Below are 68,772 nucleotides of genomic sequence, written 5' to 3' on the forward strand. Positions count from 1 at the left end.
GTTATTTGTAATACAGACAAGGAAAACAAACAAAGAACAACAAAAAAACAGAACCAAAAAGCAAACAAGATAAAAAGATTAAAGCAAGTTCATCCAAATGTTCTTTGAGATCTCATGGCACTATTATGCCAACACCAAGCAAAACACTCCAGTTCCGCTCATTCCCTGTGGAAAGACAGTTGGCTTGTACTGGAGAGCAACGGGCAGCTCAGGAGCCTTCAACCTAAATTTACTTGCAACCAGATTTATAGTGACCCAGACACAAACTCACCTGGTTGCTATGAAGTATTTTGTTTCGTTTGTGTGAACCTCATGAGGTTCTACAAGACCAAGTGCAGGGTCCTGCACGTGGGTCAGGGAAATCCCAAGCACAGACACAGGCTGGGCGAAGAATGGACTGAGAGCAGCCCTGAGGAGAAGGACTCGGGGGTGCTGGGGGGTGAGAAGCTCCACAGGAGCTGACAACGTGCGCTGGCAGCCCAACAAGCCCCCCATCCCCTGGGCTGCATCCCCATCAGCGTGGCCAGCAGGGAGAGGGGGGGGATTCTGCCCCTCTGCTCCATTCTGGTGAGATACCCCCCCAGTGCTGCCTCCAGCTCTGGGGCCTCAGCACAGGAGAGACATGGAGCTGTTGGAGCGGGGCCAGAGGAGGCCCCAGAGATGCTGGGAAGGCTGGAGCCCCTCTGCTGGGAGGGGGGGCTGAGAGAGTTGGGGGGGTTCAGCCTGGAGAAGAGAAGGCTCTGGGGAGACCTTGGAGCCCCTTCCAGTCCCTAAAGAGGCTTCAGGAAAGCTGGGGGGGGGACTCCAGATCAGGGAGGGGAACGATGGGACGAGGGGGAAGGGTTTTAAGCTGCAAGAGGGGAGATTGAGCTGAGCTGTGGGGCAGAAGTTCTTTGCTGTGAGGGTGGTGAGAGCCTGGCCCAGGCTGCCCAGAGAAGCTGTGGCTGCCCCATCCCTGGAGGGGTTCAAGGCCAGGTTGGAGGGGGCTTGGAGCAACCTGGGCTGGTGGGAGGTGTCGCTCCCCAGGGCAGGGGGGCTGGAACTAAGTGGTCTTTAAGGTCCCTCCCAACCTGAACCATTCCATGGTTCTATGACTCTGTGACCATCCCCCTGCTGCCAAAAGTGTGGGGAGGGAGCGTAGCCGCTGTCAGTAGTTTCATGCTGGTCACCCAAATACAGACGCTGCCACAGGCACTTCCAGCTGCCATCACCTCCACACAACACAACCTGAGATCAAGCACAGTGCCTGCATCCAACAGGAAGGGAAAACCAATTGTGAAGGAAAAAGGTCTCCATGTGTAAACTGTAGGTTGAGACTGCACTCCCATTAAAACTTCTTCTTTACATTTAAGCACAAACCACATTGACACCGGCTTAAAAATGCTTCAGCGACCGGGAGCCGCTGTGAATCCCTGCGGTATTTAGCCGGGCTAAGGGGCTAAGAGCGACCATCCCCGACCCTCATCCACCGCCTCCCTTCATTAAGCCCCCTCTCGCCGCTGAACTCGCTGTGTGGCGACGCCGCTGCGCACGGCCCCGCAGCGCTGCGTGCGGACGGGGAGCCCCGCCCCTCGGTTTGCACACGGCCCCTTGCCCTATAAAAGCGGGGGGTGTGGCGGGGGCGGTTTGGGCCGGGCTGGGCGTTGCGTGTGGGTGTTGCCGTGGGGCGCGTGCGGTCTCTTCACGGCCAGCCAGTGCCGTTATACCTTGAGGAGGCAGGTTGTCCCTTCTAGGGGTGGCAGTGCTGGGAAGGGCCTTTTCTCACAGAGGTGCCGAGTGCAGTTGCATGCTGGGATCAGGCAGGTTTGGGGAGGCTCAGCTGAGGGGAGTTCAGTTCCACTAACTGTCCGGGAGCAAGCTCCTTCTTAGAAAAGGCATCTTCCATGTTTGTGGGTGTGGGTACATTTCATTCTTACAGGTGGTGGGGGAGGCTTGAGTCAGGTACGTGGTGCTGAGGATCAAAGGCTTAATGAAAAGGTGGCTCAACAGAATAGTCAGAGAGGAGTTGCTCTCTTCAATGCTTCCTTAAATTGTCCAAGCCTGGCGGTGTTTTTGAAAGGGAATGGTTCAGTTTTGGCTGGAGGTGACTTAATGTGGAGAGCTGCTTCTTTGGGTTCTTTGAAAATCTGTTACTTGGATGTCAGTTGGCATGGGAGAGCATTGCTTTGAAAGGCTTGGGTTTCATAAAAATAGGCATGCAATATTCTATTTACCACATACTGCAAGCTTGGGGGAGGTCTGTGCTGGTGTGACAATGAAGACTGTAGTACTGGGGTTTATTAGATGAGTTCCCCTGTCCCGTTTCATTAAAATTACGGTGTTTGTTTGAACTGATCCAGGTTAATTGTGCAGGAGGTGTTTGTGGGGTTGGGTACTGACTTGCTAAAGCTGAATAGCCGCAGCCTGGACTTGCTCGCACCTGTGAGCGGTGATCGTACATGTGTTAATGCAGATGTTTTATTAACAGGCAGAAGAGTATCTGCAAAATGGCAACTGCTCAGAAACAAAGGAATTGTGTGGTAGGATTTTCTTGTGTATTTCAGCAGAATGTTTTATTTGAATTGGATAAATGAGTGAATTTTAGCTGAAATAGTGTACCCAGGTGCTCTGTAATATTTCTTCACTTGAAAACTACAGGCTAATTCAACATTTAATTACGCATAAAGATGCTTGATACTGAAGTCGTTTAAGTCTGAACTTTGTGCTCATGCACTTGGTAGAAATCAGCTGTATCCTAAAAACATGGTAACACCAAGTGTTAGGATATGCTTAATGTTATAAATGGCAAAAGTCATAATTTTCAGTGAAATTAAAACACTAAAAGGGCATTGTACCAGATGGCAGACTGTACAGGTTTGTTGTTGTGGACAGAGATTAATTCTTTTCTTTCTCCATCTTGCAGAGTGCAGTTGTATTTCCTAACAAAATATCTACTGAACAGCAATCCCTGATGCTAGTGAAGAGGCTCCTGGCAGTAGCTGTGTCCTGCATTACATACCTGAGAGGCATCTTTCCTGAAAGTGCCTATGGAACAAGATACATGGATGGTAACAGGCTGTTTTTATGATTCTTTGTGAAATCTGTTGTTGTAGGGTTGTTATGAAGTTAATGAGTGTTTTTCAAGCCGCTTGGTCCTCTTAATTAAAGGTGATAGCCATTTGCAATGCCTGTAATGGAAATTTCACTAATAGGTTAATGTTGAATTTTGTTAGAGTGGTGACGCTAATTCAGCGATTAAAACTATGCCTACACCTGTTGGTAAGGTTAATTTTAGTCTGCTTTTGATACACTTTTTGATACTTTTAGTTAATTAACTTCACTGTGGTAGCAATGCAGTTGCATTCTGTCTAAGTAAATATCCATGTTTACGTTCTTCTTCTGAGATGTCTGTGTCAAAATTCTGCGGGAAGACAAGAACTGTCCTGGCTCTACTCAGCTGGTGAAATGGTATGTTAATTACAGTGCGTATAGAATACTTCCATAGCATGTCAATTCTGAAAGATAGTTTTCTAGTTGTTTCCAGCTACAAAGAAAAAGTTCACTTGCTGCGAGTGAACAAGAGGCCAGGCAGTGCTTTTAGCGCATGGTATTTACTATGTTGACAATACTTTTTTTTAAGTGAAAAGTCATAACGTGTGTGTTTAGATAGAGATGTAATTGACTTGTACAGTTGTGTTTCTAGAAAGACTTACAACTTGGTGCTTAGTAGAGCATAAATACTTGTTTACAGAGTAATTATACTTTACATTTACTTCCTGTGGGTGTACGTGAGTGCTCAAGGCTGCACATAGATGCAAAGGTCTAACCAGTAATCCCCCTCTAGTTGAACAGGAGATGCAATGTTAACGTTGTGTATCTTGTATTTAAAGATCTTGCTCTCAGACTTGTATAAGAAAGGGGTACTGTTGTTCTTTGTATCCAGATGCAGAATTATGTCTGCAAAGGACAGTCTGTCTGCTTGTACATTCACAGTTGAGTGCAAATATGTCACTTGGGACCAGAGGTATTTATTTTGATTTTTTTTCTGATCACAGTAACTGTGAGACTTGTTTGTGGCTGCTCTCATTGCTGGTTAGAAAAGAGTAATAAGGCCTTTGCCTTAAATACAAATACTTTTTTTGTAGATGTGTAGACATATAAAGCCCATCTTCTTTTTTCTTTTCATGCTTTTACCGGTTTTAGGACAAGGTGAGGCGTTGGGAAGGATGCCGCCTTCAGCAGAGGCGGTTTGCAGCGGCTGTCGGTGTTGAGGTGTTCAGAGATGTAGGTCTGAGTTCTGATGTTAAAGGTGAAGTTAAGTCATCTGCTCTTTGTGTGTGTGCCGTCACTAAGAGAGGTGGGGAAAAGGCTTCCTTTACTGTAACGTGGAATTTCTTAATTGATCCTCTGTGGTAGAGGGAACTGGAAGTGGTGCCGAGTGCATTTCACCTTACCCTCATGCATCAGACATTAGCAAGGGCAGTGGCGTGGCAGCCTGTGGATGCTGACAAGGAAAATCTCCCTGGGTTTTTTGTGAAAGGTGTGTGCTACCTGTTTGAAGTTTACAGGTGAGTAGCCTTTCTCAACTTGGCATCATGTGCACACCAAAACCGATTTTTGCTTGTTGTCTATATGCAAAAGAAATGTTAGAAAAAAATTAGGGTAAGTTTTGATTCACTATTTGGCTGTTGTTTGCATGTTATATAAAAAGCAAATTGCAACATCTGAGTAAGGACAATAAGGTAACTCATTTGTGCTTCAGAGATGTTAGTGTTTGGCTGAAGTATATATTTATTTATAAACTGATAAATGAATACATGTGTAAGAAGGTGTTTGAAAATGGTACAATTGCATTATGTTTTTACTGAAAAATTTACTTACAGATTATATTTTTACTTATTCTGCAAAGAGGTTAGGATGACTTGGTGTTACAAAGATAGTTACTGCTTATATTAGTACTACTAAGAACATAGAACAACAAAGTATTATTTATTGCTGTAATATAATATTAAGAGGGCAAAACACAAGAATTTCATTTCAGGGACTACTTTATTTAGCAGCGAAGCAAATGGAAATTAGTAGTAGATAGACAATGTTATTTAACTTTTGCAGGATGTTAGGATGCTATGATGCCTTGCAGAAGAAATATGTAAGTCTTCCATATCATTTAGCTATTTTAAATGTATTGAAACATTCATTTATGTAAGTTCATTAGCTGTCAGAGTAGTTACAGGACTCTCTGGGTAGGGAATAGCTGTGCTTTAATATGTTAAAACAGTTTGCTACAATGTGGGATGTGCAGACATTTCAGGACAATATTCTTTGTAACTAGAAACACTTAAAGTCAGGCATACGTAGGAACTTTCTTCTGCCAGTTGAGTTAAGTCCTTTCTTAAACAGATGAGGAATTATGTGTATGAAGAGGTTTCTCTTCAAATGGGCCTTAGTTGTCTACGTTGGTTTCCAGAGCTAGAGAAACAAAACAGCTTAGTAAGTGGAAATGGGCTATGGAACACATCTAATGTTCTTTTTCTTTCTCTAATTATGTTTGCGACAGCTAAGAATGATTGTCCTAGCAGTAAGTATCTGAAAAGTAAGGTACACATTTCTTAAGGTAGATGCTTAGAGATACGTACAGTTCTTACTCTGCTTCCTCTTTACTTTAAAAATGCAGGTCTGTACCCATCCAGAAGACCCTCAGGTAAATCTGCTACAATATTATACTGGATGAAAGTATAATTATAGTGAAATGTGTATACAAGCAATAGTACTTAACACTCACATTACAAAAAAAAAGACATCTTAAAATATCAAATGTGAGAATCACTAGAGCTAATCAGAATTGCTACATGCAGAATTGCCTTTGAATATTTAGTCAGGTTATTCTCAGGCCAGTACAAGAAACCAAAGTGTCGTTGCAGAGTTAAATGCCCATGAAGATGAATTGTCCTAGCTCTGCATAACAAATTTATGGAACATCTTTGTGAAAAGCACGGTATGTTTTAACTAACCACTGGGTGTCATCACGTCTCTGTTTGTGTGTGAAACACTGTCATAATAATTAAAATTTGAATTAATACTTCATTCTAAAAACTTAAGCTGATGTTTCAAGAACTTTATCATGGTGGTTCCTGGAAAATACTGTAGGTCTTCATTTTTATTTGATGACAATTATACACATGAATACTGTTAATTGTTACAGCATTAGAAAGCTCTATTCAGTGCATGTAAGTGGATCAGACAGGAGTTGGGCTATCATTATTTTCTTTAAATGCAAGGTTGATAGACTACTAGACAGAAGCAGCAGCAGTAGTAGTTTGCTCAACAGCTGACAGTTTAATAATTACTGGATTTGTTTGCAGACAATTACAGAATGTTACCACTTCAAATTCAAGTACACCCACAATGGGCCACTCCTGGATTTCAGCAGGTACTGTCACTGTGACTTTATTCTGCACTGGGGTTTTACAGTACATTTGCATACACTTGCATGTAAAAACTTTGGATTTATTTCTGTTTGGTGTTTCCTTTTTTAATTTGGGATTTTACCACTAATTTTATTAACATACGCTATTAGCTTTGACTTAAAATACAGTGAGTCATCTTGTCAGATTATGCTTGTATTTTTAAATACCTACTCAGATGATTCTTAGGGTCAGAGTCCAATACTCTGACCAGGTTCTTTAAGATATTCCAGGTGTGGAGGGTGAAATGTTTAATATCAGATTGAAGATACTTGGTGCTACATGGGATTTCTCATTTAGCAGAGATGATACAAAATATGCTGAAAAAGCAACACAAAGGTAAGCTATCCTTAGGAAAGCATAGCTATTGCAATACACGGTTCAGTCACAATACCAATGTGATTCCCATTGCTGGTCTCTCATACGCTCACCATCATGACGCTGGGCATCCCCAGTCACAGGGAAGGAATACATGGGTTGAAGCCAGCTCCAGCACACTGTTCTCTTTGGAGTTCTTTTCTTATTAGTTCTTACAGTTTTTGGACTGAGCCACATATTCCCTTCTCCCATGCTGGTCTGGCTAACTCAAGGAGGCATTCACACACTTTTAATGAATGCAGAGAGAAACATTTACACCACTAGTTGATCCACTCAACTGAATAAACTGAATAGCTGTTCATCTAAAATGAAGGCTGTGCTCAGGTCCCCTGTGTGTTGAGATAAAGTCAGCTTTCTTTGCAACAGTTGTGGTCAATGATACCCTGTGTTATTGCCTGAGCTTCACGGGCACATTGCTCTTGCTCATTGCTGCAGAGCCTTTTTCCATTGTAGAGGTTTATTGGTCAGTCACAGCTGCAAGAAAATGGCTTATTTTAAGGCAAGTAAGCTTTCACCTCACCAGCTTGCCTCCTGCATAAAATGCTTTTAAAACTAAGGAAAAAAAAAAAAAGGCTGCAGTGCTGCAGACCTCGGTCCTTTGGGCTGAGTTTAGTTAAGTAAAAAACACTGATGGAAGGGGATGTCGCTCTCAGCCACACCAGGTTACCTTAGTGTATTAGTGTAAGTTCATGCCAGACTAATTTGAAAATAGAAGACATGAGCCTGCTTCTCTTGACACCCTGCAGGGAAGGGGATGGCCATCTGCAGGGGGACCAGATGTTTGAAACCATCACAGTTAAGGGTGTGCTTCCAAAAGACAGGGCTACTCAATCTCACAGTTGTTTGCCTTGTGCTGGCTCTTCAGGTCCTCGGGGGCCTCTCTAAGCTGTGTGGCTGTGAGGAGCAGGGAAGTAGAGGGGAAAGCATTTTTAGTGGCAGTAAGGTAGGGTTTGGGTCAACTGCTGGTAGAACAGGAGCATGGAAATGTTGGAGCTGGATGCCAAGAGTCACTTAGGCATGCAGTGTCTTATCAGTAACCATTCCTGTCAAAGTCTTGTTTTATTTAAGGCAAAGCAAGTATGTAAGACTTTGCAGAGTTGGGGCTTTTGAAAGTACCTGCTCTTTCCTTTCTGTCAGAATGGGTGTCTTTTAAGTGTTGTGTAATGTAAAATACAGCAACTGGTCACTGCTGCTGATCCATAATGCTTTCGCTGTCCCTGGCTCAGACTTTGATCTTCCAAGGGGCAGCAAGCGTGCAGGTCACTTGGACAGTATTAGGAATTGCAGTGGTTGCAACCTCAGACCTTAGGCAATAAATGTGATGTCTGCTTCTGACACGTATAGAGTCTGCTGAACAGTCATGTATCTTAGTACTAGAAACAATTACTCTGCATATAAAAAAGTAAATCTGAATACTTTGTCTATTTTCAGTAAGAATAAAAGGAACGATTCCACTGTCACCTGTGCAGACACCAAGAAAGCAAGTATTCTCCTGATTCGCAAGATTTATGTTCTGATGCAAAACCTGAGTCCATTACCGAATGATGTTTGCCTGACTATGAAGCTGTTTTATTATGATGAAGGTAGTATTTCTGTATTGCCTTGATTTCAGATATTGGCAAACAATTCAAAGAAATCTTTTAATGTATAATCTTTATGGTTGCTGGGACTTGTTAAATGATGTTATTTTGCATGTGTCTGTTTCTCACAAATTTCTAAAATCCAAGGGGAACAGACTTGATCTCACTGTGGGAACAGAGTCTTGTCACTGTCTTTGGAGCAAGAATTTCAGTGTGTTTTTAAAAAAATTGAGTTTTCCTGAAAATGCTAGGATGTAACATTTGCCAGACTAGCTCTAGTTTGGATGACTATTTAAATGTCTAGCTCTGCTTTCAGGATGTATTATTGCTTTATAATGAAAAATCAGAGCTCCTAGCTCATCTCTCTGCATGTTTAAACTGCTTCAGATAGCTTTAACTGGGTTTTACCTGTTGTGTAAGGGAAAAGGAACTTTGTTTAGTACAAGTTGAATATTTATTACACCTGTCCACACACACAATTTTTTGGAGTAGCACTTTGTATTTAAAGGGGAAAAGAGTCTTTTTGCCCCACAAGTTAAAATTAATTTTACAAGAACGTGTTTAATTCTAATGCATTTAATGAACTCTTTTCTGCAGTTACACCATCTGATTACCAACCGCCTGGTTTTAAAGAGGGTGAATGTGAGGGAGTGATATTTGAGGGGGAGCCTATGTATCTGAATGTGGGTGAAGTGCCAACACCGTTTCATATGCTGAAAGTTAAAGTTACAACTGAAAAACAACGAATGGAAAATGTTGATAAAAGCATCCTAAAGAGTGGAGAGACTAATGTGCCTCTCCAGATGCTCAGAGTGGATAGAGATGATGAAGAGGAGAACCAGAACATGAATGTAAGAGTGCAGATGCTTTATGTAGCTCGTTGAATTTTTTTATTTATACTTTAGAAAAAAGCCATTAATGGTTTTATTGCGTATCTTGCTACAACATTAATAAAACCCCTCTGTGTTTCCAGATATATTCAAGCAAGACAATATGCCTTCAATACATTTTTACTTTAATTTTACTGCTCCGGTTAGCAATCTGTCACTGTTAAAGCAATATTGAACAAGTGCATTGGCATATTGCCTGTCGGCAGCAGTGTTGTTGGTAGTTGTGTCTCTGTGAGAGTAGAGAGGAGCCAAGGGGCAGCTTTGTGCTGTGGGTACAGGTACCATGTGTTCAGCTCCATGCACAGGACACAGGTGAAACCTCCCTGGACCTCTCCTGTTCCAGTCCCAAGGGAGCTGCTGCAGCCAGACAATATTGACTGGCAATAAGTTTACTCTGGAATCTTCTTGTACAGCAGTATACATATAGCTAGTGATGGCACAGCTAAAGTTAAAACAAGCTCAATTCTGTATTGGGGTTTTTTCCCTGGGGAAATCTGCCTAGAAGAAGGCACCAAGTGAAACTTGCTGAAGGCATGAGTGCATGACAGATGTGAGTGCCTGAGGTGGCTCTTGGGACTATGCTTGGGCAGGCTTCAGCAATTGGAGGCATATATTTCTGGGGTCAGCTGAGGCAGGCAGCAAACTCCTGTAGTCATGTTAGAATGTGCAAATATGTGTGCTAATCTATAGTGTCCATAAGTGAAAAGGAAGTGGAGCTTCAGGGCTTTTGGCCTCTCCCTGCAATTAGCATTGCTAGGGTGGCCTGTGGGTGATGAGATGGAAATAAACCACTGGGCCTTCCTAAATCTGTGTATGCCTCTAGCTGTTTCATAAGCAAAAGGAAGGCAGTAAGTAATGCACTGATAGTATTTTTTTCAATATCTGTTGTTAAAATTTTAGTATTTTTTTACAATGTTTTTCTTGGTTGTTGAATTAAATGTGTGCTTGCATTAATAATTAAGTAATACTGAGCTAGTCTGTATGTTCCATGTCAGATTCCATCATTTCAATATCATTTGTTCCACTGAGAATCCATCTAATAAGCTCTATCACTAAGCATCTGAGTACGAACCTGCTTCCTTATTTGTCTGCAATTAATTGATAGACCTGTTTCTCAACCTAGGAAGATCCTGTTTTGGATAATAAAGTGGAAGATAGGAATAATGTAAATATTTCAGATGCTCAAGGTAACATTTCTGTATGTTTTCAAGTTTCTTCAGTTTGTGCCTCTCTCTTCTGACGTTATTAAAACAAAAAACTTAATTTTCTGGCGTAGACCACTATATCCAAATTTACATTTTGTTTTCTTCACATACATCACTATGCCCATGGCTTGGATGGGAGTACTCTGCGCGGGGTTAAAAACTGGCTGGAGGGCCAGGCCCAGAGGGTGGTGGTGAATGGAGTTAAATCCAGTTGGTGGCCGGTCACGAGTGGTGTCCCACAGGGCTCGGTATTGAGGCTGGTTGTCTTTAAGATCTTTAGCAATGATCTGGAGGAGGGGATTGAGTACACCCTCAGTCAGTTTGCAGATGACACCAAGTTGGGTGGGAGTGTTGACTTGCTTGAGGGTAGAAAGGCTCTGCAGAGGGATCTGGACAGGCTGGATCCATGGGCTGAGGCCAATGGGATGAGGTTCAATAAGGCTAAGTGCTGGGTCCTGCACTTCAGTGACACCAACCCCCTGCAGCGCTACAGGCTCGGGGCAGAGTGGCTGGAGCTCCCTGGCAGAGAAGGACCTGGGGGTGTTGATTGACTGTCGGCTGAACATGATGAGCCAGCAGCGTGCCCAGGTGGCCAAGAAGGCCAACAGCATCCTGGCCTGTGTCAGGAACAGTGTGGTGAGTAGGACTCAGGAGGTGATCGTCCCCCTGTACTTGGCACTGGTGAGGCCCCACCTCGAGGGCTGTGTCCAGTTTTGGGCCCCTCACCAAAAAAAAAAGACACTGAGGTGGTGGAGCGAAGAGAAGGGCAACAAAGCTGGTGAAGGGTCTGGAGAATAAGTCCTATGAGGAGCGGCTGAGGGAGCTGGGGGTGTTCAGCCTGGAGAAAAGGAGGCTGAGGGGAGACCTTCTCGCTCTCTACAACTCCCTGAAAGGGGGGTGTAGCCAGGGGGGGTCGGTCTCTTCTCCCAAGTCACAGGCAATAGGACAAGAGGAAGTGGCCTCAAGTTGCGCCAGGGGAGGTTCAGATTGGATATTAGGAAAAATTTTTACACAGAAAGGGTTATTAAGCCTTGGAATGGGCTGCCCAGGGAAGTGGTTGAGGCACAATCCCTGGAGGTATTCAAAAGATGGGTTGACATAGTGCTTAGTGACAGGTTTAGTGATGGTTGGTTGGTTTGTTTGTTCATCAGAGTTAGGTTGATGGTTGGACTACATGATCTTGAAGGTCCCTTCCAACCCAGACAGTTATGATTATCTGCCTTTTTTTTTTTCTCTCATGGCTTTGTTCTGTGAAGCACTTGATTAGTGAATGCATGTTTTCATGTTTCTGTTCTAAAATTCTGCTCTTCTGTTCCATTTTATCAGATAAACAAAATTTAATGGGCTATATATTTAGGAGTAAATCTCGTGCTTTCATTTTTCTGTTGTTGTTGTTACTATGTTTTTACTAATATATTTAATTTCCGCATAAAGCTTGCAGAGGTGTTGGCCTCTTGAACTCATTATTGCAGACAAGAGAAGCAGAATTCTCCATTCAGAAAATGGTCCAGGTCTATTTTTGTTTAAATCACAGCTGTTTGGACTGTATCCTTGCAACTTCAGCCACTAAATAAGTTTGCTAAGTGGTATTTCTGCTAAACCTTTTTCCTTAAGCTCTGACCACAGCAGGACCATGATTCTGCAATCCATACATGCTTCAGTCTGTGTGGTTGTGGGGAAATTGAGACCACTGGGGCTTTTGTACAGAATTCTGAGTTTTTATGTTGTGGTGGACTGAATGATGTCCATGTAAAAATCCCTATCCATATGATGCATGTCATTCAGAGGTGCAGTGGAAGTTGTTCATTACTGTGGCTTGCTTTTCCTGATACAATCAGTAACTTCATCTCAAAGTATGTTTGTTTTATGAATGATGGTATGATTATGCTGTGCTGCTGGCTATTTTAGTGCCTTTTCCAGCTGCTTGCTTTCACAGCTTACTGCATACATGGAACATTTTGATAATTGCAAGTGAACTTTTAACTTTAGTTTCAATAGGTACAAGTTTCAGCACAGCATTTTTGTTAGTATGAATCTCAGTGAACCAAGTTTCCCCAAGTAAAATCCTAACACCATGAAACCTGGCAGTGTAAAACTGCAAACAATGTGAGTAGCAACAAAAAGCAAATTTCAGGTGGAAGCCTGTAAGGCAGCAGTTCTCAAGAAGGTACCAAAACCATTTACTTTTAAATAAAAAAAAGTTGCATATAACAACTTCAATAAGCAATTGACCTGAGAGGTCTGCAGAGACTATAAATGAAGTCTTAAGTTTTGGAAGCACTCTGAGGACTCTTCACACCTGAAACAAGTCTGACTTCTCTTTTGTTATCAAATAAACAATTATGCCCTTCCCACTATGCAGGACATCAGGAAGTACCTGCTCATCCTTTCTGATGAAAAACAGCAGCACATGCTTTGTTGGATTTTTTTTTTTTTTTTTTTTTTAGCCTTCATAAATAGTTTCTGTGCTTTTTGCTTCCTGTAATCTCTGCAGAAGTGCCAATAAAAGAACTGTCCTGGCTACACCAGCCTGACCACAGCTGCTACCAGAGATGTGCCCTGAAAGCTCTCCACTGATTTGCTTTTTAATCAGTGCTCCCAGATGTGGACCCAGACTGTCTCCAGTTCAAAATGTGAGACAGCAAACTCTGTCCGTGGGGATCTCTGTGAGCAGAAGCTTGCTCCGGTTTAAGATTTTAGAGCAACTAGGAGGAAAAGTAGAAGATGATTTGCCTTTGTATTCCCCAAGATAGCCCAGGAGTTCAAAGGCTGAACTTTGCTACCACACAAACTAAAGAATGCATTGCTGTGTGTTGATCTACTCGTGTTGGAGAGGCTATTATAGGAAGCATCCAGACATTTGCTGTACGTAAAGCATTTCAAACATAGCAAAGAAAGATCAAAAGAGCAAATAAGTGCCCACTTCCAAAGAAGATTAAGTAGAGATTATGTAGATGAGTATGCTCAGAAGTGCTCTCGTATGCTGATGTAAAATAGGGTACCTAAAGGAACACAATTCTCAGGACTGAAGTAAAAAACCCAAATTTTTGAACCAAATCGGAATGGGGGGGAAAACTTTTATTTGGATAAGAAGCCAATGTAAAATGATCCTTTTCTGTAGCAGAGGTAGAGGCTTCTGTGGAGATGACTAATATGTAGCACTCCTAAAGTGCCTGTTAGTGCTGCTGCTTGGTCTGTTCATTGTTCTTAATGCATTCCCCTGAAGCTGCATCTGCTTTGAAATATGACTTTGGTTCTGCCAACTTCAGAAACACCAATTTTCCATTAAAAACTTCTAGACATGTTGCTTTCCATGTAACTGTAAAAGCAGCAAAGTGTCAGTGTGGAGGCTTTTGGTCCTCCCAACCTGAAGAAGTCTACCAGCTTCTTGGGGCTGCTGTGGTGCCCGAGTGCTTATGGATGCAGTTGGACAAAGCAAGTTGAGCCTGGATTTTATTTTTTTAAAATGGGCTGGAGTCTCCTGTCATTCAAGCCCAACACTGAACAGGTTGTGCTGTGTATTTAAATAGTGGCATTAATGTTGTTGTTCTTTTCAGAAATAAAATGTGGAACTTTGCAAAAATAGCTAACATTTCTATGCTGTTCAAAATAATAACAGGAGCGTGTAGGAAACAGCATGTGTAGATCAGCATTTCTAGCTTGACCATACTATTAGGCTGCAGAACTAGAATAACCACATAAAGCTATGTCGGGTGCTTTTGGAAATTCATAGAAGTTCCAAAACCAGGCAAAAATGCCTTGTCCTAAGGAGTTAGTGTAACATTTTATTTATAGGAACTACAAGACATAGGAAAAGGCATTTGTCACCCTGAAGTTCTTCATCTTTAACCAGTTCATGCTTATATCTGTATCCTAGAAAAAATCTGTCATGGATTAGAAAGAACACCACCACTCTCTAGTGCTTTCTGCTCCCTGGCCTGTTCCTGCAGCTAGAGCTGCTGGCCTGAGCGTGGCTGGTTACAGAATGGAAGCCGCCTGCTCGTGGTGGGCTCAGAGTAGGCAGAGGCTGGGCCAGAGTGGTCCTGCAGTGCTCTGTGCCCGTTCGGCAGCACAAAATGGGCTCATGAGGCTTTTTACTTGGAAGCAAATACCAGTGTAGATGAGCCTGTAGTGGTACAGTGTATGAACAAGTTTGGGGGTCAAACCCACTCCTCCAAAGATTGTGTAAATCTGTACTACTTAGCATAAGCATCTCTTGTGTGCCTGTGACAGGAAGACGTGGTAGGAAGTCACTAAATGAAGGATGTAAGAGAGTGTAGTGCTTGGCAGAGTTAAAGACTTGCTTGCATGTAGAGAATTAGAGCCCTTTTGAAGCACCTGTTCCCTGCATTTATAGGGTGTTCCTTGTGGCAAAACATCAGTGATAAGGGGCTGTTAGTGTGTTATCAGCAGTGTGCTTCATTATTTAACAACTCTTTTATAGAGCCAAATTTAACTTGCAAAGAAGATGAAGTTATGAAGGCTGGAGGGAACCGGAATCTGTATGTTTCTAATCCTCAGGTATGAAAACTGCATTCTGTGGTCTTAAACTTTTACTAGAGCTTTTGTGAATCTTCTTTACTACTTTGAGTGACTAATAGGTAATCTGGTAAAGGTTTATTCACCACAGTCAGTATTTTTAGGAATAAAATGCCTTTACGTTTTACTTTCTGGTCTTTTACAAAAGCACTTAATATTCTAAAGCAATCAAAAGCAACAAAGGCTGTTCCTCTGTCATACAGTTTTCAAACCAAACAGATGGTCTGACTGTTACTAAGAATTGGGAACGTAATTTCCATGTTTATAAACTGCCATAGCTAAGCACTCTGCCTAATAGAAATTTCTCTGCTAATTCTGAGAGACCAAAACTTGTTTAAAGGTTGATTAAAACTTAAAATGCAGGTTTATTAGCCTTAAAACCCAGGATATATTCCCTGCATCTAGCAAAATGGTGTAATCTAAATTACACCAGTGGAGAACTACTTCAAATGCGGGTCCTTAAGATTTAGTGTATAACTTAGTGACTTAGTGTATAAAAATAACTGCTGCTTTGATCCATCAGGGCTCTTTGACACATTCAGCTGTAAATCGTGCTGTTGACTTCAATGGGGATACTCCTGTATTTGTTTCAAGTGCTGTGCTGAGCAGAGCCAGAGCTCTTTGCACACTGCAGCACTGAACCATGCTGTAAACTCTAATATATGTATATATTTTTACTGCTGTCACAAGCTAAAGTCTATTTATTTTTAGGTTGATCATTTGGCAAGTAAGACATCTGAACTTAATGTGTCAGAGAGCAGGACAAGAAGTGGAAAGCTATTTCAGGCCAGCACTGTTAGTATGTTTTTTTTCTCTAATTCTGTTCTTTCATTTTATCTTCATCTTTAAGCCATTTTCTGTTCCAGTGAACAAAACTCTAAGCTTTAATACATTTTGACAGAATTAAATTCTCATCACTTCTAAAATTCCCATTAAATTCAACACATTTGGATTCTTACTGTCAAAAAAAAAAAAAATCTGTTCCAGAGTTAAAAACTGAGTGTTGATGTAATTAACACAGGTTAAGATTCATTAGGATTGGTTTATATCTTGTTGAGAATGCGTTTAGCCAAATTCCACGCTGGTTTAATCCATAGTTGATGGAGTGTGTACCAGCAGAGATCCCCAGCCCAGTGTACCATATGCTTGCTAGTGATTTTACGTGGAAAACATGAGGCCAAAATTCAAACCTTGGGTCTGTGACTCATTCATACCAAGAAAAATCCGTTATTTCTTTGCTTAGTCATGTCGCAGCAGACGAGTCTTCTAGTTGGTGCTACTTACAGGGAGGCAAACTCCTCCAGCCTTGTGCAGGTGGAGCAGAAGTTGTCTTTGGGGGAGAATTTGGCCTCTGGGGATGGTGTTGGGGCCCTGTCTGTTGCTGCTGCCTCCACCCAGCTGAGTTTGGTAGCTTCAGCTTTGGGAGGCTCTGGGTCCTTCACAAGACCTCAACATCTCTCTTACTTGTGAATGTTCAGAGTCACTGGTAGGTTCTTCTCAGGAAAAGCTGTGGGGTGAATACTGCTGTTGTAGTAAGTAAGTGCATGCTCTTTGTTTACAGTCAGGAGGGGGAATTATGTGTCAGGTTAAGTTGTACCTTCCTGTCCCTGCTCAGGAAAGCTCTATTAATTTTCAGTGCAGTGGTTGTGTAAGGATTCAAAAGGTACAGCTCAAACGTTGCCAGTAGTTTTCTCCTAAACTAATAGTTTCCTTATTTCTGTAGAGGCTGGTGGAAATAAAGCTTGGGAGCATGCAAAATTCATTCCTCAGCAGAATGTTCTAAAGAAATCCAGAAGAGAAATTGGTCTGTGTTGTAAAAATACGTGTGTGTGAAAGCTGCATGTGAAAAGGGCTATCAGAGTTTGCAACAAATTCACAAAGTGGAGATGTTAAATTCAGAATATAGAACTAGTAGATTAGTCTTTTTCTGGAGTACTGCTTGCTGCAGAACAATTTTTTTTAGTTCCAACCCCAGGGTCATTAGGCAGTATTTTTTTGTCACTCACTGATGTGAAAAAAATCCCAACGTATCATTCTGTATGCTCACTATCCCCATATCTATCTTCTTTCAAAAAAAAGGTTTTGTTAATCAACTTAATACTAGAATTTAAACAAAACATTGTTGCTTTAAATAATCAAAAGCAAAGCAGAGCTAAAGGCTGAATTGTCATGTCTTCACACGTGTGGAAGTCAGAAGTGGATTGCCATTGGTAAGGCGAGGCTGTGTGGTGCTGAGTCCTGGCCGTTGGCATGGGGTCGTGCTGCTGTGCCAGGCATTCCTGATGCCACCAGCTCTGCGCCGTCCCAGTAGGGGCCACAGCTTTGGCTCCTGCTTGGGCAGCCGGACTCCGGGCATGCTGCCTCTGCTGTGGGGGCTCGGCCCTCCTCATGTTCCCTTGGGGGTGCTGCCATTGCAGCAGAAATGCTCCCTGCCCTCCCGCAGTGATGCACAGGGAGGGTTGATTCTGCCAGAAAACAGCATCCAGATGTTACTCCAGGCTCAGCATCTCTGGGCAGGGTCCAGGTGACAGCAGGGTCAAGCCCAGCACTTGACACGAAGCTCTCACTGCATCATGCAGTGGCTCATTGGGGGTGGGTGCTTCCCAAGTTGGGGTTCTCGTGTGGGGAGCAGGCTGGGCTGTGACACCGTGTTTATTCTCCCCGGCAGGTCCATCAGCTTGAGCTCTCATCGAGTCAAGATGTGCTGCCCAAAAGGAGGAAGATCAGTGAGCCAAAGGAGCAGTTTTAGATGCCTGTCTCCCTCCTGTTTGTTTATGGAGTTCTCCACACCTCTTCCAGTTTGTTGTTTAATGTGGATGTTCACACTTAGATAACTTTTAGGGATCTTTTCTGTTCTATTTGTGATCAAAATAGGGAGTATTTTAAGGAAAGAAGATCTGTTAAGAGGCCCAGCTGAAGAAATCGGAACTTAATGTTCTTGGAAGGCCTTATTCCATCAGGGAAGACAGAAGGATGTGATGTGGGGGATTCACTTCCCCACGGATACCGTGTGTAAATCCCAGTGGCCGTCGTGTTGTATTTATTGCCTACCACCCAGTTTTTCTCCTGCCTCTGGGTTGTCCCAAAGCTGCGGAGCTCCCAGCCCAGACTCCTCCCAATGGCGTGTGGACCCCGGCGCTCTTTCCACAGCCTTGCCCAGCACTGGCAGTTGCAGCAGGGTTATGTTTTTTGCAGTTCCTACTGGGACAATTATTGGGTGTTGATGCTTTGGCACCTTCATCCCTCCAATTACGTATTTGATGCCAAAACTTGGGAGTTTCTGTACAGCTGTGATGAGATGTAATTACAAAGGAAGTGTTCGTCTGTGTCAGGTGTCTAATGGTGTGAGATGAAGAAACCTGTATGTACTTACGATGATTAATTGCAGTATTAATTGGTGCCATTTGCTCTTACCAAAGCCTGTTTGCTGTTGCTGGGCTGTAGGTGAGAGGGGGGTGTGAGGTTGTTCCTGCGAGTGGGGGCTGAGAGTTTCTGGACGTGTTCGACTCCTGTATTTACACTGTCGTTTCAGCCTCGCTGCATTAAAGTTCCGTTGCCGTTGCGCTGCCGCCTCTTTCTGCGCCGTGGGGGCGGGGGGCGGGCGGTGCTCGGCGGGGCCCTACCCGCCCCCCGAGTGCAGGAAGCGGCCGGGCCCGGCCCCGCCCCCAGGAAGCGTTTCCGCGCGTCGACCCCGGGAGCGGGGCAGGGGCGGCGGGACCCGCCGGGCGCGGTAAGGGCGGGCGAGGGGGCACGGCCGCGCCGCTCCCGGCGCGTTTGGCGGCGGGGAGCTGCGGGATCTCGCTGCCGCTGCGCGGGGCGTCGGGTGCCGGTCGGGATGGGTGTGGGCAGCGCGAACCCGGCCCTGCGGCTCTTTGGCCACCGCGAGGGGTTGAGGAGGCTGCCCGGTGTCCCGCGTCCCGTCCGGGTGCGGGGCCTCATCTCCTGCGGAGGCCCTGGGGGGAAGGGACTCGGCTGCGGCTCCCATCTCACCTCCTCGGGCGCGTCGCCGGCAGCTCCCCGGCAGTGACTCCAGTACGGCCACCCTGGGAAGGGTGAGCCGAAAACCCTTGGGTGGAAGGGACAAGCGTCCCTCGTCCTTGACTAGGCCTCCCTGGGAGTTGGGGCTCATGGCTTAACGCTGGCGTAGCCCATTGTGTTTAGGAACGGGGCAGACTTCAGTTCTCTATGTGCCCAGCCAGGGGGGGAGATGACGACGCTGACGCACCGAGTGCGGCGTGCTGAGGCGGGAAGGAACTCGGACAAGAAGCCCGACAGCGAGGAAGATGTGGCTACAGACAGAGACGTAAATGATGATGATCCTGACGACTCCAAAGACATCCGCCTTACACTCATGGAGGAGGTGTTGCTCCTGGGGCTGAAGGACAAGGAGGTAAGGCAGGCGTTGCCGGTGGCAGCACTGCCTTGGTGTACCTGGGAGGGGAGGATCTTGGCTCGTACGAGGATTGTACGAGTTTCTCTGGATCCCCTTCAACAAAGCCAGCCTGCTTCGTGCCAACCACCTTTGTCTCCAGCTTAAACTGAGCTGTGGAGACTGCTTCCAAGTGCTGTCCCACCAGCTCTGCCCTGGGGACTCCAAGAAGTGGCTGGAGGCAAGGGCTACCTGATGGTGTTGTGTGACTGCCATTTGCAGAGCAAAGGCAGATTTGTTCTTTGGCGGGGTCAAAGATGTGGGGTAAATGCAGTCTCACCTTGTGTGTCAGATGGGCTAGGGAAAAGGACATTTATCAAGTGCGCTCTCCTGTCCAAAACCATCAGCTGAAGCACAGGGACACTGTGAGCAGTTTCCACTTTGCTAAAAATTGATGTGAGAAATGGCAGGGGCAGGTTTATAGAGAAGAGGGCAAGGCGAAAGAAGGCAGCTGGAGCTGAAAGCAGGTGCGGGATGGGTGTGAACAGGGCAGTGGCAAAGGAGGTAGGAGCCGCATCTCTCTGTTCAGGCTAGTAATTGCCTCAGCTGGGCAGGAATGGCATTGTGCAGCTCCAGGTGGGAGGGGAGTGGGACTGGATGGGAATCCCTTCGCTGGATGCTCGTCTCACCCATGTGTGCTGGTTTAGTGGCTTTCCTGGGCAGCAGTGGATGAACTTCACAGCCGGTTATTTTCAGGGGGTTATTCTCTGCTGGAGAGGTACCCTGGTCAAACTGAATTGTTTTGTGCTTACAGCTGGTAGGAATTCATTTCTCAACTCTGCCTAGAACAAGCCATGGGGAAAGGAGAAGACATCTTGTGCTGAGTTCTCTGAGCTGCTCTGCTGGCATGCCTTGTCGTCTCTAGTGCGTGCATCATCTTGGTCTCTTTGGGGGAATCTGATGCTGCTATTCCTGTCAAGCAAATGGGGAAATCAAGACCAGGGGAAGCTAACCAGTTGCCCAAGGTGCTTCTTGGGATAATAATGACAGAGGAGAGCCTCAAACATGGGTTTTTCAGCTCCAGGAGCACTCTTCCTGTGAGCCTGTCTCCCACCCTGAGGAAAGGAGACACCGTGGTTGTCAAAGCTGTGGTAGATGGACCACCTTCTCTTCATGTTTCTCTGTGTTGAAATTAAGCCCCTGTGAGGTTCCTGAGCTTTTTTTTTCCTGTAGGGCCCTGCTAGTGCTGAGTTGGTCTGAGCTGGTGCCTTGCTCCCATGTAGACCTGCTCAGGCCGTGGCTCTTGACGTGGACCATGCTCACAGATCTGGCAGGGAAGAGCTGCGGGTTGTGTGAGGCTTGTAGTTTAACAATCCCAGATAAGATCTAGGACTTGCTGAGCCAAAAAGGAAGTAACAAGACAGCAGGACTATAAAGAGAAAATCATGCAAATAATTTTGGAGCAAATATTTGAGAGCAGCCTAGGAGCATGGTGTGGTCTGCTTTCTTCCTGGGCTGTTTAGCATTCTTGGCTTGGTTAATGTATTCCTGGGAATGGTCCTTCAGCCACCAGGAAGTTAGGAGAACACAACAGATAAGAAAAAAACCACCTTGTCATCCTTCTTTTTTTTTTTTTTTTTTTTCCTCCATCCTGTCCTTCTGCATTCCTCCATCTCCAAAGGAAGATCAGAGGCAGCAGTAGCCATGAGCTGGGCTCCCAGGCATTGGGTTTTCCCAGCTTTGTTGTTCACTCATGGTTTGATGCCTGGAAAAAAAACAAGACAATTTTAGCCAAGTCCAGTAAGCTTGTCGTGTAATTTCATTACTTTAAGTACCAGCCTGTCCATCTAGGAGAAACTGGCTGCACACCAGCCTGGCATTTGTAACCAGTCTGATTCCAGAAGCTGAAAGTAACCCAGGAGCTTTCAGTTTGTTTGATTTCATACGCCTTAACATTTTCTAGGGGTAGCATGCCTTCTAGCCCAGTTAATCGAAACTTTCAGTTGCCTCCACACCCTTTTCTGGAAAACTTGTTCCTAAAGGGCACATGCAAAAACCAGTGTGTCTCCTATGGGCGGAAATCAGCGGGGCAGGGATGAAAGGTTGCTTTGTCTTTCCTCACACGGAAATGAAGAAAGCAAATAAGGATTTTCTTTTCTTTTATTGTTCTCTGTGCTATGCGAGTTGAGCAACCAACTCGGCGTCCAGATGCACTGTATAAACAGAAACGCTGGGGATGAGAGTTCACCCATATGGACTGTAGAAGCTTCCGTGCAGGAGGGCTGCATGTTCTCAGCTTTTTTTCCTTAGGAAGGGGACTTGGTAGATTGCTTTGTCTGCATCTCCTGGCAGCTTTTAGACCTGCCCTTTCTCTCCTCCCCGCCTCCCCCTCCCCGAGAAAAGGAGCAACAGAAAGGGAGTTACAAACAGGCCATGGCATTTGTGGTGTGTTGGTATCCCCCTGCAAATAAGCACATTGTGACTTTGCATCCTGGTTTGGGTCACCCTTCCCTTGGGTCCATCTTGGACACCAGTGCCTGCCCCTTTCCCAACCCCACTGCCCACCTGGACGAGCCTCTCCCCGCTTGCCCTGAAACCCATGGACTGCCGCCCTGCTTCTTGGAATGAGGACCCCCCTCCTGTGGCGGGCTCGGAGAACAGGGCTTAAGGCCAGGTGTGGAACGTGCCAAGTCCGAGGAGATCTGGTCACCAGCAGCCCCAGCACTGCCCTGCTGGTGGGACCCAAACTGCTGCCCCCCCCCACCCTGAGGTGCCCACTCTGGCGGGAGAGGAGGGGATGTATTTTCCCATCCTTCATCCATGACTGGAAATCTTCTCTTCCCTCGCAGAGCTGTGCCGGTGGATTTGAGGGAGGGGAGTGTAATGAGGGTGGGCGAGGGGGTGGGCAAGCTCTTGTGCCCTGTGGTGGGCCTGGGGCTGTGCCCCGTGGAATGGTGCTGTGGGTAGTGGGGAGACTCTTCTTCACAGGCCTGATGAGCGATTTCTTTGTACAGCTAGTTACTTTCATGGCATGCCTGGAGCTGGTGGGAGCGTTCTTCAAGGAGAAGAGGAGATTTTGCCTCCTGTTTCCCCCAGGCATGTCTGCAGCAGGTGCTGGGGCAGGACAGAGCAGAGTTCGCATTGCTGGTGCAGCAGTAGCAATGTCCTCCTGTGGCCAGGGGCTTGTCGGGGCAAAGGGCCCGTTCTCATTCTTGCTCTGTTATTTTATGATCCGGGGTTGGGTGCAGCTGCCTGGCCAGTGCTGGGGTGTGCTGGGTGGTTGCGGGTGCAGTGGGAAGGGCACAGCCTGAATTACTCAGTGTTTGCAGGGGGGAGGGTATTAGTCGGGGCTGCTGAGCACTTTTCACTTGGTGGGGAAAGCCCTTTGGCCGAGGAGGGAGAACTGTTAGTGAGAGGTGGAAGAGTCACCTGGGTAGGCCTGGGAGGGGTGGAAGGCTTGGCGGAGCTCCCCTTCCCATCTCTCTTCTCTACTTTCCATCCCTCCTCTCTTTCCCAGGGCTACACCTCCTTCTGGAATGACTGCATCTCTTCAGGCCTGCGGGGCGGCATCCTTATCGAGCTGGCTCTTCGCGGCCGGATCCGCCTGGAGCCACTCTCCATGAGGAAGAAGAGGCTGCTGGAGAGGAAGGTAAAGAAGGCGCAGGAGCTGGGCTGGGGCCCCAACAAGCTTTGGGGCTCTGTCCACTCCCGTCAAGCTGCACGCCAGGGTTGGCCCAATTTTTTTGGGAAGGGAGCGGCACCATGCTTCTGCTTTGTCCTTCTAGGTGCTCCTGAAGTCGGATGCGCCGACTGGTGATGTCTTGCTGGATGAGACCCTCCGACACATCAAGGCCACGGAGTCTGCAGAAACGGTGCAGACCTGGATAGAGCTGCTCACTGGTAAGGCCAGTTAGAGATGCCATCTCCCCAGCTCCCTCTGGGCCTGTCCTTGTTTTCTGTCCCCTCTCCACAGCTTGGCCATCCCCTTGGTTCACTGGAGGTGGGCAGAATACTGACAGCAGAACAGAGGAAGGCTGAATGTGGGGGCAGAGAATAGTTTTCTAGGTCTCTTTTGTTGAGAGCTCGGTGGAAGACTTGGACCTTGCTCCTCATTGCCTCTTTTTTAATGCTAAGTCTTCACCAAGTCTGGAGTCCAAAGTCCTGGGTAGAAGGGGCTTTCCAAAGGGCTCTGCCCCAGGCTGCTGTGCCCTGTGGCCACTGGGAGTTTTGCCAGCTCGGACTGGTGGGAGAAGCAGGTCAGAGTCAGACCAAAGGGAGGAAGAGGGTTCTTGTAGCAGGGACTGGTATCTGTGCAAGCACAGATGGTCCTGGGCTGGAAGCAGCCTGGGTATTGGGGTTGGGTGGCAAAGCTGTGACTGTCCCAGCATTGAACGGCTTCTCCTCTCCTGCAGGGGAAACCTGGAACCCCTTCAAGCTGCAGTACCAGCTGAGGAATGTGCGCGAGCGCATCGCCAAGGCACTGGTGGAGAAGGGGATCCTCACCACAGAGAAGCAGAACTTCCTGCTCTTTGACATGACCACCCACCCTGTCAGCAATGCCACTGAGAAGCAGCGTTTGGTGAAGAAGCTCCAGGAGAGCATGCTGGAGCGGTGGGTGAACGACCCCCACCGCATGGACCGCAGGAGTCTGGCTCTCCTGGTGCTGGCCCACTCCTCAGACGTGCTGGAGAACGTGTTTGCCAGCCTGGCAGACGACAAGTACGATGTGGCAATGAACAGGACCAAGGAACTCCTTGATATGGACCCCGAGGTGGAAGCTGCCAAAGCCAGGGGCACGGAGATGATCTGGGCCGTTCTGGCAGCTTTCAATAAGTCCTAAAAAGCCCCTGAGCCTCCCAAACGAGGGTGGGGAGCCCTCACCCCCTTGACACGAAGCCAGGGGTATTTGGGTACAGAGTTCCTGCAGAGTGGGTGGGCTCAGCTCCAGGGGACCCTGGCAGGGGTCAGAGGGTGAGCACCCACCCGTGTGAGCAGGTTGCACGCTTCTCCAAAGGCTGGTGCCTCCGGGAGAGATGGTGACAGCTCTTTGCTCCAGTGCTCCTTGCCTGTGGGCTTTCTTCTTGGGCCAGCGCAGAGCTGGGAGGTGGCGCAGCCCAGCCCTGCCTCTGTGTGCGGGAGCCAAGCTGCTGGGATGGACCAAACCTCGGCCGGACTGGGGCTGCAGAGCAGCTCCCCTGTGCACCGGCCGGTTCAGCTGCCTCCCTGGCTGCCTCTTCCGTTCCCAGGTCTTGTCTGGGGGCTGCCTGGGCAGCGAGATTCCCCTCGGGATCACACCGACCCCCCTGGGGCTGGCTCAGAGGTGTCTGGCAGCTGGGCCCACCCCAGGTGCTGCCTGGGAAGCCCTTGGCCCATCGAGGAGCAGCGCTGTAAAGGGCGTGGAGCCCCCGGGCTGTGCTTCCCTCATATTCCCGCTCTTTTTCGTAGGAGAAAAAGTTAAACTGTGATTTTTTTTTTTTTTTTAATCCCCCCTCCCCTTCCGCCACCACTTTAATCTGTAGTTCATTTAAATGTATTTCTCTGCAGCCCGAGGGAGTCCTGGGTGTTTCAATCCGCCATCCTGCGGTGGGTCGTGCTGCCCGCTCCGGTGGCGGGGTTGGCAGGGGAGGGGGGGCTGGCGCTGTGAGGGGCGTCCCCGGAGCCCACGGTGGCATTTTTGTCAACGTGCCGGCTGCTCTAAGCGACGTGCCGTCCCCTGTCCCCCTCCGCGCGGCCCGGACCCAAGGGCACCTCGGGCTTCCGGTGGCGGCACCGCGGGATCCATTTGCCTCTCCGCGGGCTGTTCCGGTCCTTTTGCCCGGGGATGGGCCCCTCTTCGCCCCGGCATCTCCCCGCCGCCGTGCTCGCTCGGTGCCGCGGTGCGGGGCGCTCCCGCGGCAGAGCCCCGCAGCCCCGGGGGGTTGCGCCGGAGCCCAGTCCCGGCTCCCGGGAAGAGGCGGAGAGGGCGGGGCCGGAGGCGCCCTCGCGCGGCGCTGCCTTACTTCCCATTGGCCCCTGCAGCCGGGGCGCCTCCGCCCCGCCGCTCGCCCCGCCCTTCGCGGGCGCTGTTTGGTCAGGTGTGATGTCACCGCGGTCGCCTCCCTGTGCCCATTGGGCAGCGCGCCCGTCCGTCAGGCAGCTGAAGCGTTAGGGGGCGGCAGCGGCCATTTTGGAGGAGAGCGCGGGGCCGGAGGGAGCGCGGAGGCCTCCCCTGCCATGGCAGCCCCGCTCGGTACCGGCGCCCCCGCGGAGGAGACAGGGCAGGAGAAACAGGTGGGGAACCCCGGGGCGGTCCTGGCTGGCTCCCATTGGCTCGGCCGTACGTAGCTCTTCACGGCTCTGCGCGCGGATTGGTTGCTTCTGGTGTCCTTCTGGCTACTGGTCTCTCTTTGGCTGTGGGGCTGGTGGGGGTGGGACTTCCGGCGGAGCCGGTGGGATAGCGCGATCTCGATGGCGGCGGCGGGGCTGGAGAGCGCTGGGACAGGGGTTCCCCGGACGGGTGGGCTGGGGGTCCCGGGAGCCGTGGGGTGCGCCCCGCTGCCGAGGGCCCGAGCCTGGCTGCCCCCCTTAGCGGGGCTGTGCCGGGCCTCCGCAGCACACCCCCCGGACATCGGCGCTGGCACCAGCGCCCACCCCCCCCCGGTTGCCTCCTGGGGTCTCCGCGGGGTTTGAGCGGGGCCACCAGCCCGGGCTGCGGCTCGTTGGCCGCCTCGGCGGGGCAGAGCTGCCTGCAGGCATCGAGGAGCCGGGCTGGGCGATGGCTCCAGCGGCTGTCGCGTCCCCGGGCGTGAGCCTGTTCCCTCCCCGCCCCGCCTCCGGCCAGTGGGACCCGGCAGAGCTTCTGCCTTCCCCTGCTGTGGCCGCCTTCAGCCCTCCCCCTGCCGCCGGGGCGGCCTCGCAGCGGGAGAGGCTGTTCCCCTTCTCCGGTGTTCGTTTAACGTGGGGGGTGGGCGTAGGAAGGGGGCAGATGCGCCGCTTTTCGGGCAGCGGGGGAAGGCGGTGGGCGCTCTCCCGTGGGGAAGGCACCGCCGTGGGCGGCCCCGGGATCCACGGGCAGGGGTTAAGGACACGGGCGCGGCCTTGGCTCTGCTGGGTGCCGCAGAAGAGATGCCCGTGAGGTGGGCAAGCGGCAGGATGCAGCGGCACACCCCAGCCAATGCGGGGGAGACGGGGCGGTGGAAGACAGTTGCATTTGCAGCCGGGCAGGGAGGAAGGAGGTTTGGAAATGAAGATCTGAGGAGAGCAGGCTGACATGATGGAAGGGCTGTGGGGGGCAAAGCTTCAGCTCCTCTTGCCAAAATCCCCCATGACTTATCTGGCGTTGGGGCTCATGGAGTGCCTGACTGTGGCAGGGCTGAGTGGCGTGCACTGGCCGCAGCTCTTATTCCTGGAGCTGTCATGGAGACAGGTAAGAAGAGCTGGGCTCCTTCAGGCTTGTGTGTGGGTGAAGCCCTGCAGCACGCAGAAGCTGAAGATCGTGATGAGACTCTCAGCACCTTCACTGCCTTCACTCCCCCTTCAGTCTCCTGGGGACCCTCATAGACGGGGGTGTGAGGAGGAGCCTGTGCAGTTGGGACTCCGAGTGGGATGTGTTGAGCCTGTGCAACATGCTGCTGCTCCCAGCTCCATTTGTCCCAGTTGAGACTGTCACGAGCTGCTGTGAACTCGGGTTTGCTTTGTCTTTTTGAGACACAGCTAAGGAGCTGTTTCATGGCAGCCTTCGCAGGCACCCTCTCATAGCCTCTGTGAGGAGCTGGCCTGCAGGGCTGCAGCCATGCTGTGAAGGGCTGCTCCCCCCGGTCAGCACCAGTGAAAGATCATGTTAGAAACCTCTTGCAGTGCCAGCAATGCTTTCCAACCTGTGGGCTCCAGCTCTGTTCTTGGCCACCTGGGAAGTCCCAGCAGTCAAACGCACAGGAGCACATCCCCTTAATGCCACCAGGACAAGCTTCAGTGCCTCATCCATGGGGAGCCCAGGACTCCCATCCTACCCACCTCCACTGGCTGAATCCTGCCAGCTTGCTGGTCCCATCTGATGGCAAGGGCTTTCCTGCTTCATGGACAGGGCAGGAGCTCGTAGTAGCAGCATTCTGCCACATCTTATTTTGAGACCCATGCTATCTCGGGTGTGCTGGGAGCCGTTGAGGGCCTCAGCACTGGGGAGAAGATGCACACAGCATCTATTGGTGCTGGCAGGAGCAGAGCTACTGCTGCCAAGTCTGCCAATGTTGTCCCTGCTGGGAAGGGGACAGTGATAAAAAACACCCCTTGCCAACATCCTGTGAAATAGCAACTTGCGCTCCTGTGGCGGCTTGGCCCCAGATGGCCACTGGTGGTGGCCAGCAGCGATGTCTTCCCATTGGAGCTGGTTCAGTGGCCAGCTACAACTTGGCTTTGCTGTGGGTGAGGCTCTTCAGGCCCTGCTGGGACCCTGATTCCTTCCCGTCCCAGACTGAACTTCTGTCCCCAGGCCTGCAGCCCTTCTTTGGAAGGAGGAGTGCTGCTCCCCAAAGAGAGAGGCTCCCAAGGTGGTTGGGGAGCAGATTCCAAGCCCTGTACTGGGAACCCCTCTTTGGCCATCGTTGCTGAGCTGGTAGCTGGGTTGGGGGTGAAGGGGGTGTCTCAGAGCTCCTGCAGAGGTGCCAGGTGACAACCAGGGCCTGGCACCGCCTGCCATAATTGGCCCCAGGGGTCCCAGGCTTTGAGCAGGCTTCCTGGAACATCCTGAAACTCCTGTGGCTGTGAAACAGGTGCTAAAATGCTGTTTTGCTACCTGTGCCAGTCGTCATTCCCAGTAAATTGGTTTTGGATCAGAAGGGTTTCTTCCATCACAGCTGTACTGCAACAGGCAGTACAACCCTCTCAGCGCTGCAGTGCGTTGCTGCAGCCTGTTGTGCTGGGCAGCTCTGGGCTGACGTTTGTTGATGGTCTGACCTGTCGCTGGAAGACACTTTTCCAGCAGTCATATGTGGTGACATTTTAAGCCCGGTTTGCAAAGTCAAATGTCAGCACAAGCACCTGCAGGAGCTTCCATCTGGGAAGGAAGCAGGGAGAAGATCTCTACCTCTTTCCACAGGTACTGGAGGTAAAAGCTGCTTCTGTCTGGGAGGGTGTTTATAATATTTTCTGAGGGCATCTGGGTGTTCCAGGGGACCACACCTTGCTTGACAAGCCAGGCGCTGGGGTTTGGACGTGCTGCTGAATATTGTGCTACGGTGTCATAGGGGTGTGTTTTTCTGTGGGGCTGAAGGGCTTTCCACCCCCTCTTTTTTTTTTTTTTTTTTTTTTAGGACACACAAGAGAAGGAAACCATCACCCCTGAGAGAGCGGAAGAGGCGAAACTGAAGGCTAAATACCCCAACCTAGGCCAGAAGCCTGGAGGCTCCGACTTCCTCATGAAGAGACTGCAGAAAGGGGTATTTATGTCTCAGCCATGGCTCATCCACATCCTCTCCTCCCTCAATGGCACAGGCAGCCAAGCTCCAGCCAGGTCAGAGGAATCACACCAAAATTCCTCAGACCAAAAAATCTGTTGAACCCATGGACCAGGTTCCTTTCAGTGCCTGTGCTGGACGTGGCACCCAGCAGCCACAAGCCTGAAGCAGTGAGGTCTGCTGTGGTCAAGCAAGAAGCACTTGTGCCTGCTCAGAACCCAAAAGCTGCCACCTTTGGGTGATTTTGCTCTGTGTATCTCCCGCAGTGTTTGATCCTACCCTGTCCTCCACACCCTGACCCAAAACCTGAGCTCTAGAGGTGAAACAAATGCATAAATGCCCTCCCTGCACCGGGCTACTGGGATGCTGCAGGCATGAGTTTTTCTCTCTGGTCTGCACTTTGCCTGGGTTCTGGGCTGGTGCAAAGGGCACTGAGAATGCTAGTGAGTCAGCTTGGCTGCATCTCCATTGCTGGCACCAGCGTAAAGAGCCAACCCTCTGACTCTGCTCCCTGGAAGTTTAATTAAATCCCTCTCTGAGAGCCATCTGTAGCCTGCTCGAGTTGTCACTGCTGGCTGTCCTCCTTGTGGAGGCTGGTGCAGGAAACATAAGTCCCTCCTGAGCTGCTGGCAGCCGGTGGCTGTGTGCCTTCCCCAGCTCTGAACACACGGTGTCTCTGTGTTCCATCGCGCAGGCACATGGCTCTGTGCTGCCACTTCCTTTCCAGCTTGTATTAACAGCTGTCCCCTCTGCCTGAGCAGCCGCCGTGTGCGCTTGTGCTCACTGTTGACGTGATCACCAGGACTCTTTTAGGTACCAGCTCCAAAAGCAAGCAGTGAAAGGAGGGTTGTTTACTGGCTTGACACTGAAGCGGGGAAGGGCTTTTTGTCAGGACTGGGCTCATGGGGCCCCCTGACAGTGCATTGGGGCAGTTGGGCTCTTCAGAGCTCCTTATACCGAGCAGAGCCCTGTCTGTAGAACCAGCACAGGCTCTGCTTTGGTGTTCAGCTTTTCCTACACCACTGCGGGGGTTCAAGCAGCACCAGGAAGGAGCACAAAGTCTGTGGTGGTGTGTGTGATAAGGGAGCAAAATGCCCCTTGAACCGTGAGTCGGTGGTGCTGTGCAGCAGGGAGGTGTCCTCTGGCCGTTTCTTCGCAGGCAGTTCCCTGCATCATTTCGGCTGTTAGAAGCCTGGATGGTCTGTTGAAGGTCTTGGCACTGGCCAGGCTGTGCTTCCTGGGGAGAAAATCCTGCCTCTGTCACACCAGCTCATCTGTTCACCAAATCAGAATAAACTGTATCGGCAAACATCCCCTGGCTTTGCCACTGCAGTTGATCCTCTGCTTGGAGGCGTCTGCTGATGTGGCTGTGCCTGCATTTGGCTGGCCGGAGTGTCTCTGGACTGAGACTGAATCCCTGTCATGCTGCCTGCGGAGCAAGGGCAGAGCAGGACAAACCTGGTCTCTAGCCAGCAAGTGCCACGCCAAGCAGTGAAAGTTCACAGGCTGCAAATACCCAAAGGTGGGTCAAAGGGAGAAAATGCACCTGGGTGTCTCAAGTCAGATGGGCAGCTGCTGTGGGGCAAAGCTTCTTCCGGGTGGGGCAGGTAAGTCACTCTGGGGTTTGTGGGTCGGTACTAAAAGTGTTTTAAATCAGGCCAGGCTCCCTTGCTTGGATTTTCCCCTTGCGATGTTTTTGTGACTTGGTTTTGAGCAACCTCAGCAACTCCTTAGAGGATTGTATTTGTGGCCAGGTGTCTGTATCTCTGCTATGTCCTCATGGTCCTGCAAATCAAAGTAACCCGAACTCCTCTCCCTCTTCCAGCAAAAATACTTCGATTCTGGTGACTACAACATGGCCAAGGCAAAGATGAAGAACAAGCAGTTGCCAAGTGTGGGGCCAGACAAGAACCTGGTGACAGGAGACCACATCCCCACACCTCAGGACCTCCCGCAGAGAAAATCCTCCCTTGTGACCAGCAAGCTGGCAGGGTAGCCTGCACTCACGGGCTGGGCTCTTTCCTATTTTCTTTTTTCCTTTTGGCTAAACGGATTGAACTTACTGTACCATAGGGATGGGAGCACCAGAATCCACATAGTTATTTGAGTATTTACAGCGAACACACCAAAACCAAGAAGGCGAGAGAGAGGGGTCAGTAGCCTGGGATGCACAGGCAGATTTGATTGGGCCGTTCCTTTTAGCGAGTTGGTTTGCTGCCTTAATTTTCACGCTATTTGAAACCATCCTCGCTTGCAGAGCCACTGAAGCACTGCCTCCTCGCTGGGAGTCAAGCATCCCTGGGAGAAACTGCTGTTTGCTTGGCACCGAGTGGGAGGGGGGGCTCAGGGCTGTGGCATGTGAATGCTTTTCAGGCACCGGGTGTCTGCAGAGGAGGAACCTGCTGGGCAAAAGGTGAGATATGTGATCTGGAAGTTTAGTTAGGTGTGTGTGTGTGTTAGAGCTTTTAAGTGAAGAAATTAGCTGATAAGCAAACAATTCTGTGGCTGTGTTGCTGAGCTGAGCTTCCTGGAATCTGTCCCCTGCTTCTGCAAAGCAGCTGAGCTCACAGGAGGGGACGATGCGTCCGATGGCTGTGGGAGAGGGGCTGGACAGTGTTTGAAATGGTCCTGGAGGCTTGGAGCTGCGATGAGGCGTTTGCTGTTCTGGGGGTATCTGAGTGTGGCTATGTTGGAGGGGTGCAGTGTGAGGCTCGCAGCTGCCCCAGAGGGTTGGGGGGCAGCTTCTCTCTCCCTGGTCTCCCTGGCTGGCAAGACTGTCTGCCTTAGGAAGGGTGACAGATAGCTCCCCTCCCAGTAGGCGGCAAAAGGTGGTGAGCTGAATCCCGCTGGCACACAGGGGAGGGTGGCCGGGTGGGCAGAGCCCTGTCTGGTCGCATGCAGCCCCTGCCTGATGCCCAGACTTTGGCGCTTGCAAAGCAGGGACTGGCAGCAGCTGGTAAGACGGATGTGAGCTGTTAGAGCTGATCTCCGGAGAGAGAGAGGCAGGAATAGGAATAACCACCCTGGAAGGGAAAAAAGCACTGGAGACAGAGAGCATGGAGATTAAGAAGAGAGGAGCATAGAGGCAAACCTGTGTTGACAGTGTCAGGCACCCCGAGCTTGGATTTCTTTCTCCCTTTTTTTTCCTTCTTGCCTTTTCTTTGTTCCAGGCCTGAAAAAAACCCAAACCAAAAATTAAAAGAAACCTGAACACTCCTCCCCCCACCCCCAAAGGTTGGTGTGATGGCTGCAGCCTGCAAAACCATGTGTGTGCTCAGTGCATGTACTGTCCGCTCCTCACGCAGCGGAGATGAAGCGGCCTCCCATCCTGTCAAAAGGTCTTGGTATGCCTGTGCCAGGGCAGCGTTGAAGCCACCTGGTTTTGAAGGCGTGTGGGCAAAAGGAAGTTGAGTGAATGTCTTTTCGTTTCCCTCTTGTTTCCCTCTTGTTTCCCTCTTGTTTCCCTCTTGTTTCCCTCTTGTTTCCCTCTTGTTTCCCTCTTGTTTCCCTCTTGTTTCCCTCTTGTTTCCCTCTTGTTTCCCTCTTGTTTCCCTCTTGTTTCCCTCTTGTTTCCCTCTTGTTTCCCTCTTGTTTCCCTCTTGTTTCCCTCTTGTTTCCCTCTTGTTTCCCTCTTGTTTCCCTCTTGTTTCCCTCTTGTTTCCCTCTTGTTTCCCTCTTGTTTCCCTCTTGTTTCCCTCTTGTTTCCCTCTTGTTTCCCTCTTGTTTTTTTTCCCTCTTTGGGATTCCTACCAGGTCAGGAGAAACCAAGGCAGGGAGGCAACAGGCAATGCTCTGCATGGGCTCGGCTTTCCTTATGTGTGTTCTTGGCTGGCTGACTCAGACTTTTGCTTTCCTTCTGCTTGCTGGAGTGACGAACATGGTGGTGTTCCCTGGGAGAGTGTTTGCCAAGGGTGTGCTGGAATGTTTGTGTCTGCCTTTGGGTGGTTCGGAGCAACCCAGCTGTGGCTCCACTCATCAGGGCACCATGAGCCAGGGGCTCTGTTGCTGGCCCCATGGCTGCGGAGGATAGTTTTATCTTTGTAGAGCTGGCAAGGAGTGTAGCGGGATTGGGAGCTGCCCACTTGTAACCATGGGTCCATGCTTCAGTCTCTGTTGTATTTTCCTGTATGACCTGGCCAGGGGCAGCACTGGCAGTGGCTGTGCAACCTCCTTGGACGTTCTGCTGTCTGTCCCAGCCATGTTGTAAATAGATATGAATCATATATATATAAATATATATAATTTTTTACATGTTCATCTCTCCTCTCTTCTGGAGTGCTATGCTTGCTTTTTATTAAAAAAAAAAAAAAAGGAAATATAGTGAAGAATGCAAAGGGGCATTGCAGCTTGGGGGCTGCCCCTGTGCTGAGAGGGGGCAGGAGGAGTGGACAGCTCTGGAACCAGATCTTTTCCTGGTTTTCCGGAAATGCCGGACGTGCTTGCACAGGAGGGGGAAGCGATCGTGACAGCACATGATAAGAACCAGTAAGAGCAATTCCGTACAAGGGTAGCAGCTGTGGAGCATGGTTATTTCCATTCCACTCCCAGACCTGGGCCGGCAACAGAGGGCTCTGGGGTGTGCGTAGGGCAAGGTGTGTGTTGGGTGGGTGTGGGGTGCATGGGGGTCTTCACCCAGCCATGGGGTATATTGGATGTGTGTGGGCTGGGGGGTGGGGTGGGCATGGGGTCCATCTTGTGCAGCTAAAGCAGGCTCCTTGGGTCACAGCTGAGAGACTTGGAGGGAGCGCAGGGGGAGATGGGGTTTATCCTCCTGCCTTCAAAACAAATCTCTGCCCCCCTCCATGCTGTGGGATAGGGGCTCCTGGTGCCCTCCCCAGGGTCAGGGTCGCCCCACAGTGACATCCTCCCACTGTGGCTCCCTCTGTCCTCACTGGCAGCCATCCCAGAGGCTTTAACTCCAGGGTTTTCAGCCTTGACATCACTCCTCTCCTCCCTGGAGTTTGACAGCCCAGCTGATGGTGTCACCAGGGTGGGCTGCTATTCAGACGGACCCAGTGACCCCCTCCCTGGGGCTGACTGAAGTCTCTGCCATGCATCTTTTCCCCCACGTTGGCCATTTCGCAGCCCCTCAAGCCTACCCCACAGCAGGGGCCAGGGCTGGGTGTTTGCACAGGGACAGGCTGTTCCAGCCTGGTGCCAAGTATGTGCCGATGTTTGTGCTTTAAAGCTTGGCAGTGCTGGGGAAATATGTGCCGGGCGCTGCCCCAAGCTGCTGGAGCAAGCTGAGTTTGCCTCTGTTATTGCTCCTGGTGCCAAGAATTTGCTTCCTGACAAGGACACATTCCTTGGGGCCACAGGAAGGCTTTTGAGGGGGCTGGGTTTTGTCTTGCTGGACCTCAGTACAACCTGGTCCCACTCTCACACTGGTTTGTGGGGGTGGCAGCTAGGAAAAGAGCTGGCAAAGGGTCTGAAGGGGCACTCGGGGTGGATGTACATCCTTGTTTCTTGCAAGATCTGGGGGAAGAGCACTTTGGGGCACTCGGGATGGGGCTGTGTTCTGCGCTCACTGCAGCTTCCTCCTTTGCTGTTCCTGCTGATGCATGGTGATGGCCAGGGTGGTGACAGACGCTTGGGTTTTCTGCTGTTTCTGTCCCCAGAAATGCTGATCAGAGAGCGGCTTCTTCACGGTGGCAGCTCCCAGTGTCCTCGCTGCCTCCCTGGAGCAGAAAGACCCATCTGAGGAGCTGTGCTGATGTTCCCTCCCCACATCTGGGGTTCCCCCACCCCCCTACTCCCAAGGCGCCAGGATCGCCTGCCCTTGAGGCCTTGCTGGCCATCCCTTTGGTTCAGGGCTCAGCAGCGAGCCCACCTGCCTGCACCAGGAGGGGGAACCAGAACCTCCCCCCGCTGTGGCCCATGGCCTAGTGTCTCGCTCTCGTCACGTCTCAGTTTGGTGACACTGTTGTGCCTCAGCTCGGTGACTTGGGGCTGACGTCACCATCCCCACTGGGGCTGGGGCTCTGCGGTGTATTCCAGTGGCCTTTGGACAGGCAGCCTGGCCACCTGTGTGCCAGCAGGGCCTGTGGGGAAACCCTTTCCTGCCTTTAGACCGGGGGTGTGTGATTCCCAGGGACCCCAAACCCCAATTTGCATGTCTTGGGTCTGGTTAGGCACAAAGACCCCAAGGCTGGAGCAGGTTGAGCTGCACCGGTGCTTGGCTCCGTGGGAGAGCAGCCAGCCATCCCACTATCCGTCCTGGCCTTTCCGAGAGGTGGGGATGGAGCAGAGCGCAGTCCACAGCCCACAGCCCTGGCAAGGGGTCCAGCAAAGAGGTGCTTGGGAGACCTCCTCTTCTTCCTCACCGCCCCGGAGCAAAGCTGTGATGTTTGCCTCTCTGGGGAGTGTCTGACCCACCTGCGTTGACACAGATCCCCAGGACTTCTTCCCCAGTCAAGTCAAGCCAAACCAGGGCAGAGTTGGAGGGCATCAGGCTCAGTCCCAGGGGGTAGAGGAGGGGCCAGGGAAGAACAGAATTGAGAGCCAGTGTCCCAATGATGCCAAGACTGGCCAAAGTGCCCCTGGGGTGTGATGGGTGACAGCAGAGCAGGTCTGGCCTCCTGGGGCACCCACCAGTCTGGCCCTGCAGCCCCGAGGGGGGTGGTGCCCTGTTCTGTGACACCCCAGCCCTCACAGGGGCGGCGGGTGCAAGGAGGTTTTGAATAATGGGGAAATAGTGAGGCAACCCACGTGACTGGAAGAAACGAGGCAGTTCCCAATGAACGTCCAGCTGAGTGAGCCAAAGTTGGAGAGGGCTTTAACCAGACAGATCCATGTGAAATGATGAGCAGGTGTGAAGTAACATAGAATCATAGAACAGGTTGGGTTGGAAGGGACCTGTAAAGGTCATCTAGTCCAATCCCCTGTCCTGGGACAGAGTTCATTTTCTTTCTAGTGGTTGTTGTGTTTCAGATTTGGTATGAAGTCAATAAACCATATTGTTTTAGTTGTTGCCAGGCAATGCTTATAGTTTTCAAGGACTTTTTTTTTCAGCTTCCTGTAGAAGTTGAGAAGAAACCTAGACAGAAGGATGGAACTTTCCATACTGCAGACGTCATGCTCGAAATAGAAATGGGGCTTGGCCAGGGGTGGGTACTTGTGATCATTGCTCAGGACAGTGCCAATTCACTGGGTGGTGAGTGTCTTGTGTCATTATTATCATTATTATTATTTTCCTTATCTCATACTGTTCTATTAAACTGTCTTTATCTCAACTAATATTTTTTTTTTCTCTCCCTTCCTTTTCTCACTACCCTTCTTGCGGAGGGGAGGGGAAGATGAGTGAGCGGCAGCATGGTCCCAGCTGCCAGCTGGGGTTAAACCACAACACCCTCCCTGCCACGAGCAGGGACCTCTTCAATCTAGATCAGGTGGCTCAGAGCCTCATCCAGCCTGACCTGGAATGTTTCCAGGGATGGGACATCGACCACCTCTCTAGGCAACCTGGGCCAGTGTCTCACCACCCTCAGCATGACAAATTTCTTTCTTATATTTAGTCTGAATCTCCCCTGTTTTAGTTTAAAACCATTCCCCCTTGTCCTATCGCAACAGGCCCTGCTAGGGGCCCCCAGGTCTTTCGTCATCTTTCTTATAAGAACTGAAAGGCCACAGTAAGGTTTCCCCGGAGCCTTCTCTTCTCCAGGCTGAACCCCCCCAACTCTCTCAGCCCCCCCTCCCAGCAGAGGGGCTCCAGCCCTCCCAGCATCTCCGGGGCCTCCTCTGGCCCCGCTCCAGCAGGTCCATGTCTCCTGTGCTGAGGCCCCAGAGCTGGAGGCAGCACTGGGGGGGGTGTCTCCCCAGAGCACATCACACTCCCCACTTCAAAGCAGCCCTTTTGGTGTACGCCACCAAGGGCATCCTGGCTCCCTGCGTGTGCCAGGGCTTCTTCAGTCCTGCTGGCAGCACGCTCACAGCCTTGCTGGGGGTTGCTTTGAGCTGCAACAAACAGAAAGAAAACAGGGGCTGAAGCAGGGGAGGGAGATGCTGCCCCGGATAACGATGGTGCCAGCTGCGAGGACTGCATGCCCTGTGCTGGGGCGGGGGGCTGCGGTGGGTCCAAGCTTTGCCAGTGGGACGTGGGGCGCTGCACCCCCGTGGTGCCGGGGGGTGCCGGCACGGCGGTACCCGCACTGCTGGGGGGCTGCTGCAGGGGACCGAGAAGGGCCGGGGCCCACAGCAGGGCCGGGCAGCACTGGCGGGAGGGGGGGGGGGCGGAACGGGACTGGACGACGACCTGGTGTGGAGCCCGGGCGAGGGGGGGGGCGCCTCTTTCCGCCTTTTTCACCCCAAATAGACACGGCCGTGCAAGGCGTGACCCCTACCCGCCCTCCCGCGCAGGCCGGAAGCAGAGCCTCGCCCCGCCCCCACACGCCCCGCGACGCGTCATCGCCGCCATATAAGCTGCAGCGACGCTCGCGCCCGCAAAGCTGAGAGTTGCCGGGGCCGGGCGCCATGTTTGCTGTGCAGCGGAACGCAGTCATCGGCTTCAACCTCTACTGCGGCGGTGGCCCGGCCCTGGCGCCTGCTTCCCCGGGGGGGCCGGCCCCGCCGCCGCCGCCCGCCGCGGCCCCCGCCGCTGCCGCCGCTGAGGTACCGCGGGCCCTGATTGGCTCGGTGGGGGCCTGGGCCCCCGCCAGCCGCCCCGAGGCCCCCCGCGGACTGATTGGCCCGGCCGCGGCTCCCCGCGCGCTGGTTGGCTGCAGCGCGGCCCCCCGCCCGGCGGTGCCCCCCGCGGCGCGGCCCGGCGTGCTGTGGCGGCCCGAGGAGGAGCTGGATGGCTGCGAGCCCGAGGCCGAACGCGGCCCCGGCGGGGACTCGCTGCCCGGCACCCCGCCCGGGCCGCCCGACGGGCTGCGGCAGGACTCGCTGGAGCTTATCAGCCGCTACCTGCGGGAGGCCGCGGGCGAGGCCCAGCCTCCTACCAAGAAGCTGTTCCCGGGCCTGCTGGGTGGGCCCGGCCGGCCCGGCGGTTCGGCCGATGCCGTGATGGAGAAGGCGCTGGAGACGCTGCGGAGGGTCGGCGACGGCGTCATGCAGAAACACGAGCTTGCCTTCCAGGGTGGGTGGTGGCTCTCCCGTCGGCGGGGGCGGGGAACGGGCGGTGTGCGTGGTGGGGGCGCTGCGCTGCGGTCCCGCCGGGCAGCGGGGCGGGAGGCCGTGGGCCGGCCTGGGTCCCACTTCCCCTCCCCGGGAGGCGAGTTACAGGCCCCCGTCCCAGTGGGAGAGGTTCGGGGTGGGCACAGGGATGCGGGTCCCCGGGACATCCGGGCCCCGTGTCTGCTTCCTCTGCCGTCCATGTTCGGCCTCGAGGTGGGTGGGCTGCAGGCTGCTGTACGGCAGGGACGTGGAGAGGCCTAGGCCGGGGCTGAAGTAAGGCCTTAGCGCCCCCCCCTTCCCAGCAAGAAGGGGGCGGGGGGCGCCTGAGCTTTGGGCCGGGTCATTTACCGGATGGGATGTGGCCCTGGTTTCGAGGGAGTTAAAACAGCTGAGAAGTGATTAAAAATGAAACTGAACTTTGTTCAATTGGGAGGTGGAAAAACCACTGGTAACGTGTGCAGAGGAGATAATCTAGTTACAGATTAGCCCCAGTTCCTCCTTGTGTCCTGCTTCGCTCAGCATGACTATATGCAAATAATCCCAAGTGTACAAAGATTAGTTAGCTCAGGAGTTTAAGCTCATCATACCTCTGGCTCGGGTAGAACAGAGTTTCTGGGGGAGAAATTCTCCCAGACAATGTGCTTGGGTTATAGCTATTTTAATATATTTTACCCAGTTCCGATGAGTCCTAGAATAGCCACAGAAACTTGAACCCCGGTGCTTGGGTTTGGAAGAGCAGGTGTCCTGGGAATGGTTTCTAAGTGAGAACTGGTGATTTTGACCTGGTTTTATCTAACTCAGAAATGAGCTGTTTTGTGGCTAGGCTGAGCACTCACGATAGTGGGGCCAAGCTCCTGGCCTCAGGGCTCGTACTGGAACTGCTTGCAGCACACCACACCATGTCTGATCCCAGATCAGGATGGTGCCTGACACAGAAGGGTAGTGTCTGCATTTCCTTCTGAGATGGTGTGTGGTGAAAGGCCTTCCTTTGCAGGAGGATGTTCCACTTTTGCATTTAAAAAAAAAAAGTCTTCAGTTTCTTCCTTGTGTCCTTAGCTGTGCTGAGGTAAAAGACTGTGGGTTCAGTTACCCTGGCCAAAGTCATGGATGTGCTAGTTCAATGAGCTGGACTTGGGAGAAACGTTCAGACCAACATGAGTTGGTACTGATATCTGAGGCTTCTGTAGGGACGCTTACCTTCATGTGTGCAGAAAAGGAACTGGCTTCAGAAAGGCTTCTTGTTAGTTTGAGCAATAACAAGCAATGCCTTTCAGTTTCATAAAGGCTTTGTCTTGTTTGCTTATTCATGAGATGGCACTGCAGGTCAAACTGGGGAGTTCACTAAAAACTTGTTGTTCCGGTCACTAAAACCACCTGAATAAAACAACAATGTGGCTGCCTGGCTGTAGGTGACTGTCCTGCGTTTTGGCTTGAGGAGCAGGACTCGCTCCAGGCTGCAAACCAACTTCTGGGCTGTGGTTCTGACACTGCGGGGCTTTAAAGCCCTTGTGAGATAGTGGAGTGTGACATGCACAGAGCCAGCAGCTGTGCCTGAGGTGGGGAGGAAGGAACTAGAAATGGATTATGGGCTCTTTTTTGTCTGTCCCAGGTGAGTGTGAGCAGCTGAGCCCTCTGTGGAAGGAGGCAGATGCTTGCTCTCTATCACTGACACTTGGCGGTGACTTACGCCTTTTGGACCTAGAGTGTGGGTGCTGTGTCTTCTCCTGGTGCAGGGTATTTGGTGTCGTGTGTGCCTGCCTCTAAACCAGCATCTCTTAGCAGGAATGCTGCGGAAGCTGAAAATCCAGAAAGAGGAAGATCTGCAGTCAGTATGTGAAGTGGCTGCCCACGTGTTCAGTGATGGAGTAACAAATTGGGGTCGAGTGGTGACGCTCATCTCCTTTGGTGCCTTTGTTGCAAAACACCTGAAAAGCATAAACCAGGAGAGGTGCATCAGCTCGCTGGCAGGGATCATCACGGATGCGCTTGTCTCGTCTAAACGCGAGTGGCTGATGAGCCAGGGAGGCTGGGTGAGTCACTGCCTGTACCGAACACTGTGAGCTTTTCGGAACAATCCAATATTTTCCCATTTCTGTGACCTTCTCACTGACAACCACATGTGTAAGTGAAGCACAGAGATGACTCACTGCTCCAGTTAAAACCACAGGGTTTTTTATAGCCACACCCAGCTGGAGTTTTGGTGTTTCAGGAGCTCCTTAAAATGAGCTGTCTGAAGCAGTCCTGACCTAAAAATGTGGCCCCCCCAGCATGGAGGGGGTGGCGTTCCCAAAGCTGAGTCAATCCTGGGTGCTCTGAGCTTGCTTGAAGCTGGTTCACAGCCAGTTGCTGCCTCTGTGGGGTGGTCTGGTCATAATGAGGCTGGGGGAATGCACTCGGTGGATGTGCTGGGCAGGCTGTGCTCCATCCTACTCTGCCAGGAAAAAAGGCTTTCCCTGCCTTCCTGCCAAAGAAAGGTGGCTGGCAGGGCAATGACTTTCCCTTCTTTCTCCTAGGAGGGCTTTGTTGACTTCTTTCGAGTCGAGGACCTGGAAAGCAGCATCAGAAATGTACTGATGGCGTTTGCAGGTGTGGCTGGACTGGGAGCAAGCTTGGCCTACATGATCCGATGAGCCAGGGTATGCTGCAGAGGGACAAAACTCTGGGTGGACTGGCTCTGTTTGGGGCTGGTGAGCTGATCACTTCTTCCTGTGAGTTCTTATGAAGCTGGACTTGAGTGACCTAAGGAATATCTAGGCATTCCCTGAGCAATCCTTTCCTAAGAAGGAAGGTGTGGTCCGGTCAGATTGTGGCTACTGATGAGGATTTATTGCTTTGGGAACAGAAAGTGGAAGAATTGATATTCTACTTCCTTCAAGAGGATGATGACAGAAAGCTCAAGTGGACTACTTCAGTTCTATGCTGGAGGGAATTGATCTGCTTAGCAGGAAGCCAGTGAGCACCAGCAGCTCTTGTCTGGACTGAAGCCTCCTGGGCTTGGCACAGCAGCTGTGCATGGAGCAGATGTTTCAGGGTTGTGGTTGTGGGGTTCTGGAAATAGCAGCTTCTGCTGCTGGTGTCCTGCCTAAGCTTGTGGCTTTTCTGTTGGAGCAGAAGCATTGAATGATGGTGTTGTATGAGCCTCCGCCTACCCCCAGGTGTGCAGGCAAGCAGGCCTTTGGCCACTGCTGGCTCTGCACGCATCCACCCTCCAGAAGCAGTAGAGCCATGCTAGCAGCCGAGATGTGTGCCCTGCTGCCAGAACATGAGTGCTGGAGACCCCATGGCCCCTTCTTCCCCACAGCAAGGCTTCAGCCTGGTCACTGAGCAGGCAGAGGAGAGGCCGGGGCTTGGGGTGGTGATGACAGCCAGCTGCGGTGCAGCTGCATGGGCCTGTCTGGCTGAGCTCAGCGACACCGATGCAACTTGCCACACACAGGCAGTTTAAAAATAGGCAGTGTGTTTGTAAGTATGTAAAACCCCACACAGGGTGGGGAGGCTATAGAGAACTTGTAAATATCTATAAATCTGTAGAATATGTACATTTTTACAGAGATAATGATACAAAAAGGAGGAATTTTGAATGTGGTAGAACTGCTTGTTGGTGCACTCTACTTCATTCCTCATGTGAAGTAGCATTTTTGTGGTGAAGCCTTCTCCTGCCTTGACTCCAAACGAGCCTTTCTCTGATGTACTTGAGCAACATTGCCAGGGAGTGTAACAAGGATCAGTGGCCTGGTGGACTGTCATTGTGCCCATGGCTTGCTGGCAACAGTTTATGTTTCTGTTTATTTTAATCTTTTTGGTTATTCTAGCCCTTGTAGTGGGTGGGGAGCTGTGGAAGTTGTTATCGGTCACTTCCTTGCCTTCCCTTCATTTTGATCCTCTAAGCCGCGAGTTGAACGAAGCTGATGTTTGAATGTAATTGTTCCGGAGCAGAATAAAACTCACTGGCTCAGATCTGTGGCTTGTGCAAGTCCATCAGTGCCAGCCCTGGCCTTGGTCCCTGGTCTCCAGCTGGTAGTGTTGCTTCTTGGTGGGCTTCCAGTGCTTGTCTGCCTTGTGCCCTCCAGCTGTGGACTGGTTGGTTCTCCACTGTGTGGGACCAGGTCCTGCACAGCAAGGAACATTCTCGTCCATGGTGCTTGACCTGCGGCCTGAATGATGCCTGATGGAAACCCAAGTGGAGAGCTGAAAGATGGTGCTATTATCAGGCTTGCTTGTTTGCTCAACAAGCACTTAGTCAATAAATGTCTCTTGTTCTCAATCCTCTAGTATAAAACTTGCTGTTTCCTGCAACAAGTTGCTGACGTGCTAAATGCTCCTTCTCTGCTTTGCTGGTGTGGGCCTGTTTGCACGGATGCTGCCTGTGGGCACCTCGCAGCCTCGTGCTTATTAGAAAGCCTCTGTGGGCTGTGGAAAACTGCTCTGGGTGTTCTGTGTTGCCTGTCGGGGCTCCCCAGAGCTGCTTTGTGCTGAAATGCTCTTTTCCTTCTCTATGTACGTGGGTGGGGAAAGTCCACAAAGTGCCTTGTGCTCAGTGCCTGCACGCTCCAAAACAACTCTTCTTGCGGTGCCCAAAGTGTGCTGCACCTCTGGGTGCCTGGCTCATCAGCCTCTGGTCAGTGAGGCAGGGGCCCGCAGTCCTGAGGGGAGGGGACCTTCCTGCAGCCCTGGGGTGATCTCTGCTCTTCCCCTCTTCCAAGGGGAGAGACACGCTCTGTGTCGTCTAGCATTCCTCTTGTCCCTTCTGCGGCAGAGCAAGCTGATGTTGCAGTTGCTTTGGCCTTTTTGGGGGGCCCTGCTCCCCCAGACTGCTCCCTGCCCTGTGGCTCCCAAGTTTTGATTCCCGCTGGTGTGGATGGAGGAAGTGCATAGCCTGGCTACGTGCAGGCATCGCTTGGGCAGTGCTGTGATGAACAGCTTCCTCCTGCCAGGACCTGCTCTGCTGTGGGAGTGGTGGCTGGAAAATCCCCTTCTGAGGGCCGAAGCAGTTTCCTACCCCAAAAACTGTTGGTGGCTCCAGGCTTGTGGGCTGTTGAGCTTTACTGCAGATGGGGTGAGGCGACAGCTTCCTGCAGTGCTGGTGGGGCCCTCCCTACCAAAAACAAGTTGGTGGCTCAGCCCTGCTATGCAGATACTGTAAAATGGGGTTTTGGGGTGTGTGTGTGTTTGTTTGTTTGTTAAGTGCTGTGTCTTTGTGAGCTATTTGGTCCTGTTAGGTCCCTGGGGCTGTGCCGGGGCCCTCATGCAAAGCTGGGCCTTTGCCATGGAAATATGCAAAGGTGCTGGTGGGGGTGGAGGGGTGTCAGGGCTGCTGCTAGTGCTTCCTGGAAGCCACATCCTGATAACGCCTGGCTCACCGCTGATAAAGCGGGGGCTTCCTCTTCCGCCCCAGCCAGGGCTTTTCGCAGAAGCTGGCTTTGACTTCTCTGAACTGTTTGTGTAAATAAGGGGGGTGTGTGTGTAGGGGGGAATTAAAGCAGCGGCTCAGCCTGATGGTGTGCAGGGGTGTGCTGCAGGTTAGGGGTGTCTTAAGCACCTTGCCTGGCTGCATTGGGGTCCCCCTTTGCCTGGGGTGGGGGGCAGGTGGGTGGCGGGTGGGAGGGGAGGTGTTAGCAGAGCAGCACCAGTCACTCCCCTGCCTCCACCCCTCCGGCTTTCGAGAGCTGGCATTGACATCCTGGTGGGTGGGTGGGTGGGGGCACATGCAAATGTAAAAAGTCCCCCAGCAGGCCAAAAAAAAAACCCCAATTCCTGCCCATTTCTAGCTTGGTTGCCCCAGTCTTGTGTTGGGGTCTCAGATAACATTTCCACGTGATTTCTCACAACAGGAGCCTGGGCTGCTGTTGCCCTAAATGTCCCTTTCCTCTCTGGGAGGTTCTAGGGGGCTGGGAGGGGCTGCTCCACTATCTTGCTGGCACAGCGCTTCCCCTCGCAAGCTGCCTGGGGGGGACACTGGGGTGCAGCCCCCTCCCACAGCTGGTGTCTTGCAGGGGGGCCCAATGTGAGACTGGGTCTGTGGGGAACCCTGGGGAGCTGAGTCAGGGGGAGTGGGTGGGGACAGGACCCCCCGCTAGGGACAGGTCCTTGAAACACAGAGGTTTTGCAGGGAGAGGGCCTTCCTGGAGCAGCACTGACAGCCCCCATCCCTCCAGAAACGGCCCTGGGGTCATCAGGGTGGCCCACAGGTGGGTGCTGGACACACACACCCCCCCACCCAGCTCCCTGGGATAGTCCCTGCGGGGGGACGCCACTGGGCATGGGGGTGGGTGACTCATTTGGGCTGAGATGACAAGTTGTTGGTTTCGGCAGACACCCCCCACAGTGGAAGGGTGGCCCCCGGGGCAGGGAGGGTGACTGCTGGTGGGCTCTGTCCTGTCCCTGGGCTGACCCCAGGTTTGGGCTGGTGTCGGGGTGCACCCTTGGGTTCTGGCCTGCCTGCACAGCTCTGCCCGGCAACAAGGGCCGCTAATAGCTTATGGGGAAGTCACGTGGGCCTCTTCCAGGAACCCAGCCATCCGGTGTGGCCCATCCCCCTCCCAGGCCCTGGGATGACATCGGGGTGGGAGCACCCGCATCCCCAGCCCTAGGCGGGGGGCTGCGCCAACGGAGGCCTCCCTCCTTGCCTGGAGGGCTCTCTGTCCCTGGACGTGGGGCTTATGAGGGGCGTAGGGGGCTCTATTGGGGTAGGGTGGTGTAAATGGTGTGAGTGTGGGATACGGGGGTGTCTGGGGGGCTTTAGAGATACGTACAGGACATGGGGGCTGTAAGGGCATCTGTGTGTGTATGGGGCAGAGGGGGTGCACAGGCTCTGTGGGGGGCTCTGTAGTTACAGGATTTATAAGGTGGGGGAGCATGGGGGTGGGTGGGAGTACGGACACTTACACATCTGTATATGCACTGATTAGGGCGGGGCCAGGGTTTGGGCGTGTGTCTGGGGCTGTCCCTGCTGCAGGGCTGGTGTGGAGTGGGGCTGCTGTGGGCCTGGCGTGGTGCCAGCGTGGGGCGGCTGTGGGGCTGTGGCCGCAGACCTGCCCAGGCAGGAGCCAGCAGTGACTCAGCAGGAACGTGCTGGCAGGACACAGTGTTCCTGCAGCGCCCAGCCCTGCGGCAGCACCCAGTCTCCAGCCCTGCATCTGGCATGCTGCTGGCAGCCATGTGGTCAGTGCCCCTCTGTGGCCCTGTCCCACTTGGCTCAGCCCCAGTCCCACACCCCCCTGGGGGCTTGTGCCCTGTGCACCCCAGTACTGATGCACGTGTCCCGCGGGGGGCCCAGGAGTGGAGTCCCCTGAGCAGGACACTGCCTGTGGGGACACTAGGGACAGGCCACAGAGCAGCAGCACAGCCCCTGGTGGGGGCATGTGTGACACATTCCTGTGGGAAGCAGGTGGGGACACCAAATTAATCTGCCCCCCGTGGCTGCTGTCCCCTTGGAGGTGTCCTGTGGGCCAGGGGTGCTGTGGGGCTATGGGCCAGGGGTGGCACAGCAGACACAGAGCCAGGCCTGGACCACCACTGCACAGTGTGTGTCCCTGCAACTCTTCATTGGTGGGGGGAAACTGAGGGACGGGACACTGGCACCCCAGCCCCACCTCCTGCCCCACCTCAGCCCCTTCCCAGGCTCCAGGGCATGGGGTGGGTGGTGCAGGAGTGCTTGGTGCTGGTTTTGAGGTGGGGGCATAGAGGGTGCTGAGGGTCGTCTTGGGAGTCAGGCACTGGGTGTTCCATGCCTGGGTGCCCTCCAATATGCTTGGGAGCACTGTGGGGACAAGGGGACTGCGAGGTGAGAGGACATGTATGGGGGCGGGGGACAGAAGGGGGGACCCTGTGGGGGATCCATGGGGGGGGGGGGGGGGGAAGACACAGGGCATCCTACAGCCAAGCACCTGTGGGACAGGGGACCCAGGGCACTCCATGGCCAGGCACAGGGGCTTGGGGGACACAGCAGGAGTGATGCAGGGTTGCAGGGCCGCGGGCCGCTTGCTGCTCCGGGGGGCTGCATTCCTCCATTACAGTGTCCCCACCAAAGTCCCCTTGCCATCCCCGGCCAGGCACACCACTACTTGGCTGAGCACTGAGGGCACTGTGACAGCTGTGCCTGCAGTTCCCACAGATGGCACCTGCCCTGTGCCTCCCTGCACCCCTTCTGCCCCCCTTGTACCCACCTACATCAGCACCAGCTCACCCCCAGCCCAAAATCCGGCCTTCAGCCCCCTGTGCCCTGCCCAGCCCCATGTCGGTAAAGCCCGGCAAAAGCCCTGTGGACCTCTTGAAGGCAGCAGGGAGGGACCCTTGTGGACTCTGGCAAAGACCAGTGAAAGCCCTGGGGCACTCTGGAGGGAAGCAGGGCCACTTGCAGGCATGGGGAAAGCCTGGAAAAAGCTGTCAAGATACTCTGGAAGGCAGAAGAGCCCCACATGGATCTCAGGGGTCTGGCAAAAGCCCTTAGAGACTGGAAGGTGCAGGGCCCCTCGCGGGCTTCACCAAAGCCTGGCAAAAGCCATAGGGAACATCTTTCATGATGCCTTCTGAGACCTTCCTTGAGCACCACAGTCCTCTTTCATCTCTGTAGCGCACTTTGGATCCGTCCTGCTCCCTCAGAACCGTTCCTAATGCCTTCTTTGAGGCCCAAAAACATTTTGTCCTCTATGCTGTCTAGGATTTCTGTCCCCTCTTTGCCCCCTTGATGACATCTGTGCTTTGTTGAAATCCCCTTCAGAGTTCCTTGTTGTTGTCTCTGAGGCTTCTTTAGTTTCTCTGTACCCCTCAAGAACCCTCTGCACCCTTTTCTGTGCTCTCCTGAGACATCCCCAGTGCCTCAGAGTGCTGTTTTAGCTCAGGAGGGCATTTTTCACCCCTTTTTTCCTCAGAACCCTTCCTGACTCTATACCTGTTAACCAGGTCAGTCTTTGTGTCCTCTCATTAGGTCAGCGTGCCTCCATTCGGTCTCCAGCTCCCTGAGGTCATCTGTACTTTGGTAAATTCCCTTTCGAGTTCCTTATTGTGTCCTCAGGACTTCTTTGGTCTCTCAGACCACCTCAGGACCTCTGTGATGTCTCCTGTTCTGTCAGAACCTTTCCCAAAGCCATCTTTGTGCTCTAGAGCAGTCTTTTTGTTTCTATGGCTTTATAATACTTTTCTGTTCAGTCCCTGGTAGCCCAAAGATACCTCTTGTTAGCTCAGACCTTCTCTTGGGTTTTTCAGAGAAGGCGAGAGCCTTCTCTTGCCTTTGTAGTCCTCTTGTGATATACATTTCTTGTGTTTCCATGCTTTTGGGGGTGTTTTCTATCTTTTGGGCCTCGTCTGTTTCTGTTAAGGGAGTTAGACCATCAAGGAGGCTCAGTGACTCAGAGTCATTGGTGATTTACAGTAAATAATTCACTTTGCAATTGGAGATACGGTTGAGAAGGGGTTCATCTAGGATCTAGTTTCTGCTTTGTCATTCAGTCCTATCCAGAATGTAGCTCTGGTAGAAGTTAGGAAATATGTCTGGCCTTGCTAGAAATGAATTGTAACCGTATAGTATTTGGTTTCTTCAATAGGAAAATAAAACACGTAATTTGTGCTAATAATGTTGCTATTGCATTGGATGAACTACTTTCTCACATGGCTTAGTATGATTTTAAGCTAATTTTATCTATTTAAATACAAGTTGGTGTTTGTCCTAGTAAAATTAAGTTTAACTACCAACGTGGTTGCATGGCTGGTATGACAGACAAAGCTGTAACAAAAAAAGATCACAATTTCTAGTAACGGTCCTTGTCTTTATGCGGTGAGTTGCACAGAGCAGAACACCCGCCGTCGCTACCCTGGCTGCTCTGCGGGGAGCTGGCTCGGATCTGGGGCCACTTTGGGCTGGATGCTCTGCTCTTTTGGGCACCTGCGGTCTGAGCTGGCTGAGCTGTGGTACCGTGTTCTGACGTGCTGAGAGGCTGAGGTTTCCATCTGAGGCAGGAGATCTAGGATGAGTGAAGGTTGAGCAGCGTCTATAGTAGAAAGTACATTTGTTGTGCACGGCTTGTTCTTGGATCAGTGATTGCATATGGGATGTTCAGGAGTTGCAAGGTGGTTTAATATTGTGCATTCTTGGGGTTTTTTTTTAATTTTTTTTTTTTTTATTTTAGGTGCATTGTGGTTTTTTGGCATTTCTGAGTTTACTGTAGAAGGAACCTTATTTTTTTTACTGGTTCTGTTGGATATTGTTAAAGTCATTGACATCTTTGTCTATAGGACTGATGGTAAGATCTAGCAGGTGTTAGGGAGCATCTTGTCTCAGGAGGTTCAGCATTTCTCAAGAAAGCAGCAGGCGTATTGGGCATGGTGTTTTTCAGGGCATGGGACAGCTCGTCACCTTTCCCAGTCACCCATAAGGTACCATGTTGTCCCTTTGCAGCCTGCAGCAGGCCCCTCCCAGGCTATAAGTGTCTCAAATTCACTTAGTACGTGGGCTTGCAGCAGAGCCCAGAGCCCATGGGACTGGGAGGACAGGAGGTATCTGCAGGAGGCAGGGCAGGGCTTGGAAGAGCCACTTCTGAAGAGCAGCCAATTCAGGGGCTTCAGGGGTGCAAACACAGGGTAAGGAGCTATCAGGAAGGAGTGGGTTTCTTCCCTGACTGTTCAGAAGAAGAGAAGGGGTTTCTAAAGTTTTGGGACTGGGGGATGGTTCGGAAAGGGAGGCGGGTTCATCAGTTGTCCTCAGGCTGGTTTTGCAGTCCAATTCAGCTGTCGATGAGATTTGTTCTGTTTGAGTCACTCTGCAGCCAATACAAGGTATGAAGAAGTTACGAGAAATACAGTGTCAACCGTCTGGTCCTCTGTCACCATGCACGGCACTGACTGTCAGATGGGTCTCATCCCCACAGGAGGTCCTGAGGTATGAGCTCTGGCAATGACAGAGCAAAAGTGGATGATGGGCTGTTTGGAGATAAGTGGTAATGGAGGGGGTAGGATGGTTTGAGACTATTTTAATAGGGATATATTGTGGCTTAGGTGTGAGCGTAGGAAGCTTTGTCAGAACTATGGCTCAGAGACACCAAGGGCCAGAGAGGTACGAGGATCAGCTGTACAAAGCAGGCCACAGAGGGCATAGTATCCATTGCTCATTTGGTATGTGAGGTGTACTTTAAAACCGTCACACCATCGTGTTTTTTCCCATCAGCTGACCACCTCTGTAATTGCAGAAGGGACTTCGTAGGTAATGGGGCTTGGGTGTCTTGAGCTGCTTTCATGGCAGGCCTTGTCCTCGGGACTTCATCTGCTGGGTGATCTTAGTTGCCACATTCAGAGCTCTTGCAACAGAAGGTGAGAACTGAGCCTCAGGCTGAAAGCAGAGTAAGAATCCAAAAGGCAGAAGGAAAGTCAATGTCCCAAGAATGAGAAATTCAGAAGAGGATGGAGAAAACAGTAATAAAATTTGCCCTCAGTACAACATACCTGAACGCATACAGACTCTTTTCCTTCATTCCAAACTTACAAATTCCTCATAGGAAGTCAACATGAGTAAAAAAATTAGAATAAGGAATAAGCTTTTTTTTTTTTTTTTTTTGTGTGGTGTTCTGTGATGGCACTGTTTGTCTTCCTGCAAGGCTCTTGGAGATGTGGAGGAGCTCCCTGCAACGTACCTTAGTTCTTGGAAAATTGATAAATTCAAGCTCTGAATCCTCTATGAAATGAGGAAAAAAAAAAGTGCATTCAGGCACAGTCATTATGGTAGCAATGGCAGCACAGAAGCTTCTGGTCAGCTGTGCTTCTTTCTTTGCATCATAATCACAACAACAATAACGAAAGCCATATCCTTCCTCTTTTTCTCTCTGTGCAACATATGTCACCATCACTCTCTGCAGGGAAGTCACCGAGTGCTGGACCCCTAGCGTGGGATAGCAGGGAGCAGGAGCTCTGCTCCTCCTCTGTGAGTGTAGCAAAGGGGGCTAGTGGTGTACTATGGTGGGGTCTGGTGCCTGCTGTCCTCCCAGAAGATGCACAGCCCATGTGGATACCAAGAGGTAACACGTCCCCAGAGAGCCCCAGTGACCCACTGAGCTTGAGGCTAGAGGACAGAGACTCCATCTCCAGCACAAACTTTGCGGGGCATTAGCCCCTTTTACGTCTTTGGGGCACATCTGGATGGGGTTTTGCTTTGCCCAGGGAAGGGGAGATTTGCATTTATCCTGCCAGGCTGAGGAGATTTGGATGGAGCAGTGGTTGCTCCTGTCACAACAAAGGCTCAGGGCTTCATCCTTGGGGTGGTCTTATTTGTTGGAGAGGAAGGAAACTGGTGGGTATAGTGAGATGAGGATAGTGATGCCATGCTCTTGGGTGGTGGGGAGTTGCTGGTGGGTGTCACAGGGACCTGGCAGGCCCTGCCAAACCCTTCTTCCCCCAGGATGGCTCATGTCCAAGGCCAGCATCACTCCTCTCTATGCCAGGGACACTGCAAGAGACTTGGCAGGTAAATCCCAGGGGTGCTTGTCCTTTCTTCCTTTCCTCCTCTCAGCTCAAACCCTTGTCCAGTCTTTGCTAGCAGATTTATGGTGACAGCCGTTGGGGCCCTGGACAGTTCTTGCTGAACAAGGCAACAGGCCCTGGTGTCCTCAAGTGGCAGCAGGGACTCTGCTGTCCCTCCACATGCTGCCTGGCTCAAACAATGCCAGGCAGCACTGGGTGCCAGCCTTGCTATCCCAAAATCCCGCCAGTACCCTAGAAACCCCAGTGAGCACTGGGGTTCTGCCCTCTTTCCCCCTCCCAGCCTACGTGCTCAGGATTGGGGGCTCCCCACCATGGATGCTATTGCACTGGTCTCTGCTCTGTCCTCCTTCTCCCTCCTGCCTGGACCTTCATGGCAGCAGAGACAGCCCTGCTTACCTTGGACCTACCCTGGAGCATGACACTTCCAGGACAGAGCACGACCCTTAGATGGTGGGGCTTGCTCGTACAATGGCAAGCTCTTGGCAATCACAGACCCCCCTGACCCCAGGATCAGAAATGTCAGGTGAAAACTGAAAGGGGGATTTCGGTACCTATTGGTATTAACTGATACCTTTTCAGGATGGCCAGAGGCATTTCCCTGCCGAACCAATAAAGCAAGAGAAGTGGTTAAAGCGTTGTTGCAAGAAATTATACCAAGATTTGGGGTTCCCGCAGTGATTTCCTCAGACCGAGGATCTCATTTCACTGCAAAGGTTGTTTCAAAAGTAAGCAGATTATTGGGTATAGATTGGCAACTCCACACCCCATACAACCCACGATCGAGTGGTCAGGTAGAAAAGATGAATCACTTAATCAAAATGCAGATTGTGAAGCTAGGCCAGGAAGCTAACTTGGCCTGGACTCAGTCATTACCATTAGCCCTTCTCAGGATAAGAACAAAACCCAGAACCAAAGAAGGTTTGAGCCCCTTTGAAATACTATATGGGAGACCATATAGCGTACAAGATGGGACATCCACAGAGTTGGGGAATGAAATATTGACAGATTACATGATAAATTTACAAAAACAGCTCCGAGGGGTAGAAAAACTGGTTCTGGGAACAAGAGCTCGTGGGCTGGGTGGACCAGTACACGAGATCGAACCTGGGGATTATGTATATGTCAAGTCTTTTACAGATTCACCACTGAAGCCAAAGTGGGAAGGTCCCTTCCAGGTACTGCTGACCACTCACACAGCCATAAAGATTAAGGAACAAGCCGCTTGGATCCATTGGACTCGCGTCAAGTGAGCTCCAGAACCCCAATGGACATCAACGCAGGCCGGACCCCTGAAACTTCGCCTCCAATGAAAAGATGGACACTAATGACATTTAGTCGTCAACATGCCAGGACTTTGTATTTCAGGGGGAGGGACATGGGATATGAATACATATTCATGAAATCTGGAAACATTAGTAAGGGCTACTAATCTGTCAGATTGTTGGGTATGCACTACCCTACCCAAAGGAGAAATGAAATTGCCTCTATATGGGGTGGCAGCAAGCGATTGGAACTGTGCCAACAGAACCTGGCCCAAATTTTGGGCAAGAGGGGGAAATTAGTTGAACGGGTATTGTGAGTACGATGATAATATCTACCCCTTAGGACCCAGATTTGATTTACAAGTGTTGAAAGAAGAGCTTGTTGTGTTAATTAGCAGTAACAATTGTACCTGGGAACACGGGGAATATAGACGCAGGGGGCCGGTGAACAGGACAATAGCCTGGGGATGGAGCAAGTTCATAGCTAAAACTCAGATTTTGCATCAGACTGCGCAAGATGACACCACATTCGAGTTTTCAGGCCTTTGGGAAAAGTTAACCTCGTGGTTACCTAACCTGGCTTGGCTTAAACAACTGTTTATCCTTCTAGTAGCAATATTTGTGTTAGGAATCTTAGTGTGTGCATTAGCTAGATGTCTTATGTGTTGTACCAGGGGGACCAAAGACGAATACATTCAATGGAAGAAGCATCAGCACCGTGAACGAGTGGAATCAGGGAAGTATTTTAGGAATCAGATGGAGAAGGAAAGTGTGTTATAGGCAATTGTAAAAGAATTTACAAAGGTGAAAGAAAAGGGGGGACTTGATTTGGAGAATGAATGGTTAAAGGTCATTAGTGTAGATTTAGTACAGCTTGGCAAAGAACAGAGCTCGGAGCCCAGGAGCCCAGCATTCCAAGATAAGGAGCTGGCCTTGTGTATAAGATAGCAGGAACAGCCTGCATGCTAAGGAGGAACCCAATTGTCTGGGTAAAGTGTCCATCTGGTTGGGACCAGTTTCGCAGTTTGGGGTCCAGCCAGCCCGGCATTCTAAGCCAAAGGTAAAAGTACACGGTGAAGAAGACTATGAGCCTTCCTTCAGAAGACCCCGGCCCACGACCACTGGGTGACAGTACGCATGCGGCAAGGGGAGGAGACTTATGATAATGAGTTCCTAGAAATAATTAGAATAGTAACGCCTTTTCTTAGAATTAATTATAATAACCCAGCCCACATTAATGAATAAGAATGCTTTTTATCATAAACAGATGCTTGTTTTACGAGCCAGTGTGCAAGTTAGGAGGAGAAATCCCCCTTGCACCCGGCGCCGCAATAGACATACCTGCTTTATAACTCTATTCGAGTTGTAGGGTTTGTTTCCGCGCGTCAAAACAAATGGGCAGAACGAGTGCCTGGCTTCACACACAGCAACCATGTCACCCTGACTGTCTCCTATGGTGAGTGACATGACCCAGAGATGAGCCCTGCTATTCCTCTGCCCCAGGACCCCCAGGCTGCGTTGTGAACCTACTCGTCCTGCTCTGGCCAAGGGGACCTCACTGGTGGCCACAGGGACATCACTTGTGGCCCCTGAGAGACCTCACTGTTGGCCACGGGGACCCACTTGTGGCCACAGGGACCTCACTGGGAGCCACAGGGACTCCCAGGTGGCCACGGGGACATCACTGGTGGCAAAGGGGACTCAAGGGTGGCCACAGGAATAGTCCGGTTGGCAACGGTAAACCACGGGTGGCCATGGAGTCCTCACTGGTGACAATGGGGACCTCGTTAGTGGCCATGGAGACATCACTGGTGGCCACAGGGATTCCCAGGTGGCCATGGGGACTTCACAGGTGGCCATGGAGACCCACTGGTGGCCACAGGGACCTCACTGCTGGCATGGGGACATCAGTGCTGGCAAAGGAAACCTCAACGGTGGCCACTGAGACATCAGTGGTGGGCACAGGGACCCACGTGTGGCCATGGGGACATCAGAGGTGGCCATGGGGAACTCACTGGTGGTAACAGGGACATGTTGCCATGGAGCTATCACTAGTGGCCATGGGGACCTACGGGTGGCAACCGGGACATCGCTGGTGGCCACACAGACGTGACTGGTGGTCATGGGGACCCCCAGGTCGCCACGGGCACCTCACTGGTTGCCTCTGGGACCTCACTGTTAGCCACAAGGAACTTACTGGTGGCCACAGGGACATCACTGGTGGAAATGGGGACCCATGGGTGTCCATGGGGACATCAGAGGTGGCCACAGGGACATCACTTTTGGCCATGGGGGCAGTCCGGGTGGCAACGGTAAACCACGAGTGGCCACTGGAACCTCACTCGTACCCATGGGGACCCACTGGTGGCTACAGGAACCTCACTGGTGGTCATGGGGACTTCACTGGTAATAGCGAGGACCTCATTAGTGGCCACGGGGACACCCAGGTGGCCCCTGGATCCTCACTGGTGGCCACAGGGACATCACTGGTTGCCCTTGGGATTTCAATGGTGGCCACAGAGACCTTGCTGGTGGCCATGGGGACATCACTGGTGCCCACAGGGACACACTGGTGACAACAGGGGCCTCGCTGGGGGCCACAGGGACACCACTGGTGGCTACATGGATCCCAAGGTAGCCATGGGGACCTCGCTGGTGGCAGTGGGAACTTTGCTGGTGGCCATGGGGACGTCACCTGTGGCCACAGGGACCTCACTGGTGAGAACGGGGACCTCGTTGGTGGCCATGGGAACATCATTAGTGGTCGCTGGGACATCACTGGTGGCCACAGTGACATCACTGGATGACACGGGGACCTTACTTGTGGCCTCAGGGACCCATGGGTGGCCACAGGGACCAAGCTGGTTGCCATGGGGGCTACTCTGGGCTCCACAGGGACATCGCTGGTTGCCACGAGGACCAAATGGTGTCCTTGGGAACCACAGTGCCTTCCACAAGGACCCACTGGTTGCGTAAGGTTTTGTAGGGGACTGCAGGGGTCCGTATGGGCCCATACTATTCCGTAGGGGCCCGTAGGGTTCTGTAGGGGCCAGTAGGGATCTGTAGAGGTTTGTAGGGGTCCATAGGTGTCCACAGGGTCCTGTAGAGGTCCGTAGGGTCCCAAAGGATTTTGAAGGGCCTGTAGGATTCTGTAGTGGTCTGTAGGGTTCTGTAGGTGTACAGAACCCTATGGAAGCTTTCGGAATCCTACAGGCCCCTACAGACCCCTGCGGGCACTTATGGAAAACAACAAGCCCCTGTGGAACACTACAGGCCCCTACGGAACCCTACAGAACCTGACGGAACCCAACGGAACCCTACAGAATCCTATAGGCCCCTACGGAACAACACAGGGCCCTACAGAAAACTACAGGCCCCTACGGAACTTTACGAGGCCCTGTGGAAACTTATGGAACCCTACGGGCCCCTACGGAACACTATGGGCCCGTATGGAACTCTATGGGCCCCTACAGAACTCTACAGAATGCTAAGAATGCCCCTACAGGCCCCTGTGGGAACTTACAGAACCCTACAGGCCGCCACGGAACCCTACGGAACCTTACCAGCACCTATGGAACCCTACGGAACCTGACGGATCACTACGGAACCCTACAAGCCCCTGTTAAACCCTACTAAACCCTACGGGGCCCTACAGAACGCAGTATCCCCTACAGTATCCAAGGGCCCCTACGGAACACTACGGAACCCTACGGGCCCCTACAGACCCCTGCGGGCACTTACTAATTTTACAGGACTCCATGGAACCTTATGGAACCCTACCAGCCCCTATGGAACCCTACAGAACCCTACGTGCCCCTTCAGGTCCCTATGGTACACTATGGGCCCCTATGGTACTCTACTTGCCCCTACAGAACCCTATGGAACTCCTGGGATCCCTACGGAACCTTACAGAACTCTATGGAATTTTAAGGAACCTAACGGAACCCTATGGGCCCATACAGACCCCTGCAGGCACTTACGTACCCCTACAGACCCCTGCAGAACACTATGGTTCCGTACGGAAGTCTACAGTCTCCTATGGAAATCTTCAGAACCCTACAGTCTCCTATGGAACTCTACGGAACCCTACAGGACCTTACGGAACTCTTTGGAATCCAATGGGCACGTATGGAACCCTACGGACGCCTACAGACCTCTGCGGGCCCCTGGGGAACACTAAGAGCCACTACGGGCCCCTACGGACACCCACAGACCCCTACAAGAACCAACAAGCACCTACAGACACCTACGGAACCCTAGAAAACCCTAAGGAACACTACAGACCTCTACAGACCCCTGTGGAAATCTACGGAATGTTATGGGCACCTACGGAGTCATACCAGACTCCCATGGACCGCTACGGATCTCTACAGAATCCTACAGGCCTCTACAGCCCCCTAGGGAACAATACATGCCCCCATGGAACCCTACAGAAACCTACAGAACCCTACAGGCCCCACAAAACCCTAATGAACCATATGAAACCATACCATCCACTGTGGGCCCCTATGGAACGTTACAGAACCCTATGGACTCCTACGAAACTCTACGGGCCCCTAGGGAACACTACAGCCACCTACAGAAACCTACAGAAACCTACGGGACCTTATAGAACCCTAAATGCACCTACGAGCACCAACAGGCACCTACAGATCCCTACAGAAATCTACGGAACTCTACGGGCCCCTGTGGATTCGTACCGGATGCCTATGGGCACCTATGGATCCCTACAGAACTCTATGGAACACGACAGGCCCCTATAGCAACCTACGGAACCATACGGAACTCTATGGAACCTTACGGGCCCCTATGGACTGCTACAAGAATGTACAGAACCCTATGGAACACTACCAGCCCCTATGGATCCCTACGGAACCCTACGGAACCCTACAGGCCTGTACAGAACTCTCTGGGCCCCTACAGAACTCTACAGGCCCCTACAGGCCCATACAGACTCCTGCAGGCACTTACATAACTCTACAGGCCCCTACAGAACCCTATGGGCCCTTAAGGAACACTACGGGGCCTTACGGGCCCCTACAGGCCCCTGCAGGCGCTTACAGAACCCTAATGGTCCCCACGGAACCCTACCGAACCCTACCAGCCCCTATGGAACTGTACGGAACCCTACGGAACACTATGGGCCCCTACGGAACCCTACGGAACTCTACAGAACCCTACGGGCCCCTACAGGCCCCTGCGGGCACTTACAGAACCCTACAGACACCTGTGGGCATTTACGGAACCCTACAGGCCCCTAGGGAACACTACGGGGCACTACGGAACCCTACGTGACCCTACAGGCACCTACAATCACCTAAGGGCCCCTATGGATCTCTACGGGCACCTAAGGAACCCTACAGAACTCTACAGAACCCTACGAGCCCCTACAGACCCCTACCGACACCTACAGAATGCTGTGGGTCCCTACAGGCCCCTATGGAACCCTACAGACCCCTACAGAACACTACGGTCCCATACACACCCCTATGGGCCCATACGGAACACTATGGAGCAATACAAGCCCCTGCAGAACCCAACGGGTCTTTACAGTCCCCTATGGGCCCCTGTGGAACACTATGGAACCCTAAGGGTTCCTATAGAACACTACAGAACCCTCCAGGCCCCAACGGGCTGCTACCGATCCCTGCTGAACCCTACAGGCCCTTACTAAACCCTACTAGCTCCTACGGAAAACCTAGTGAACCCTATGGATCCTATCAGGCCCCGACGGAACCCTACGGACCCCTGTGGACACCTACAAGCCCCTGCGGAACCCTACGGGCTGCCACTGGTCTCTACGCAATGCTGCAAAACCCTACGGAACACTAGGGGCCCCTACAGAACCCAATGGAACCGTATGGAAACCCACAGATCCCTACAGACCCCTACAGGCACCTACGGAACCTTACGAGCCACTACAGAACCCTACAGAACATTGCGGAAACCCAGGGGCCCCTACGGAACCCTGTGGAACCCTACGGGTCCCTGCAAAACCCAGTGCTCTAGTATGGACCTCTACGGGACCCTTCTAATTCCTACAGACCTCTACAGACACCTACGGATCCCTACGATCCCCTGAAGACCCTTACAGACACCTATAGAATGCTACGGGGCCCTACAGGCCCCTACGGAACCCTAAGGGTCCCTACAGACCCCTACAGGGCTCTATGAACCCTACAGAACCCTACGGATCAGTACAGTCCCCCATGGACCCCTACGGAAACCTGTGGAACCCAATGAACCCTTATGGAGCCCTACAGAACCCTACAAGGCCCTATGGAACCCTACTAGCCCCTACGGCCCCTACAGAACCCTATTGGCCCCTATGGAACCTTACAGGGCCATATGGAATTCTACGGAACCCTACAGGCCCTTGACAATCCTTATGGGCCACTACAGACCCCTGCGGAGCCCTAGAGAACCCTACGGGCTACTACAAAACCCTGCTGAGCCCTACGGAACTTTACGGGCCCCTGTGGAACCCTATGGAACCCTATGGGCCCCTACAGAACTCTACGAATCCCTACAGACCCCTATAGAACCCTATGGGCCCTTATAGACTCCTACAGACCCCTACAAGCCCCTGTGAAACCTTACAGAACCCTATAAACTCCTATGGATCCCTACAGGCCCCTACTGAACCCCACGGAACCCTATGGACTCCTACCATCCCCTATGGAACCCTACAGATCCCTACGGAAACCTACAGAACCCTACAGAAACCTACAGAACCCTCCCAAACCCTACTGGCCCCTGTAGATGCCTACTGGCCCCTACGGAACCCTAGAGACCACTATGGTCCCATACAGAATGGCCCCATATGGGCCCATACAGAACACTATGGACCAATACAAGCCCCAGCAGAACGCTACCAGCCCTTACGGTCCCCTACGGGCCCCTAGGAACCCTAAGGGCTCCTACAGAACACTGCAGACCCCTCCAGGCTTCAACGGGCTGCTACAGATTCCTATGGAACCCTACGGGCCCTTACAGACTCCTACGGACCCCTACAAGCCCCTGTGGAATCTCACAGAACCCTATGGACCCCTACTAAACCCTAAAGGCCCCTACAGAACCCTACAAACCCTTACAGAGCCCTACGGAACCTTACAAGGCCCTGTGGAACCCTACTAGCCCCTACGGAACCCTACAGGCACATATGGATGCCTACAGACCCCTATGGCCCCCCTTTGGACCTATACGGAACCCTACGGAACCCTATAGACCCCTGCAGGCCCCTAGAGACCCTTATGGACCCCTGCAGACCTATAGGGAACCCTACGGACCCCTGCCGAACCCTACAGAATCCCTGCGGAATCCTACAGGCCCCTACAGAGCCATATGGACCCCTACAGACGCCTACGGAATCCTATGAGTCCCTACGGCCCCCTACAGAAACCTTACGGTCCTTTATGGGCCCCTACAGAAACCTTACGGTCCTTTATGGGCCCCTACAGAAACCTTACGGTCCTTTATGGGCCCCTACAGAACCCTACAAAACCCAATGGGCCCTTATGGAACTCTACAGGCCCCTGCGGGCCAGTACAGAACCCTACAAAACCCTATGGGCCCCTACCAGCCCCTACGTAACCTGATGGACCCTACAGTGCCCTATGGACCCTGATGGGTCCCTACAGGCCCCTACACACCCCTAAGAAACCCTAAGGACTCCTACGGGACCCTTCTAAACCCTACTGACCCCTATGGGTCTCTACAGACCCCTACTGGCCTCTACAGAACCATACGGAACCCTACTGACCCCTACGGGCCACTATGGAACCCTACGGATCCATAGGGAACCCTACAGAACTCTGCGGAACCCTACAAAACCCTATGGACACCTACAGAACCCTACAGACCACTACAGAATCCTACAGGCCCTTCAAAATCCTTTGGGACCCTACGGACCTCTACAGGACCCTGTGGACACCTATGGACCCCTACAAACCTCTACAGATCCCTACTGGCCCCTACAGAACCCTACGGGCCCCTACGGAATAGTATGGGCCCATACGGACCCCTGCAGTCCCCTACAAAACCTTACGCAACCAGTGGGTCCTTGTGGAAGGCACTGTGGTTCCCAAGGACACCATTTGGTCCTCGTGGCAACCAGCGATGTCCCTGTGGAGCCCAGAGTAGCCCCCATGGCAACCAGCTTGGTCCCTGTGGCCACCCATGGGTCCCTGAGGCCACAAGTAAGGTCCCCGTGTCATCCAGTGATGTCACTGTGGCCACCAGTGATGTCCCAGCGACCACTAATGATGTTCCCATGGCCACCAACGAGGTCCCCGTTCTGACCAGTGAGGTCCCTGTGGCCACAGGTGACGTCCCCATGGCCACCAGCAAAGTTCCCACTGCCACCAGCGAGGTCCCCATGGCTACCTTGGGATCCATGTAGCCACCAGTGGTGTCCCTGTGGCCCCCAGCGAGGCCCCTGTTGTCACCAGTGTGTCCCTGTGGGCACCAGTGATGTCCCCATGGCCACCAGCGAGGTCTCTGTGGCCACCATTGAAATCCCAAGGGCAACCAGTGATGTCCCTGTGGCCACCAGTGAGGATCCAGGGGCCACCTGGGTGTCCCCGTGGCCACTAATGAGGTCCTCGCTATTACCAGTGAAGTCCCCATGACCACCAGTGAGGTTCCTGTAGCCACCAGTGGGTCCCCATGGGTACGAGTGAGGTTCCAGTGGCCACTCGTGGTTTACCGTTGCCACCCGGACTGCCCCCATGGCCAAAAGTGATGTCCCTGTGGCCACCTCTGATGTCCCCATGGACACCCATGGGTCCCCATTTCCACCAGTGATGTCCCTGTGGCCACCAGTAAGTTCCTTGTGGCTAACAGTGAGGTCCCAGAGGCAACCAGTGAGGTGCCCGTGGCGACCTGGGGGTCCCCATGACCACCAGTCACGTCTGTGTGGCCACCAGCGATGTCCCGGTTGCCACCCGTAGGTCCCCATGGCCACTAGTGATAGCTCCATGGCAACATGTCCCTGTTACCACCAGTGAGTTCCCCATGGCCACCTCTGATGTCCCCATGGCCACACGTGGGTCCCTGTGCCCACCACTGATGTCTCAGTGGCCACCGTTGAGGTTTCCTTTGCCAGCACTGATGTCCCCATGCCAGCAGTGAGGTCCCTGTGGCCACCAGTGGGTCTCCATGGCCACCTGTGAAGTCCCCATGGCCACCTGGGAATCCCTGTGGCCACCAGTGATGTCTCCATGGCCACTAACGAGGTCCCCATTGTCACCAGTGAGGACTCCATGGCCACCCGTGGTTTACCGTTGCCAACCGGACTATTCCTGTGGCCACCCTTGAGTCCCCTTTGCCACCAGTGATGTCCCCGTGGCCACCTGGGAGTCCCTGTGGCTCCCAGTGAGGTCCCTGTGGCCACAAGTGGGTCCCCGTGGCCAACAGTGAGGTCTCTCAGGGGCCACAAGTGATGTCCCTGTGGCCACCAGTGAGGTCCCCTTGGCCAGAGCAGGACGAGTAGGTTCACAACGCAGCCTGGGGGTCCTGGGGCAGAGGAATAGCAGGGCTCATCTCTGGGTCATGTCACTCACCATAGGAGACAGTCAGGGTGACATGGTTGCTGTGTGTGAAGCCAGGCACTCGTTCTGCCCATTTGTTTTGACGCGCGGAAACAAACCCTACAACTCGAATAGAGTTATAAAGCAGGTATGTCTATTGCGGCGCCGGGTGCAAGGGGGATTTCTCCTCCTAACTTGCACACTGGCTCGTAAAACAAGCATCTGTTTATGATAAAAAGCATTCTTATTCATTAATGTGGGCTGGGTTATTATAATTAATTCTAAGAAAAGGCGTTACTATTCTAATTATTTCTAGGAACTCATTATCATAAGTCTCCTCCCCTTGCCGCATGCGTACTGTCACCCAGTGGTCGTGGGCCGGGGTCTTCTGAAGGAAGGCTCATAGTCTTCTTCACCGTGTACTTTTACCTTTGGCTTAGAATGCCGGGCTGGCTGGACCCCAAACTGCGAAACTGGTCCCAACCAGATGGACACTTTACCCAGACAATTGGGTTCCTCCTTAGCATGCAGGCTGTTCCTGCTATCTTATACACAAGGCCAGCTCCTTATCTTGGAATGCTGGGCTCCTGGGCTCCGAGCTCTGTTCTTTGCCAAGCTGTACTAAATCTACACTAATGACCTTTAACCATTCATTCTCCAAATCAAGTCCCCCCTTTTCTTTCACCTTTGTAAATTCTTTTACAATTGCCTATAACACACTTTCCTTCTCCATCTGATTCCTAAAATACTTCCCTGATTCCACTCGTTCACGGTGCTGATGCTTCTTCCATTGAATGTATTCGTCTTTGGTCCCCCTGGTACAACACATAAGACATCTAGCTAATGCACACACTAAGATTCCTAACACAAATATTGCTACTAGAAGGATAAACAGTTGTTTAAGCCAAGCCAGGTTAGGTAACCACGAGGTTAACTTTTCCCAAAGGCCTGAAAACTCGAATGTGGTGTCATCTTGCGCAGTCTGATGCAAAATCTGAGTTTTAGCTATGAACTTGCTCCATCCCCAGGCTATTGTCCTGTTCACCGGCCCCCTGCGTCTATATTCCCCGTGTTCCCAGGTACAATTGTTACTGCTAATTAACACAACAAGCTCTTCTTTCAACACTTGTAAATCAAATCTGGGTCCTAAGGGGTAGATATTATCATCGTACTCACAATACCCGTTCAACTAATTTCCCCCTCTTGCCCAAAATTTGGGCCAGGTTCTGTTGGCACAGTTCCAATCGCTTGCTGCCACCCCATATAGAGGCAATTTCATTTCTCCTTTGGGTAGGGTAGTGCATACCCAACAATCTGACAGATTAGTAGCCCTTACTAATGTTTCCAGATTTCATGAATATGTATTCATATCCCATGTCCCTCCCCCTGAAATACAAAGTCCTGGCATGTTGACGACTAAATGTCATTAGTGTCCATCTTTTCATTGGAGGCGAAGTTTCAGGGGTCCGGCCTGCGTTGATGTCCATTGGGGTTCTGGAGCTCACTTGACGCGAGTCCAATGGATCCAAGCGGCTTGTTCCTTAATCTTTATGGCTGTGTGAGTGGTCAGCAGTACCTGGAAGGGACCTTCCCACTTTGGCTTCAGTGGTGAATCTGTAAAAGACTTGACATATACATAATCCCCAGGTTCGATCTCGTGTACTGGTCCACCCAGCCCACGAGCTCTTGTTCCCAGAACCAGTTTTTCTACCCCTCGGAGCTGTTTTTGTAAATTTATCATGTAATCTGTCAATATTTCATTCCCCAACTCTGTGGATGTCCCATCTTGTACGCTATATGGTCTCCCATATAGTATTTCAAAGGGGCTCAAACCTTCTTTGGTTCTGGGTTTTGTTCTTATCCTGAGAAGGGCTAATGGTAATGACTGAGTCCAGGCCAAGTTAGCTTCCTGGCCTAGCTTCACAATCTGCATTTTGATTAAGTGATTCATCTTTTCTACCTGACCACTCGATCGTGGGTTGTATGGGGTGTGGAGTTGCCAATCTATACCCAATAATCTGCTTACTTTTGAAACAACCTTTGCAGTGAAATGAGATCCTCGGTCTGAGGAAATCACTGCGGGAACCCCAAATCTTGGTATAATTTCTTGCAACAACGCTTTAACCACTTCTCTTGCTTTATTGGTTCGGCAGGGAAATGCCTCTGGCCATCCTGAAAAGGTATCAGTTAATACCAATAGGTACCGAAATCCCCCTTTTCTTGGAAGTTCTGAAAAATCAATTTGCCATTGTTGTCCCGGATAGTTTCCCTTCCCTATTTGGCCAAACTGGACTCTGGGACCTGTCCTAGGGTTGTTCTGTAAACATACCTCACACTGCTGAGTGACTTGTTTGACAGTGGCATATAGATTCCGAGCACATATTAGCCTACTCAGGTATCTGTAAAGTGCCTCTGTTCCCCAATGGCATTTCTTATGTTCTGCCATGACTACAGCCCATAGTAACAAGAAAGGCACTATTATTTTTCCCTGTGGGGTTCTGGCCCATTTCCCTTCAATTTTCCCATTTAAGTCTTTGATCAATTTGTGATCGTCCCTAGAATATCTAGGTTCATCGTCAATTTGTATCTTACCATCTGGGACCAAGGATTGTACCTCTGCATTACCCATCTCTGCTGCTCTTTTGGCTTCTTGGTCCGCCAGTGTGTTGCCCAATTCCATAGCGGTGTTCCCTTTTTGGTGAGCTTTGCAGTGCATGATAGCCACTTTGGTAGGCAGTAATACTGCATCTAAGAGCTTGAGAATTTCTTCAGCATGTTTTATGTGTTTCCCTTGTGTAGATAGGAGTCCTCTTTCTCTCCAGACCGCCCTGTGAGCATGCACCACCCCAAAAGCATATTTAGAGTCTGTCCAGACATTTATTCGTTTTCCTTTGGCTAGTTCCAGCACTCGGGTTAGTGCTATTATCTCAGCCTTTTGGGCTGATGTATTTGGGGCCAGGGCTTTGGACTCTGTTACCTTCTCTGTGGTGGTTACCGCATAGCCAGCTTTGCGTATTCCCCGTTGAATGAAGCTGCTCCTGTCGGTGAACCAGGAATCCTCTGCATCTTCCAATGGTTCTTCTTTCAGGTCTGGTCGACTGGAGTACACCGCCTCGATTGTTTCCAAGCAGTCATGGGTCACCGATTCTCCTGCAGTTCCGCTGAGGAAAGAGGCTGGATTGACAACATTAGTTACTGTTATTTCTACATCATCTTGCTCTATCAGGATAGCCCGGTACTTAAGAAACCTCTGAGGTGAAAGCCAATGCCCCCCTTTTACTTCCAGTACTGCTGAGACGGTGTGTGATACCATAACTGTGATCTTCTGGCCTAGGGTGAACTTACGGGCCTCTTGGATGTTTATTACCACTGCTGCCACTGCTCGGAGACAGCTAGGCCACCCTTTACTTACTCTGTCGAGCTGTTTAGAGAAGTATGCCACCGCCCTTTGATAGGGTCCCAGATTCTGAGCTAGGACTCCTAAGGCCATTCCTTGCTTTTCATAGGAAAACAACCAGAAAGGTTTAGTAGTATCAGGTAATCCCAGGGCAGGTGCTTCCATTAACCTCTTTTTTAACTGATGGAAGGCTCTGTCTGCTTCCTTATTCCACACAATATTCTTTGAGTTAGATTTTAATAACTCGTATAGCGGCTTTACCAAGAGTCCGTAGTTATATATCCAGAGACGACACCATCCTGTCATTCCTAGAAAGGTCCGAAGTTCCTTAGGCGTCTGTGGTCGAGGTGTCTGGCAAATAGCCTCTTTCCTCTCCTTCCCTAGTGTCCGTTGGCCTGCGGTTATTTCATATCCCAGATAGGTCACTTGCTGCTGGGCTACCTGTGCCTTCTGTGGAGAAACTTTATAGCCATTAAGTCCAAGAAAATTTAGCAGGCTCACAGTCCATTCTAGGCATGTTTCTCTGGTGTCAGTGGTGAGTAATATATTGTCCACATACCGCAATACCACTCCTGTCCCAGGTGGGTGTTTCCACTGTTCTAAGTCTTTGGCTAGCTGATTTCCAAAAAGTGTTGGACTATTTTTAAAGCCCTGTGGTAGCACAGTCCATGTAAGCTGTGTTTTCCTTCCAGATTCTGGGTTTTCCCATTCAAATCCAAATAAAAGTTGGCTCTCTGGGCTCAGCGGCAAGCAGAAAAAGGCATCCTTTAGGTCCAAGACGGTAAACCATGCCAATTCAGGTAGCAATTTAGTTAGGAGAGTGTATGGATTTGCTACTACCAGATATAAATCCTCAACAATTTTGTTGATACCCCTGAGATTCTGTACTATGCAATAGCTACCATCCGGCTTTTTGACAGGTAATATTGGAGTGTTATGCTCTGATTCACATTCGTTCAGCAGCCCATACTCGATGAACTGGTCTATAGTTTGTCGGATCCCCTTCCTATCCTCTATCCTGAGGGGATACTGTTTGACTCTCACCGGTCGTGCTCCTTGTTTGGGTTTTATCACTATCGGGGAAGCACTTTTTGCTCTCCCCGGCACTCCCGAGGCCCATACCCCCAGATAAATTTGGTCTCTAATCTCCTCAGGTACTCCTGGAGTAATGGGAGTTCCTATCAGGGCCAAACTTAGTACTTCAATTAGTTGATCTTCTCTTATCCGAAGTTCAATTTTTCCTTTTTTGAATTTAATTTCTGCTCCCGATTGTTCTAATAAATCTCGTCCTAGCAGGGGTTTCGGGGAGCTTGGCATATGTAAGAATTTGTGTATCCCTAACTGTTTTCCCAATTTGAACCTAAGAGGTTTGAGAAAATATGCCTTTTCACTCTGGCCAGTGGCTCCTTTTACTGTCACAAAATCAGTATCAATAGGGGTCAGGGCTTGATTCAAGACTGAGAACGTTGCTCCTGTATCTACCAAAAATTCTATTTCTTGTTGCTTTTTCCCTAGCCTTAGAGTAACCAGTGGATCCCCTAGGGTAGATTCCCCAGGTCCCCGTCAGTCCCCCTTTGCCTGGACCTGTATCTTTCCCTTCTCAGAGGCCTTTTAGGTCTCATATCTCCAAATCCTTTACTCTCTTGTAGCGCCGCTACTAACTCTCACTTATCTTTCCTTCCGTCACTCTCCATGCTTTTCTGATTTCTGCCAGCCTCAACTCTCTCCAGATATCACTTGCTGCAACATCTCTTCAACTTTCCTTTTCCTTCTTTCTTATTACACTATTGGGTCTTGTGGAGCCACTAGTCCACAGTCCTGCTGATATTTGGGGTGGTTCCGAAGGGTGAAAAACATGTCCGCATATGTGACTTCATCCCACTTTCCTTCCCTTCTAAAGAATAGCACTAATTGTAATATAGTATTGTAATTAAGGGTCCCATTAAAGGGCCATTTCTCCTGATCATCTAACTTGTAAAGGGGCCACCATTGATTACAATATTTAATTAAGGTTTTCTTGTCCACGCTGCCACCTGGTGGGCCTCCGATCTCCTTCCAGTGTGCTAAAATACACCCTAGGGGACTCTTTTTCAGTATCTCGCCTCCTTGATTATTGCCCATTTTATGTTCTCCTTACCCCCTTGGTTAAGAGGTGACCCTGATCTGCGTGTGTCACCTAAGTGTTATTCCTGTTTCCCTCCCGGGAAATGGTACAGCTATATCCCTGTCGCTACCTTTATCTCCAGGGGTAGGCTATGTCTCCACAGATTACTTGTTTCAACTCTCCCACCTGCTCGATCTTTTCCCACTCAGTCCAGCTACCACACTGTGGACACCAAAAATCGTCCTTCTGATCTACCCAAACCTCCGTATTACAAGCAAAACACTTTAAGATAAAAATAGGATCACAAACGTTATCCGAATGTCCAAGACACTGCCACTCAATATTCTCAATATTTGGTTCACACGATGTTTCTTTACAGTCTGTCATACACTTCATTCGTCTCCGGCCGCTCTCCTTGCGGAGAACACGGAACCGCGGACCAGAACTCCGCACTCGCTCCGCAGCAGTGCCGCGTCTCAATCACTCATTTCACTCATACAATAATTTCCACCTTATATTAGACAATAACACGGTAGTGATACCTTACGACAAATACAACAAGTAACCAACAGTATTACAATTCCACACACTAACACAAAAACCAAAACCGAGGGATCCCACACAAGCATAACCCAACCATTAGCCCAAGCTTGAGCATACCCTGGGGCGAGTACACCGACTCTTTACCACGCGTAGGACGTCTCCTCACGACTTACAGGTCCCCCTTAAGAAAAACCTAAACATACCTGGTCCGCAGTAGATGGTCCTTGTCTGTCCCTGCGGTGATCTGGATGAGTGGGGGAGTCCTCCCGAGAAATCTCGGAGGCGCCCAGAGGAGTCCCATCCTCAGCAGGTCCCGCAGCCGGACAGAGGGGGTCCCATCTGGGGTGCCAAACTGACACGCGGAAACAAACCCTACAACTCGAATAGAGTTATAAAGCAGGTATGTCTATTGCGGTGCCGGGTGCAAGGGGGATTTCTCCTCCTAACTTGCACACTGGCTCGTAAAACAAGCATCTGTTTATGATAAAAAGCATTCTTATTCATTAATGTGGGCTGGGTTATTATAATTAATTCTAAGAAAAGGCGTTACTATTCTAATTATTTCTAGGAACTCATTATCATAAGTCTCCTCCCCTTGCCGCATGCGTACTGTCACCCAGTGGTCGTGGGCCGGGGTCTTTTGAAGGAAGGCTCATAGTCTTCTTCACCGTGTACTTTTACCTTTGGCTTAGAATGCCGGGCTGGCTGGACCCCAAACCGCAAAACTGGTCCCAACCAGATGGACACTTTACCCAGACAACTGGGTTCCTCCTTAGCATGCAGGCTGTTCCTACAGTACCGTAGGGACCTGTAGGGTTCCATAGGGTGCCGAAGAGTTCTGGAGGGTTCTGTAGAGAATGGAAAAGGCCTGCAGGGTTCCTTATGGTTCTGTAGGGTTCAGAAGGGTTCCGAAGAGTTCCGTGGGGTTCTGTAGAGAACGGTAAGGGCCTGTAGGGGTCTTAGGGTTCTGTAGGCTTCCTAGAGGTTCCATAGGGTTCCGTAGAGTTCTGTAGGGACCCATAGGGTTCCGTAGAGATCCGTAGGCTTCTGTAGAGAACGGTAAGGGCCCGTACTGTTCCGCAGGGTTCCATAGCGTTCCGTAGGGGTCCGTAGTGTTCCGTAGAGATCTGTAGGGTTCTGTAGAGAACGGTAAGGGTGCGTAGAGTTCCTTAGGGTTGCATAGGGTTCCGTAGAGTTCTGTAGGGGCCTCTAGGATTCGTAAGGTTCAGTAAATATCCGTAGGGTTCTGTAGAGAACGGTAAGGGCGCGTAGGGTTCCTTAGGGTTGCGTAGGATTCCGTAGATTTCCGTAGGGGCCTGTAGTGTTCCGTAAGGTTCCATAGAAATCCGTAGGGTTCTGTAGAGAATGGTAAGGGTCTGCAGGGTTCCTTAGGGTTCTGTAGGGTTCAGAAGGGTTCCGAAGAGTTCTGTAGGGTTCTGTAGAGAACGGTAAGGGCCCGTAGGGTTCCTTAGAATTCTGTAGAGTTCCGTAGAGTTCCGCAGGGTTCTATAGAGAATGGTAA

The 68,772-nt window shown here is 51.3% G+C and overlaps 4 protein-coding genes across 4 annotated transcripts; all 4 read left to right on the forward strand.

Moving 5' to 3' along the window:
• Positions 1-2,473: 2,473 nt before the first annotated feature.
• HORMAD1 (HORMA domain containing 1) lies at positions 2,474-17,902 on the forward strand. The gene is made up of 13 exons (XM_074164539.1): positions 2,474-2,519; positions 2,903-3,047; positions 3,384-3,447; positions 5,092-5,128; positions 5,537-5,557; positions 5,654-5,680; positions 6,342-6,409; positions 8,253-8,404; positions 8,999-9,252; positions 10,415-10,478; positions 14,941-15,017; positions 15,747-15,830; positions 17,704-17,902. Exons 1-13 carry the CDS (start codon positions 2,487-2,489, stop codon positions 17,782-17,784), a joined length of 1,107 nt encoding a protein of 368 aa, XP_074020640.1. The 5' UTR covers positions 2,474-2,486; the 3' UTR covers positions 17,785-17,902.
• Positions 17,903-19,236: 1,334 nt separating this feature from the next.
• Positions 19,237-24,956, forward strand: GOLPH3L (golgi phosphoprotein 3 like). Its single transcript, XM_074164456.1, has 4 exons — positions 19,237-19,425; positions 22,922-23,053; positions 23,190-23,304; positions 23,817-24,956. Exons 1-4 carry the CDS (start codon positions 19,243-19,245, stop codon positions 24,242-24,244), a joined length of 858 nt encoding a protein of 285 aa, XP_074020557.1. The 5' UTR covers positions 19,237-19,242; the 3' UTR covers positions 24,245-24,956.
• A 602-nt stretch (positions 24,957-25,558) lies between these two features.
• On the forward strand, positions 25,559-32,010 carry ENSA (endosulfine alpha). Its single transcript, XM_074164457.1, has 3 exons — positions 25,559-25,674; positions 28,692-28,817; positions 30,661-32,010. Exons 1-3 carry the CDS (start codon positions 25,618-25,620, stop codon positions 30,829-30,831), a joined length of 354 nt encoding a protein of 117 aa, XP_074020558.1. The 5' UTR covers positions 25,559-25,617; the 3' UTR covers positions 30,832-32,010.
• A 5,294-nt stretch (positions 32,011-37,304) lies between these two features.
• Positions 37,305-42,211, forward strand: MCL1 (MCL1 apoptosis regulator, BCL2 family member). Its single transcript, XM_074164544.1, has 3 exons — positions 37,305-37,911; positions 39,732-39,979; positions 40,463-42,211. The coding sequence occupies exons 1-3, from the start codon at positions 37,305-37,307 to the stop codon at positions 40,577-40,579; spliced, it is 972 nt and encodes a 323-aa protein (XP_074020645.1). The 3' UTR covers positions 40,580-42,211.
• Positions 42,212-68,772: the final 26,561 nt, after the last annotated feature.

Source organism: Numenius arquata, chromosome 27, assembly GCF_964106895.1.
Source record: "Numenius arquata chromosome 27, bNumArq3.hap1.1, whole genome shotgun sequence".
Classification (NCBI taxonomy): domain Eukaryota; kingdom Metazoa; phylum Chordata; class Aves; order Charadriiformes; family Scolopacidae; genus Numenius; species Numenius arquata.

Excerpts from the sequence above, each read along its gene's own strand:
- HORMAD1 (XM_074164539.1), top strand. The coding sequence starts at position 2,487 with ATGGCAACTGCTCAGAAACAAAGGAATTGTGTG. Across the intron at positions 3,048-3,383 it reads TGGAACAAGATACATGGATG|ATGTCTGTGTCAAAATTCTG; the intron begins GTAACAGGCTGT and ends TCTTCTTCTGAG. Across the intron at positions 6,410-8,252 it reads CCACTCCTGGATTTCAGCAG|TAAGAATAAAAGGAACGATT; the intron begins GTACTGTCACTG and ends GTCTATTTTCAG.
- GOLPH3L (XM_074164456.1), top strand. The coding sequence starts at position 19,243 with ATGACGACGCTGACGCACCGAGTGCGGCGTGCTGAGGCGGGAAGGAAC. Across the intron at positions 19,426-22,921 it reads TGGGGCTGAAGGACAAGGAG|GGCTACACCTCCTTCTGGAA; the intron begins GTAAGGCAGGCG and ends TCTCTTTCCCAG. Across the intron at positions 23,054-23,189 it reads AGAGGCTGCTGGAGAGGAAG|GTGCTCCTGAAGTCGGATGC; the intron begins GTAAAGAAGGCG and ends TTGTCCTTCTAG.
- ENSA (XM_074164457.1), top strand. The coding sequence starts at position 25,618 with ATGGCAGCCCCGCTCGGTACCGGCGCCCCCGCGGAGGAGACAGGGCAG. Across the intron at positions 25,675-28,691 it reads AGACAGGGCAGGAGAAACAG|GACACACAAGAGAAGGAAAC; the intron begins GTGGGGAACCCC and ends TTTTTTTTTTAG. Across the intron at positions 28,818-30,660 it reads TGAAGAGACTGCAGAAAGGG|CAAAAATACTTCGATTCTGG; the intron begins GTATTTATGTCT and ends TCCCTCTTCCAG.
- MCL1 (XM_074164544.1), top strand. The coding sequence starts at position 37,305 with ATGTTTGCTGTGCAGCGGAACGCAGTCATCGGCTTCAACCTCTACTGC. Across the intron at positions 37,912-39,731 it reads ACACGAGCTTGCCTTCCAGG|GAATGCTGCGGAAGCTGAAA; the intron begins GTGGGTGGTGGC and ends ATCTCTTAGCAG. Across the intron at positions 39,980-40,462 it reads TGATGAGCCAGGGAGGCTGG|GAGGGCTTTGTTGACTTCTT; the intron begins GTGAGTCACTGC and ends TCTTTCTCCTAG.